Raw genomic sequence first — 72089 nt, 5'->3', positions numbered from 1 at the left:
TAGCATGTAGCCAAATTAAAGTTATAACAACAACAACAATAATAAAGTTTATTTAAACATTATTTCATAAATAATATAGTTCCCCTTTCAAGGGAACTCGAGCTGCGTCTAGACGCGGTGGGAACGCCCTGCGTGATTGCGTCGTGAAGCAAGTGTATAATCAGTCCAATGGAAAGACGAGACGTCATAGGTGGGTGACGTCATCGACCAGGAAGCTATAAAGCACCCTTGAGATCAAACCGCTCTAGCTTCTGCAAGCAATCTGTGCCTGTCCTTGTCATATTTATTGTTGTCTGTCAAGTTGCAATATATATATATATATATATATATATATATATATATATATATATATTGACAAAAGAGAGCAAGCAAGCGTTGTGTTGTTTCCTGCCCACGTTATTTCACGGGTGGGACACACACATCAGCTAGTGTTGCTTGTTTGGGAGTGGAGCATGTTAACAGTCAGCTCTCGAGCAGCTCTCCTTGAGCGTCTGTGATGACGCTCCGCTCCCGCCGGTCGTTCTTCGAGGAGGACGGTTCGCTTCGCGTTCCCCGAGGCGCGGGTCCCGCTGTTGCCGAGGCACGGCGGCGACTCACATCGTGGGGTTCGCAAACGGATCTGACAGCTGGGGTTGAGACGGGCGCCGCCCTATCTCAGCTTTCACCTGTTAGATCCAGTGCCTTATCTCAGGGAGAAGCACGCTCTGCGGTTTCTTCTCCCCGCGATGAGGCACTCATGCTGTGATCTCCAGTTCCGAGGAACTGGTATCGTTAGTATTTTGTAAAAATATGTTTATGTATATATTTATATTTATAATGAATAAGGCAGATGTTTATGAGTTTTCAATAAATAAATAAGTCAGCTCATAACTCTGTTGAATAAAGAGGAGCTTATAAAAGGAGGTTTTATTTAGTGCTTTGCTAAGTTAAATATATTTACTGGCCAGCCAACATTATGAGAGTGAGAATATAAGGAAAACTCCTCCTCGTCGGGGAATGCCGTTTTTTCCCCTATATCCACACTGAGGTGTTGAGATCGTGGAATAACCCGGTTTCTATTTTGTGTTTTTCCCCAAACTTCTACTATAGTAATGAATGTTATGGTTATTAAATATTGTTGTAAAGTTTTTCTTTCATCGAAGCAAGGACCAGTGAGACAGTTGGGATCGCGTTCAGAAGTTGTTATTTATTGAGCACGGCTGCGGGTTCCAAAATCAGTCTAACTCTAATACAGTATTGCATTGTAGTTATATACATTCCAAGGGAGAGGAGACTTCTTGGGGTGGAGACAAATTTAAACAAATCATACGAAAGCAAGGTGGATCTAGCAAAAACCGGTATTTCAAGTTATCTAGAGAAACCAAGCAAAATCAGCATATTGTATTGCTAATCCAATCATCTTGATGCTTCAACGTCTGAGCTAGGAATCAGCATAACACTCTATTGTATTGCTAATCCAATCATCCTGACTTGATTGCTTCAAACCTTAACATTATCATAGAGACAAAGGCACCGCTGTACCTTGACCTTAATGGTCAGGAAGTGCATAAAGACAAAAGCTAATGTCAGACTCTTGAATTGCTTGACTTAATCTTCATCTGTACCTTAAATGCTAAAATCAGTATTCTTCAACGTGATGTTTAGGTAAGAAAGCATATCTGAAAAAGATTCCTAAAATTTGTTATCCTTCAATATCATGGTATGACATTGCCTCGGGTTAAAGAGACGCTTACTAGCTATCTCTCTCCCGAGTCGGCGTCAGTATTACCCCGACGTTATCCACCAGCCTTCATAAATAATAGATAAATATTATTAGGCAGCATTGGTGGGTATCATGGTTTGACATATGACAAATTATCTGATTCATTCTGACTTCTGACCTGTAATGCTCCTGAATCATAATCATCCACTGTTCGCTCGTTGGCCAGAGGAGAACTGGCCCCCGACTGAACCTGGGTTCTCCCAAGGTTTTTTTCTCCATTCTGTCACCTGATGGAGTTTTGGTTCCTTGCCGCTGTTGCCTTGCCTTCTGGCTTGCTTAGTTGGGGACATTTAATATTCAACAATATTATAGATCTGCCTTAAAGGTGGACGATGATGAAATTGTTTTTTTATTTTTATTATTTTCATGTTATCACTGTGAAGCTGCTTTGATACAATCTGTATTGTAAAAAGCGCTATATAAATAAAGGTGACTTGACTTGACTTGACATTGGTATGACAATATCATGGTATGACATTGCCTCGGGTTAAAGAGATGGTTACTAGCTATCTCTCTCCCGAGTCTATCTCTCTCTCTATCCACCAGCCTTCATAAATAATAGATAAATATTATTAGGCAGCATTGGTGGGTAAAGTTTATAAGGACATGGATGAATGTGAGGATGTCAGCACTGACGCTATTTGAGAATTGCGTTGCGCAACAGATAAACTATACTGGGGAGGGACGGTTTCGAGAAATCATTTCTCCTCGGCGTCCTCTGGGGGGCGACTCTCTGAGGTCGCAACGCTGCCAGTTCGGTTGTTTCCTGCTGGTTGCCACGGAGTGATATATTGTCACGACTGGTGCAATGCAAAAAGGTGCGAGGACTCAAGTGCAGGAGAATGAGGTTTTATTACAAAAGAAAACAAACACAAAACAAAACCCACGACGGGGAAAACATGACTAATAACTACAAAAACAGAACCAGAACCAGAACCTGAAACTTACAGGAGACTCACGGGGAACAGGAAACTTTAGACAACGTACCGACACAGACTGCAAACAAGAGGGGACTTAAAAATGGAAACGAATCAGGAGGGAACAGGTGAATTAACTCAAACAATAATCAGATAACAAGGGGGAGGGATCAGACAATGACACGAGCACATGGCCCAAAATAACAAAACACCCATGTGCAGCACAAGACAGGACAGGCATGTGACATATATATATATATATATAAATTTTTCTGATGTAAAGAAAAATAAAGATAAAATATAGCTGCAAGCAGCAATCACCGGGGCCAAGCGCAAGCAAGACAAGACATGCCAAAGTGGCTGGGAGTGTGAGACCAACTGCAGCTAGGAGCAATTGAAGACATTTAAAGATGAATTGTGGCAAAATGGTTGAAAAATCACATACATTAACTAAAAATATGATTATCACTTTCGACCAATAGGTGGCGCAGTTACGAAACTGATGTGATGTGGTCAGAGTGAAGTGACAATGACACATACAAAGTTTGGTGTCAATATGTCAAGGTATTGCAGATATAAAGCCTGAATAGTAATTTTGGCATCATGCCTAAACTTTGCCACTGCGGTATACGAAAATGGTTTTGTCTATCAACACGAAATCCATAACTTTTACTCGGCACGGTCTGGAGATGACACGATCCGATTTTGGTGAAAATCGGACGTTCGGTCTAGGAGGAGTTCGAAAAAGTAGGTTTTAAAAGAAAATAAAAATCCTGGCGGACAGGAAGTTTGGCTGACTATGGCAAAATTGGTATCTATGTTTTCAGCATAACCCAAGGAATCTATTGAGATCAGTGTCATTACTATAGGCAAATGTATACAAAAGTTATTAGCATTTTTGGAAATTTCATTATAACTTTTGACCAAAAGGTGGCGCTGTCTTTAAATCTGTTGAGTACTTTCAGGACATGGTGTTGATGGCACATACTGAGTTTCATAATGTTACAGCAATGCATTCGTTAAGTATAGCATTTTACATCACTAAACTGCATTGAAGTCAATGGGAATTTCATGTTTTGTTTAGTTTTAGTGCCACCAAGAGGCTCAATCCCACAGTTTTTTTTGTGTGTCCTCAGACTGAGCCCATGCATCTGTGTGTCAATTTTGGTGAAAATATCTCAATTAGATTCAACGTTATAGACATTTATGTGTAAAAACACGTCAAAAACGACTGACACGTGACTTTGATTGAATTTTACTACCCCTTACGATCAATATTTTGAGATTTGGGTATTAATGTTCAGCTATCGACCTATGTTTCCAAACTTCTGACGGTGGTTTCGTCTCGATCGGACTAGCGGTTTCGAAGATATCGCCAAATGTTTTTTAAGCGCTAAATTACAACGCTGCACAAACCATATGCCGAAACCTGGCAAGTCTGGTATCGTTGGACTCGGCAACGATTCAGGAGTCTAAGGAGATGACTCCCGTGAGAATAAGTCGACCACACCCAAAGTTAAAAGCATTTGGAAAAAAAAAATATCCACTAGGTGGCGCTGTTTCGAAACTTCTCAGGCTCCTTCAGGGCATTGTACTGATGACTCATACCGAGTTTCGTAAAAATTTGTTCATGCGTTCAAAAAATACAGCATTTTAGCACATAATTCAAAATGGCCGACAGACAAAATGGCCGATCTGGAAAAATTGGATATCAGTCGACTCGGCATGACGCCCTGAATCTAACGAGACCACGTTTAGGATTCTTGGACAAACCGTTCAGAAGTTAAAAGCCAAACTAGCAATTTTTCATATTTCTGGACCAGTAGGTGGCGCTGTGCCGAAACGCTGCATGCAGCTTCAGGTCATGCTTGTGATGACATGTACCAAGTTTGGTCTGAATACGATAAAGCGTTGCGGAGATACAGCCTTACGTCTATTTTTGCAAGTGCTACGTAAAATTTGTTTGTGCATTTATCAAAAACTGTTAAGCGAATCAACTTGAATTCCATAACTTTTTGTCGGCACTGCCTGAAGATGATCTGGTGCAATTTTGGTGAGAATCAGACAAACCGTCTAGGACGAGTTCGCAAAAGTAGTTTTTTTGGACAATTCAATATGGCGGACATATTTTTTTGACGGAAAATGACGTCAAAGAGTGCAATCGAATCGGCATGAGCTCAGGAATCAGAAGAAAAAATAATTTTGTTGATAGGCCTTACGGTTCAAAAGTTATTAGCATACAATTTCTGAAACTTTGGACAGGTGGTGGCGCTAGAGGGAATGAGTTAGAAACACCAAAATTGGTATATTTGATGTTGGGAATGTCCTCTATCAGAATGTCAAACCAAAACAACTTTCCCGCATACGCTTCTATGGCCTGCCATAGACGCCCAGTCGGAAGAAAAAAAAGAAGAAGAAGAAGAACCAGAACAGATACAATAGGTGCCCGCACCTTCAGTGCTTGGCCCCTAATAAGAACCGGAACAGATACAATAGGTGCCCGCACCTTCAGTGCTTGGCCCCTAATAAGAACCGGAAAGAGATACAATAGGTGCCCGCACCTTCAGTGCTTGGCCCCTAATAAGAACCAGAACAGATACAATAGGTGCCCGCACCTTCAGTGCTTGGCACCTAATAATAGTAGGAACGGGAACAGAAACAATAGGTGCCTACGCACTTTCAGTGCTTGGCCCCTAAAAAAAGAAGAATAAGAACGGGAACAGATACAATAGGTGCCCGCACCTTCAGTGCTTGGCCCCTAAATATGTATGTTCTTCTGAACGCTTCGCTTTCAATAAAACGAAGAAATAAACTATTCAGCAGCGTTCCAGAGGTTTCTTCCTCACCGATCTAATGTTCCTGAGACTGCTGGGCGGGAGCAGTCTCAGCCTACTAAAGCTCCTCGCAGCATAAAGTGCTGCAAAACAAAGCGTTGCGTTGCCATTCGGGCTCGTCCACAATCGAGAGGGACCTGGTTGGCGGTCGCAGTCTAGCCAGTTAGAGTTATGCAAGATCTGAGGACTGTTTTATCTCTAAAATAGCTTGGAAGAAGAAGCCCTGACGCCGAGGCTGCAGGCTTCTGAGGGTGGTCCCCTCCGGGGTAGGGACGGTTTTGAGAAATCGTTTCTCCTCGGCGCCCTCTGGGGTGCGACTCTCTGAGGAGGGTCGCAACACTGCCAGTTCGGTTTTCCTGCCCGTTCGCCGTTTCAGGACACCGAGGTGTCAGCGTCCCCAAACGATCCTCCGAGGAGGGTCGTAGAGCGGTCAGTTCGGTTTCCCTGCCGGTTTGCCGTTTCAGGGCGCCGAGGAGCCTGCTTTTTCCAACGATCTTCCGAGGAGGGTCGTAGGAACTAAGCTAGTTAGAGGTAGGCAAGATCTGAGGACTGTCGTTATCTCTAATGAAACTTAGACATGAAGTCCTGACGCTGAGGCTATCAGGCTTCTGAGGGTTCCTCCGGGGCAGAAACGTTTTTGAGAAATCGTTTCTTCTCGGTGCCCTCTGGGGTGCGACTCTCTGAGGATGGTCGCAGCGCTGCCAGTTCGGTTGTTCCCTGCCGGTTCCCCGTTCAGGGCACCGAGGTGTCAGTGTCCCCATACAATCCTCAGAGGAGGGACGTAGAACGGTCAGTTCGGTTGTTCCCTGCCGGTTCACCGCTTCAGGGCACTGAAGTGACTGTTCAACCAAATCCAGAGGCCAGTCTCGAGAGACTGGTGCCCTTAGTAGAATTTCTGGCAGCATGGAAACTACTGCCCATCTCAGTGGATCCTGCACACTATAGAAAAGGGTTTCAGAATTCAGTTCGGTTCTTGTCCGCCCAGATTTCTAGGGGTCCTCCCCACAGTGGTGGACCTCGAGCAGGCTCTGGTTATGGAGCAGGAAGTACTGACACTTCTGCAAAAAGGTACTATAGAAGGGGTTCCTCCTTCCAGCAGACAGTCAGGGTTTTACAGCCGTTACTTCATTGTTCCGAAAGAGGATGTGGGTTTTCGTCCTATTCTAGACCTGCGGCAATTAAACAGCAGGTTTCAGAATCTCATGTTCATAGTATGCTTACGCTAATATGATTGTGTCACAGATTCAGCCCGAGGACTGGTCTGTCACAATAGACTTGTAGGACGCTTATCTATCCATCCTCATCACAGGAGGTTCTTGAGGTTTGCTTTCAGGAGTGATGCATACCATTATCGGGTTCTTCTATTCGGCCTAGGTTTACGCAATCGCGTATTATACTATCAACGATTGGTTGATCCTAGCTCAATCTGAGCAGATGGCAGTTCGGCATCGAGATGTCGTTCTGTCTCATTTAAAGATGTGGGGTTGCGACTCAACGCCAATAAGAGTGTGCTCCTCCTAGCTCAGAGGACCCATTTTCTAGGTGTATTGTAAACGATTCGCCGTAAATAGTGTTACCCTCATCTGGAGTTATGGATACTGTGGGCTCGGCCTCTGAGGGGGCCCAGCTCATAGATTCAGGTCTCTCGACTGAGGTTGTGGAGTCCATACTCCAGTCTAGAGCTCCCTCTATGAGAAGACTGAATATGCATTGAAATGTAAACTGTTCTCTGCCTGGTGCGGAGAATGCCTTCCGAATCTTGCAAACTCTCCACACAAAAACATTTCATCATCTCTGAACTGATAAAAATCTTTACCATCAATACTCAGTTCAGAGCCTCATTCTGGGAATTCAAAATCATAATTACTTGGCGTCTGAACGACATTACATGTTTAAATTCAACATTCTTACAGCCAAGTGGGATCATCATAATAGAACCCATTAGCTTACCGTACCTCTGATGTAACTCCTTTAATTTTCACTTCTTACGCCGGTACACTTGAAATAACAACTTTTTCCGTTGGATTGACAGAGGTAGAACAGGCATGAAGTGTCTTTGATTGTTAACCCACTCTCAATCAAAGAATCCACCATCTGAATTTCACTGAGAAACATCACTATACCCTTATTCATGCGTGATGCAAATCTAATGTTTGCACCACCAATCACAGAACTCACAGCTAATGAACAATCCTCCGCCGAGGCGTCTGGCATGCATTTGCAACCATGCCTAACAGTCATCCCCAGATAGTCTCCCACGTTTGTCTCCATTACTCGGAGCATGCTGACTAAAAGTCAGCTAAAGCGCTTTACAACTTTACTCACAAACAAAAACTTTTTATCCAACTCAAAAATAATAGAAAAATAGAAATAAGAAGGTAGAAAGTCACTCACGAATGCTCTCACTCACGTCAACCAACTCTGCTTTCGCACAAATGCGCACACGCACACAGAGGGAGAGAGAGAGAGAGAAATTAATAATTTTATTCATCAAGGATGCATTAAATTGATCAAAAGCAAGTTTAATAATACAGTTATTGACAACAGTTTAATTTAATAACGTATTTTCTGGACTATATTTTTTTCATAGGTTTGCTGGTCCTGCAAGGCAAGGCAAGGCAAGGCAAGTTTATTTATATAGCACATTTCATACACATTGGTAATTCAAAGTGCTTTACATAGAAGAAATTGAAGTAATTACATAAATAATTAAAGCTGCAAGCAGCCTTTCCGGGGCCAAGCCTTCCAATGGTCCCATGGGTTCAAAAAGTAGTTCAATATACTTTGCTTTCAAAACTTTAAAAGAAACTTTAATAACCAAACCATTCTTAAGTCACAGAACAATTAGAAGCAACTTTTCCACCACTTAAGGCCACAATACTTCTTGCGGTCTGTTCATTTGCCACACAGGATACGAACCCACAAACGGAACGGTTTAGGATTCATGACACGTGGTTTAGCAACTTGCGCCACTCAGAGGACGTATACTACAAAGCTGCAGAGGAGAGGCTTCAGTGTAAGAATGAGCACACAAAAGCAGGTTAACCAGATTAGCATGCTAAGCTAGCTTAATGCTAAAGTAGCTTATGACGTGGTACATCCAATCCTGGCAAAATAGATATCCTCGGATTCGACATGACGCAAGGAATCGATAGACACCAATTTTATGATTTTGCGACAAACTGTTCACAAGTTACAGCCTCTGAACCAATGTTGGGTCGAACTTGTTAAATTTGCGACATCATAACTTTTTTTTTTCCAGTATAGCAAAAAAATCGGGAACAGTACTTCTGTGCGGCTCGGTCCGAAGATCATTTGAGCAAATTTTGGAAAATTTTGGACAAATTTTGAAGGAGGAGTAGTGAAAAAACTGTTTTACATTCTCTCCAATATGGCGGCCAGTCACATTGTTGAAAAATAGCATATGAGATATCGTTGAAATCGGCATAAGCCAAGAAATATATTGACATAAAGAAATCAAATTTCAAGCAATGTTAGCAAAAGTTATAAGCGTTTTTTCAAAAAACAATGATATCTCTGGAACACTAGGTGGCGCTGTGATCAAACTTATCAGGTACTTTCGGGCCATGCTAATGATGATCCATACCAAATTTTATGAAGATATGTCAAATAGTTTAAAAGTTATAGCAAATTATGACAAAATTCAAAATGGCGGACACGTGGTACATCCCATCATGGCAAAATCGATATCCACGGATTCGGCATGATGCAAGGAATCCATAGATATGATTTTATGATTTTCAGACAAACTGTTCAAAAGTTATTGGCCAAAATAGCAATTTGTCATATCTCATCACCTGTAGGTGGCGCTATTCCCAACTTTGGGATTGGACCTCAGAACATGCTTCCAATAAAGTGTACCAATTTTCGTTTCGATTGATCAAACTTTGGCCGAGATACAGCCTCTTAGCCAATTTTGGGTGGACCTCGTTAAGTTTGCGACATCATAACTTTTTTTTCCCAGTATAACAAAAAAATCAGGATCAGTACTTCTATGCGGCTCAGTTCGAAGATCATTTGAGCACATGTTTGGAGAAAATTGGACAAAATTTGAAGGAGGAGTAGCAAAAAAACTGAATACTGTACATTTCAAAATGGCCACTACTGTAATGGGCGGGTTCTTAATGTAAGATATTGGTTGTGATCAGCATGATGAGTGGAATCAGGTGTACTAAGGTTCATGTCTCTAGATCAAAGGGTTCAAAAGTTATAACCATTTCAATGTTAAAATTTTGAACTGGTGGTGGCGCTATAGAGTTGGTCCTAGAGGGTCAAAAATTGGTCCAATTACTATTCATTAGCATCACTACAAGTGTGCCAAATTTCATCATTTTCCTATGTACGGTTCATAGGGCTGCCATAGACTTCCACCGGGAAGAATAATAATAATAAATATAGCTGCAGGCAGCAACACGGGGCCATGCCCTGCAGGCCAGAGCAAGCAGACCAAGCATGGCGCACATATAGCACAGCCAGCACATCATGTACAGCAGCACAGCAAGTACTGCAAGCACAGCAGCACAGTAACAATTTAATCACCTAGAGCAGTGCGGAGCCATAAGAGCAAAACATCTTAAATGTTATGAACATGTTAATGTACATAGAGCACAGTAAGTACTGTAAGCACAGCAGTGCAGCAATCATTTATGCACCAAGAGCAGTGCGGAGCCATAAGAGCAAAACATCTTAAATGTTATGAACATGTTAATGTACATAGAGCACAGTAAGTACTGTAAGCACAGCAGTGCAGCAAGCATTTAAGCACCAAGAGCAGTGCGGAGCCATAAGAGCAAAAGATTAGAACAATACAGGAAAAGACACAACATAATACACAATTTAACATAGTCATCCCAAGCAGGATTCGAACCCACGACCAGAATGGTTCTGGATTCACAGCACATGGTTTAACAACTTGCGCCACTCAGAGGATGCTGGTTTAGGAAGCTGCAGAGATGTTTCAGTGTAAGAATGAGCACACAAAAGCAAGTTAACAAGGTTAGCATGCTAAGCTAGCTTAATGCTAATGTAGCTAATTACTTATGATGTGGTACATGGTACAAATTATATATCCACGGATTCGTCATGATGCAAGGAGTCGATAGACACCAATTTTATAATTTTCACTTCAAATGTTTACAAGTTACAGCCTCTGAACCAATTTAGGGTCATCCTTGTTAACTTTGTGACACCATAACTTTTGAACAGAGATGAATATGAAAAATCGGGGACAGTACTTCTATGCGGCTTTGTCCAAAGATCATGTGAGCAAATTTTGGACAATTTTGAACCAACTTTGAAAGAGAAGTAGCAAAATAACTGTTTTACATTGGTTCCAATATGGCGACCAGTCATATTGTTGGAAAATGACAAATGAGACATCTTTGGAATCGGCATAAGCCAAGGAATATAATGGCATAAAGAAATCAAATTCAAGCAATGTTTGCAAAAGTTATAAGCGTTTTTGCAAAAAAACATTATATCTCTGGAACACTAGGTGGCGCTGTGATAAAACTTATCAGGTACCTTCAGGTCATGCTAATGATGATCCATACCAAATTTGGTGAAGAAATTTCAAACAGTTTAAAAGATATTGCAAATTATAACAAAATTCAAAATGGCGGACACATGGTACCGCCCACCATGGCAAATTTGATATCGACAGATTCGGCATGACCCAAGGAATCGATAGACATCAAGTTTAAAATTTTCTGACAATCCGTTGACGAGTTATTGGCCAAAATAGCCATTTTCCGTATCTCATGACCAGTAGGTGGCACTGTTTCCAACTTTGGCATGGACCCTCAAATCAAGCTTCCGATGAAGCATACCAATTTTCATTTCAATGCATTAAAGTTTGGCCGAGATACAGCCTCTGAACCAATTTTGGGTCGACCTCATTAACTTTGTGACGTCATAACTTTCTAACAATGACGTATAAAAAAAATCGGGCACAGTACTTTTATGCAGCTCAGTCCAAAGATCATTTGAGCAAAATGTGGACCAATTTGGATCAATTTTGAATGAGTAGTAGCGATCAGACTGATTACTGTACTTTTCAAAATGGCTGCTACTGTAATGGGCGTGGTCTTAATGTATTATATTGGTTCAGATCAGTATGATGAGAGCAATCAGGTGTACTATGTCTCATTTTTGTGGATCAAATGGTTCAAAAGTTACAGCCATTTCAATGTTAAATTTTTGAACTGGTGGTGGCGCTATAGAGTGTGTCCAACAGACTCCAAATTTGGTCCAATTACTATTCATGGTCATATCTATAACTGTGCCAAATTTCATCATTTTCCTATGTACGGTTCATAGGGCTGCCATAGACTTACAGAGGAGGAAGAATAATAATAATAAATATAGCTGCAGGCAGCAACACGGGGCCATGCCCTGCAGGCCAGAGCAAGCAGACCAAGCATGGCGCACATATAGCACAGCCAGCACATCATGTACAGCAGCACAGCAAGTACTGCAAGCACAGCAGCACAGTAACAATTTAATCACCTAGAGCAGTGCGGAGCCATAAGAGCAAAACATCTTAAATGTTATGAACATGTTAATGTACATAGAGCACAGTAAGTACTGTAAGCACAGCAGTGCAGCAATCATTTATGCACCAAGAGCAGTGCGGAGCCATAAGAGCAAAACATCTTAAATGTTATGAACATGTTAATGTACATAGAGCACAGTAAGTACTGTAAGCACAGCAGTGCAGCAATCATTTATGCACCAAGAGCAGTGCGGAGCCATAAGAGCAAAACATTTTGAATGTTATGAACATGTTAATGTACATAGAGCACAGTAAGTACTGTAAGCACAGCAGTGCAGCAATCATTTATGCACCAAGAGCAGTGCGGAGCCATAAGAGCAAAACATCTTAAATGTTATGAACATGTTAATGTACATAGAGCACAGTAAGTACTGTAAGCACAGCAGTGCAGCAATCATTTATGCACCAAGAGCAGTGCGGAGCCATAAGAGCAAAACATTTTGAATGTTATGAACATGTTAATGTACATAGAGCACAGTAAGTACTGTAAGCACAGCAGTGCAGCAAGCATTTAAGCACCAAGAGCAGTGCGGAGCCATAAGAGCAAAAGATTAGAACAATACAGGAAAAGACACAACATAATACACAATTTAACATAGTCATCCCAAGCAGGATTCGAACCCACGACCAGAATGGTTCTGGATTCACAGCACATGGTTTAACAACTTGCGCCACTCAGAGGATGCTGGTTTAGGAAGCTGCAGAGATGTTTCAGTGTGAGAATGAGCACACAAAAGCAAGTTAACAAGGTTAGCATGCTAAGCTAGCTTAATGCTAATGTAGCTAATTACTTATGATGTGGTACATGGTACAAATTATATATCCACGGATTCATCATGATGCAAGGAGTCGATAGACACCAATTTTATAATTTTCACTTCAAATGTTTACAAGTTACAGCCTCTGAACCAATTTAGGGTCATCCTTGTTAACTTTGTGACACCATAACTTTTGAACAGAGATGAATATGAAAAATCGGGGACAGTACTTCTGTGCGGCTTTGTCCAAAGATCATGTGAGCAAATTTTGGACAATTTTGAACCAATTTTGAAAGAGAAGTAGCAAAATAACTGTTTTACATTGGTTCCAATATGGCGACCAGTCATATTGTTGGAAAATGACAAATGAGACATCGTTGGAATCGGCATAAGCCAAGGAATATAATGGCATAAAGAAATCAAATTCAAGCAATGTTTGCAAAAGTTATAAGCGTTTTTGCAAAAAAAACATTATATCTCTGGAACACTAGGTGGCGCTGTGATAAAACTTATCAGGTACCTTCAGGTCATGCTAATGATGATCCATACCAAATTTGATGAAGAAATTTCAAACAGTTTAAAAGATATTGCAAATTATAACAAAATTCAAAATGGCGGACACATGGTACCGCCCACCATGGCAAATTTGATATCGACAGATTCAACATGACCCAAGGAATCGATAGACATCAAGTTTAAAATTTTCTGACAATCCGTTGACGAGTTATTGGCCAAAATAGCCATTTCCCGTATCTCATGACCAGTAGGTGGCACTGTTTCCAACTTTGGCATGGACCCTCAGATCAAGCTTCCGATGAAGCATACCAATTTTCATTTCAATGCATTAAAGTTTGGCCGAGATACAGCCTCTGAACCAATTTTGGGTCGACCTCATTAACTTTGTGACGTCATAACTTTTGAACAATGACGTATAAAAAAAATCGGGCACAGTACTTTTATGCAACTCAGTCCAAAGATCATTTGAGCAAAATGTGGACCAATTTGGATCAATTTTGAATGAGTAGTAGCGATCAGACTGATTACTGTACTTTTCAAAATGGCTGCTACTGTAATGGGCGTGGTCTTAATGTATTATATTGGTTCAGATCAGTATGATGAGAGCAATCAGGTGTACTATGTCTCATTTTTGTGGATCAAATGGTTCAAAAGTTACAGCCATTTCAATGTTAAAATTTTGAACTGGTGGTGGCGCTATAGAGTTGGTCCTAGAGGGTCAAACATTGGTCCAATTACTATTCATTAGCATCACTACAAGTGTGCCAAATTTCATCATTTTCCTACATGTGGTTCATAGGGCTGCCATAGACTACCATTTGCGGAAGAAGAATAATAATAATAAATATAGCTGCAGGCAGCAACACGGGGCCATGCCAGAGCAAGCAGACCAAGCATGGCGCACACATAGCACAGCCAGCACATCATGTACAGCAGCACAGCAAGTACTGCAAGCACAGCAGCACAGTAACAATTTAATCACCTAGAGCAGTGCGGAGCCATGAGAGCAAAATATCTTAAATGTTATGAACATGTTAATGTACATAGAGCACAGCAAGTACTGTAAGCACAGCAATCATTTATGCACCAAGAGCAGTGCAGAGCCATAAGAGCAAAAGATCTTAAATGTTATGAACATGTTAATGTACATAGAGCACAGCAAGTACTGTCAGCACAGCAGTGCAGCAATCATTTATGCACCAAGAGCAGTGCGGAGCCATAAGAGCAAAACATCTTAAATGTTATGAACATGTTAATGTACATAGAGCACAGCAAGTACTGTCAGCACAGCAGTGCAGCAATCATTTATGCACCAAGAGCAGTGCGGAGCCATAAGAGCAAAACATCTTAAATGTTATGAGCATGTTAATGTACATAGAGCACAGCAAGTACTGTCAGCACAGCAGTGCAGCAATCATTTATGCACCAAGAGCAGTGCGGAGATATAAGAGCAAAACATCTTAAATGTTATGAACATGTTAATGTACATAGAGCACAGCAAGTACTGTCAGCACAGCAGTGCAGCAATCATTTATGCACCAAGAGCAGTGCGGAGCCATAAGAGCAAAACATCTTAAATGTTATGAACATGTTAACCCTCTAGGCGCCACGGTCGAGTTTACTCGACAAGATGCGGCACTGAATAAAACGGCCGATTTTGTCAAATAGGGTGTCACATTTCCTTCGACCTCCCATCCACTAGTTGGCAGACATGTTATACTCCATCCCAGACTCAAAAAAACGTCATGTTTTTATACAAAATCTTCGAGCTAGAGCGCATTGAATCAGCGTGAACAAAAGCGGAGCTAGTGTGCGAGTGAGCCATTTTATCAGAGCAATATTGTCAACGTCAGCGAGTATTTGCATTAGATTTTTATTATTATTATTATCTAATTGCATCAATAAAGCTTACCCAGAATGAAGTGTTGGGTCTTCTATTCGCGGACCCTGGTTCTGAAGGGAAATATCTGCCTTCAGAAGTTGACGGTGATTGTGAAAGTGAAAGTATAGCCCGTACGTTACAACAAGCACAAACGGTGAATCCTTTGCCCAATGTAGATGGTCCTTTGCCCGATGTCAGTGGTGGGAACAATGTTTCCCGGGGTCGGAGTGTTCATCGCGAAGTTAGCAGGTGTGTTATTGTTGTGGGGAACGAGGCGGGAGATTTTTTTACCGCGCTAGCCATGTAGTTTGTCTTCTGACCGTGCCTCTCCGCAATCGCGGCGACATTATTGTGGTGGAGACTTTGTCTAAAGCTACTGGGTATGTTAGACGAGGTCAAAGTATTCATAGGACAGTTATGGGGAAACGTGGAGGCAGGGTGGAGAGTCACAATGACAATGACAGTAGTCCGAGCTGTGCGCACTCGGCGCGCGCGCGAGGCAGATCTGGCCGCGCCCGCGCTGCTCGTAGCAGGAGCAGAGGCGGTGTGACACGGGCCAACTAAACAGGTCTTGTCTACTTGTGTTTGTGTGTCATATGAATAATATATATATGTAATATATATATATAATCAGAGTGCCTACTGTAGAAAATGGAAAATCTCTACAGCAAAAGGCCAACCACTACATGCATTCGGTTTGTTTCTACTATTTATTAGTAATGATTTACACAGTTTGTTTACTACTTACTATTTACCTGAGCATTCAGTATTGTGCAATATAGCATACAGAAGGTGAGGGACATTTTTGGGGAAAGAAGTGCTGCATTTTATCATTTAAACTTGTGAATTTTCATGAAAATTCTATAATCCAAGGTGGCCGCCACCATATGACGTCATTATATGCAAATTAGATGGGAAAATGTAATCCCTACATAAACATTGGGTCCTCCTTAATATTTCTCTAATTTACAGAAAGTCTCTATGTTTTATCACTTTTAAGATATAGCCTTTTGAAATTAAGATGTCAAAATCAAACGTTTTAGGAAAAAACCTCTGGCGCCTAAAGGGTTAATGTACATAGAGCACAGCAAGTACTGTAAGCACAGCAGTGCAGCAAGCATTTAAGCACAAAGAGCAGTGCGGAGCCATAAGAGCAAAAGATTAGAACAACACAGGAATAGACATCACATAATATACAATTTGACAAAGTCACCCCAAGAGGGATTTGTACCCACGACCAGAATGGTTTGGGATTCATAGCACATGGTTTAGCAGCTTGCGCCACTCGGAGGATGCTGGTTTAGGAAGCTGCAGAGATGTTTCATTGTAAGAATGAGCACACGACAGCAAGTTAACAAGATTAGCATGCTAAGCTACCTTAATGCTAATGTAGCTAATTACTTATGATGTGGTACATGGTACAAATTATGTATCCACGGATTCGTCATGATGCAAGGAGTCCATAGACACCAATTTTATAATTTTCACTTCAATTGTTTACAAGTTACAGCCTCTGAACCAATTTAGGGTTATCCTTGTTAACTTTGTGATATCATAACTTTTGAACAGAGATGAATATGAAAAATCGTGGACAGTACTTCTGTGCGGCTTTGTCCAAGGATCATGTGAGCAAATTTTGGACAATTTTGAACCAATTTTGAAAGAGAAGTAGCAAAATAACTGTTTTACATTGGTTCCAATATGGCGGCCAGTCACATTGTTGGAAAATGACAAATAAGACATCGTTGGAATCGGCATAAGCCAAGGAATATAATGGCATAAAGGAATCAAATTTCAAGCAATGTTTGCAAAAGTTATAAGCGTTTTTGCAAAAAAACATTATATCTCTGGAACACTAGGTGGCGCTGTGATAAAACTTATCAGGTACCTTCAGGTCATGCTAATGATGATCCATACCAAATTTGGTGAACAAATTTCAAATAGTTTAAAAGATATTGCAAATTACAACAAAATTAAAAATGGCGGACACATGGTACCGCCCACCATGGCAAAATCTATATCGACAGATTCGGCATGATCCAAGGAATCGATTGACATCAAGTTTATAATTTTCTGACAATCCGTTCACGAGTTATTGGCCAAAATAGCCATTTTCCGTATCTCATGACCAGTAGGTGGCACTGTTTCCAACTTTGGCATGGACCCTCAGATCAAGCTTCCGATGAAGCATACCAATTTTCATTTCAATGCATTAAAGTTTGGCCGAGATACAGCCTCTGAACCAATTTTGGGTCGACCTCATTAACTTTGTGACGTCATAACTTTTGAACAATGATGAATAAAAAAAATCGGGTACAGTACTTTTATGCAGCTCAGTCCAAAGATCATTTGAGCAAAATGTGGACTAATTTGGATCAATTTTGAATGAGTAGTAGCGATCAGACTGATTACTGTACTTTTCAAAATGGCTGCTACTGTAATGGGCGTGGTCTTAATGTATTATATTGGTTCAGATCAGTATGATGAGAGCAATCAGGTGTACTATGTCTCATTTTTGTGGATCAAATGGTTCAAAAGTTACAGCCATTTCAATGTTGAATTTTTGAACTGGTGGTGGCGCTATAGAGTGTGTCCAACAGACTCCAAATTTGGTCCAATTACTATTCATGGTCATATCTATAACTGTGCCAAATTTCATCATTTTCCTATGTACGGTTCATAGGGCTGCCATAGACTTACAGAGGAGGAAGAATAATAATAATAATAATTAAAGCTGCAAGCAGCCTTTCCGGGGCCAAGCCTTCCAATGGTCCCATGGGTTCAAAAAGTAGTTAAATATACTTTGCTTTCAAAACTTTAAAAGAAACTTTAATAACCAAAACATTCTTAAGTCACAGAACAATTAGAAGCAACTTTTCCACCACTTAAGAACACAATACTTCTTGCGGTCTGTTCATGTGCCACACAGGATTCGAACCCACAAACGGAACGGTTTAGGATTCATGACACGTGGTTTAGCAACTTGCGCCACTCAGAGGACGTATACTACAAAGCTGCAGAGGAGAGGCTTCAGTGTAAGAATGAGCACACAAAAGCAGGTTAACCAGATTAGCATGCTAAGCTAGCTTAATGCTAAAGTAGCTTATGACGTGGTACATCCAATCCTGGCAAAATAGATATCCTCGGATTCGACATGACGCAAGGAATCGATAGACACCAATTTTATGATTTTGCGACAAACTGTTCACAAGTTACAGCCTCTGAACCAATGTTGGGTCGAACTTGTTAAATTTGCGACATCATAACTTTTTTTTTTCCAGTATAGCAAAAAAATCGGGAACAGTACTTCTGTGCGGCTCGGTCCGAAGATCATTTGAGCAAATTTTGGAAAATTTTGGACAAATTTTGAAGGAGGAGTAGTGAAAAAACTGTTTTACATTTGCTCCAATATGGCGGCCAGTCACATTGTTGAAAAATAGCATATGAGATATCGTTGAAATCGGCATAAGCCAAGGAATATATTGACATAAAGAAATCAAATTTCAAGCAATGTTAGCAAAAGTTTTAAGCGTTTTTTCAAAAAACAATGATATCTCTGGAACACTAGGTGGCGCTGTGATCAAACTTCTCAGGTACTTTCGGGCCATGCTAATGATGATCCATACCAAATTTTATGAAGATATGTCAAATAGTTTAAAAGTTATAGCAAATTATGACAAAATTCAAAATGGCGGACACGTGGTACATCCCATCATGGCAAAATCGATATCCACGGATTTGGCATGATGCAAGGAATCCATAGATACCACAATTATGATTTTCAGACAAACTGTTCAAAAGTTATTGGCCAAAATAGCAATTTGTCATATCTCATCACCTGTAGGTGGCGCTATTCCCAACTTTGGCATTGGACCTCAGAACATGCTTCCAATAAAGTGTACCAATTTTCGTTTCGATTGATCAAACTTTGGCCGAGATACAGCCTCTTAGCCAATTTTGGGTGGACCTCGTTAAGTTTGCGACATCATAACTTTTTTTTCCCAGTATAACAAAAAAATCGGGATCAGTACTTCTATGCGGCTCAGTTCGAAGATCATTTGAGCACATGTTTGGAGAAAATTGGACAAAATTTGAAGGAGGAGTAGCAAAAAAACTGAATACTGTACATTTCAAAATGGCCACTACTGTAATGGGCGGGTTCTTAATGTAAGATATTGGTTGTGATCAGCATGATGAGTGGAATCAGGTGTACTAAGGTTCATGTCTCTAGATCAAAGGGTTCAAAAGTTATAACCATTTCAATGTTAAAATTTTGAACTGGTGGTGGCGCTATAGAGTTGGTCCTAGAGGGTAAAAAATTGGTCCAATTACTATTCATTAGCATCACTACAAGTGTGCCAAATTTCATCATTTTCCGATGTACGGTTCATAGGGCTGCCATAGACTTCCACCGGGAAGAATAATAATAATAACTAGAACGTACATTTCCAGAAGAAAATGTGAATGGTGCTTGCAGTGGCAAAAAACACGACCCGGTTGCTAGAGTGTGGTACATGATTGCATACGAGCCAACAACCATGTCTGTACGATGTTCTTCTGCTGAGATATGGCTTATTCATGTTGTTCGGTTGGTTGCTAGGGTGTATTGGGTGGTTACTAGGGTGTTCTGGGTGGTTGCTAGGCAGTTGCTAGGGTGTTCTGGGTGGTTGCTAGGCGGTTGCTAGGCGGTTGCTAGGGTGTTCTGGGTGGTTGCTAGGCGGTTGCTAGGGTGTTCTGGGTGGTTGCTAGGTGGTTGCTAGGGTGTTCTGGGTGGTTGCTAGGCAGTTGCTAGGGTGTTCTGGGTGGTTGCTAGGCGGTTGCTAGGCGGTTGCTAGGGTGTTCTGGGTGGTTGCTAGGCGGTTGCTAGGGTGTTCTGGGTGGTTGCTAGGCGGTTGCTAGATGGTTGCTAGGCGGTTGCTAGGGTGTTCTGGGTGGTTGCTAGGCGGTTGCTAGGGTATTCTGGGTAGTTGCTATGGTATTACTAGGTGGTTGGTAGTTGTCACAGATGGTTACTATGGAGTTTGTAGCATTTTATTGGCATGATTTAGCACTTAGCTAATCAAAATTAGCATGTAGCTATTCACTGCTAGCATGTGTAGCATGTAGCAAGTCCTGTTTGCTAGCATGAGTCAAAAGAGCCAACCCCCATCTCTATCCGATGTTCTGATGCAGAGATATACGTCTTGCAAAACGGTTGCTAGGGTAATCTGTTTGGTTGCTAGGGAGTGGCTTGGCAGCTGCCAACCATGAAGCTCCAAAGTCAGTGTGAATGTATAAACCAACCCCCATCTCTATACGATGTTTTGATGCAGAGATATAGGTCTTGCAAAATGGTTGCTAGGGTACTCTGTTTTGTTGCTAGGGAGTGGCTTGGCAGCTGCCAATCATGAAACTCCAAAGGCTGCTTGTCATTATGAATGATATAAACCAACTCCCATGCCTCTGTGACATTCAGAATGGAAGATATCCCTGTCTGGATTTTGGTTGCTAAGGTACTCGACAATGGTTGCTAGGGAGGGGCTAGGAAGTGTTGAGGTGATTCGGGATTGGCTGTTTTCTGCCCCGAGTCAAACGAGCCAACCCTCGTGTTTCTATGACACTTATATCCTGAGATATCCCTTTGATGTCTTTCAATGGAAGTCTATGGAGCTTGTTGCTAAGGAGCTCTAAATGGTTGCTAGGGCGTGGCTTGAAAGCTTCACAATGATCCTGAGAGACTGATTGGTCGTCTGAGTAAAATGAGCCCGCCCCTTTGTCTCTATGACACTGTGATCCAGAGTTATGTTCAATACAAATGCGGTTTCTATGGTGTAGGACAGCCCATTTCATGGGCTGTCCTACACCATAGTACGTGAATGGGGCAACTTTGGGCCCCTCCTGCCCCCCAGGGGTGCAACTTTTACCCCATTGTGTGGTATGTTGTTACAGAGCCTACCAGCCTCTTCAAATGTGATCCAGAGTTATGTTCAATAGAATATCGCTTACTATGGTGTAGGACAGCCCATTTCATGGGCTGTCCTACACCATAGTACTTCATTGGGGCAACTTTGGGCCCCTCCTGCCCCCCAGGGGTGCAACTTTTACCCCATTGTGTTGTATATTCTTGCAGAGCCTGCCAGTCTCTTTAAATGTGCCAAATTACACGTTTCTGCGACATCCTTGCTCTGAGCTATGAGTCTGTGAATTTTGGTTGCTAAGGTGCTCGACAATGGTTGCTAGGGAGGGGCTAGGAAGTGTTGATGTGATTCATGATTGGCTGTTTGCTGCCCCGAGTCAAACGAGACCACCCTCATGTTTCTATGACTCTTCTATCCAGAGATATCCATTTGATCTCTTTCAATGGAAGTCTATGGAACTTGTTGCTAAGGTGCTCTAAATGGTTGCTAGGGGCGTGGCCTGATAGCTTCACAATGATCCGGAGAGACTGATTGGTCGTCTGAGTAAAATGAGCCCGCCCCCTTGTCTCTATGACACTGTGATCCAGAGTTATGTTCAATACAAAATCGCTTACTATGGTGTAGGACGGCCCATTTCATGGGCCGTCCTATGCCATAGACAATGAATGGGAAAAGTTTGGGCCGCTCCTGCCCCCCAGGGGTACAACATTTACCCCATTGTGAGGTATATTCTTAAAGAGCCTGCCAGCCTCTTCAAATGTCGTAAGTTTCACATTTCTACGAAATCCTCGCTCGGAGCTATGAGGCGTTTTACGTTTTTTTCAATGTAAGTCTATGCGTTTTTTTTCGCCGCTATTTCGCCCGTGGGGCGAACATCGTACGCCCGATCGCTTATAAAAGTCATAGCACACCATTCCCAAATAGGCCGCACGTTTTGACACCTCATTCATGGGTCTGTGACAAAAACTGCGGGAGGAGTAGCGAGACGAAAAAAAAGTGGAAGAAGAAGAAGAAGAAGAAGAATAACTAGAACGTACATTTCCAGAAGAAAATGTGAATGGTGCTTGCAGTGGCAAAACTCGACACTCGGTTGCTAGAGTGTGGTACATGATTGCATACGAGCCAACAACCATGTCTGTACGATGTTCTGCTGCTGAGATATGGCTTATTCATGTTGTTCGGGTGGTTGCTAGGGTGTTCTGGGTGGTTGCTAGGGTGTTCTGGGTGGTTGCTAGGCAGTTGCTAGGGTGTTCTGGTTGGTTGCTATGTGGTTGCTAGGGTGTTGCTAGGCGGTTGCTAGGGTGTTATGGGTGGTTGCTAGGGTGTTATGGGTGGTTGCTAGGCGGTTGCTAGGGAGTTCTGGGTGGTTGCTAGGCGGTTGCTAGGGTGTTCTGGGTGGTTGCTAGGCGGTTTCTAGGCGGTTGCTAGGTTGTTCTGGGTGGTTGCTAGGCGGTTGCTAGGCAGTTGCTAAGGTGTTCTGGGTGGTTGCTAGGCAGTTGCTAGGGTGTTCTGGGTGGTTGGTAGGCGGTTGCTACGCGGTTGCTAGGGTGTTCTGGGTGGTCGCTAGGCGGTTTCTAGGGTATCACGGGTGGTTGCTAGGGTGTTGCTAGGCAGTTGCTAGGGTGTTCTGGGTGGTTGCTAGGGTGTTGCTAGGCAGTTGCTAGGGTATTCTGGGTAGTTGCTATGGTGTTACTAGGTGGTTGGTAGTTGTCACAGATGGTTACTATGGAGTTTGTAGCATTTTATTGGCATGATTTAGCACTTAGCTAATCAAAATTAGCATGTAGCTATTCACTGCTAGCATGTGTAGCATGTAGCAAGTCCTGTTTGCTAGCATGAGTCAAAAGAGCCAACCCCCATCTCTATACGATGTTCTGATGCAGAGATATACGCCTTGCAAAACGGTTGCTAGGGTAATCTGTTTGGTTGCTAGGGAGTGGCTTGGCAGCTGCCAATCATGAAGCTCCAAAGTCAGTGTGAATGTATAAACCAACCCCCATCTCTATACGATGTTTTGATGCAGAGATATAGGTCTTGCAAAATGGTTGCTAGGGTACTCTCTTTTGTTGCTAGGGAGTGGCTTGGCAGCTGCCAATCATGAAACTCCAAAGGCTGCTTGTCAGTATGAATGATATAAACCAACTCCCACGTCTCTTTGACATTCAGAATGGAAGATATCCCTGTCTGGATTTTGGTTGCTAAGGTACTCGACAATGGTTGCTAGGGAGGGGCTAGGAAGTGTTGAGGTGATTGGGGATTGGCTGTTTGCTGCCCCGAGTCAAACGAGCCCACCCTCGTGTTTCTATGACACTTATATCCTGAGATATCCCTTTGATGTCTTTCAATGGAAGTCTATGGAGCTTGTTGCTAAGGAGCTCTAAATGGTTGCTAGGGCGTGGCTTGAAAGCTTCACAATGATCCTGAGAGACTGATTGGTCGTCTGAGTAAAATGAGCCCGCCCCCTTGTCTCTATGACACTGTGATCCAGAGTTATGTTCAATACAAATGCGGTTTCTATGGTGTAGGACAGCCCATTTCATGGGCTGTCCTACACCATAGTACTTCATTGGGGCAACTTTGGGCCGGTCCTGCCCCCCAGGGGTGCAACTTTTACCCCATTGTGTGGTATGTTCTTACAGAGCCTGCCAGTCTCTTTAAATGTGCCAAATTACACGTTTCTGCGACATCCTTGCTCTGAGCTATGAGTCTGTGAATTTTGGTTGCTAAGGTGCTCGACAATGGTTGCTAGGGAGAGGCTAGGAAGTGTTGATGTGATTCATGATTGGCTGTTTGCTGCCCTGAGTCAAACGAGACCACCCTCATGTTTCTATGACTCTTCTATCCAGAGATATCCATTTGATCTCTTTCAATGGAAGTCTATGGAACTTGTTGCTAAGGTGCTCTAAATGGTTGCTAGGGGCGTGGCCTGATAGCTTCACAATGATCCTGAGAGACTGATTGGTCGTCTGAGTAAAATGAGCCCGCCCCCTTTTCTCTATGACACTGTGATCCAGAGTTATGTTCAATACAAAATCGCTTTCTCTCTCTCTCTCTCTCTCCATTTCATGGGCCGTCCTACACCATGTTAAGTCAATAGGAAAAGTTTGGGCCGCTCCTGCCCCCCAGGGGTGCAACTTTTACCCCATTGTGAGGTATGTTCTTACAGAGCCTGCCAGCCTCTCCAAATGTGGTAAATTTCACATTTCTACGAAATCCTCGCTCTGAGCTATGACTCGTCAAAGTTTGACGTAATGTTAAGTCTATGGGATTTTTCGTCGACTTTTTCGCCCCTGGGGCGACCACCGCACCCCCGATCGCTTATAAAAGTCATAGCACACCATTCCCGAATAGGCCGCACGTTTTGACACCTCATTCATGGGTCTGTGACAAAAACTGCGGGAGGAGTAGCGCGTCAAAAAAGCGGCGGAATAAAAAGAAGTAAAATAATAAGTATGAGCAATAACACTAATGTTGCTTTGCCTATAGGCAAGCACCATTAACTAGAAGGTACATTTCCAGAAGAAAATGTGAATGGTGCTTGCAGTGGCAAAAAACACGACCCGGTTGCTAGGGTGTTCTGGGTGGTTGCTAGGTGGTTGCTAGGGTGTTCTGGGTGGTTGCTAGGCGGTTGCTAGGCGGTTGCTAGGGTGTTCTGGGTGGTTGCTAGGTGGTTGCTAGGCGGTTGCTAGGGTGTTCTGGGTGGTTGCTAGGCGGTTGCTAGGTGGTTGCTAGGCGGTTGCTAGGGTGTTCTGGGTGGTTGCTAGGGTGTTCTGGGTGGTTGCTAGGCGGTTGCTAGGTGGTTGCTAGGCGGTTGCTAGGGTGTTCTGGATGGTTGCTAGGCGGTTGCTAGGGTGTTCTGGGTGGTTGCTAGGCGGTTGCTAGGGTGTTCTGAGTGGTTGCTAGGTGGTTGCTAGGCGGTTGCTAGGGTGTTCTGGGTGGTTGCTAGGGTGTTCTGGGTGGTTGCTAGGCGGTTGCTAGGTGGTTGCTAGGCGGTTGCTAGGGTGTTCTGGATGGTTGCTAGGCGGTTGCTAGGCGGTTGCTAGGGTGTTCTGGGTGGTTGCTAGGCCGTTGCTAGGCAGTTGCTAGGGTATTCTGGGTAGTTACTATGGTGTTACTAGGTGGTTGGTAGTTGCCACAGATGGTTACTATGGTGTTTGTAGCATTTTCTTGGCATGATTTAACACTTAGCTAATCAAAATTAGCATGTAGCTATTCACTGTTAGCATGTGTAGCATGTAGCACGTCCTGTTTGCTAGCATGAGTCAAAAGCGCCAACCCCCATTTCTATACGATGTTTTGATGCAGAGATATTGGTCTTGCAAAATGGTTGCTAGGGTAATCTCTTTGGTTGCTAGGGAGTGTCTTGGCATTTGCCAATCATGAAGCTCCAAAGTCAGTGTGAATGTATAAACCAACCCCCATCTCTATACGATGTTTTGATGCAGAGATATAGGTCTTGCAAAATGGTTGCTAGGGTACTCTCTTTTGTTGCTAGGGAGTGGCTTGGCAGCTACCAATCATGAAACTCCAAAGGCTGCTTGTCAGTATGAATGATATAAACCAACTCCCACGTCTCTGTGACATTCAGAATGGAAGATATCCCTCTTTGGATTTTGGTTGCTAAGGTGCTCGACAATGGTTGCTAGGGAGGGGCTAGGATGTGTTGAGGTGATTGGGGATTGGCTGTTTGCTGCCCCGAGTCAAACGAGCCCACCCTCATGTTTCTATGACACTTATATCCTGAGATATCTCTTTGATGTCTTTCAATGGAAGTCTATGGAGCTTGTTGCTAAGGACCTCTAAATGGTTGCTAGGGCGTGGCTTGAAAGCTTCACAATGATCCTGAGAGACTGATTGGTCGTCTGAGTAAAATGAGCCCGCCCCCTTGTCTCTATGACACTGTGATCCAGAGATATGTTCAATACAAATGCGGTTTCTAAATGGGCTGTCCTACACCATAGTACTTCATTGGGGCAACTTTGGGCCCCTCCTGCCCCCCAGGGGTGCAACTTTTACCCAATTGTGTGGTATGTTGTTACAGAGCCTACCAGCCTCTTCAAATGTGATCCAGAGTTATGTTCAATAGAATATCGCTTACTATGGTGTAGGACAGCCCATTTCATGGGCTGTCCTACACCATAGTACTTCATTGGGGCAACTTTGGGCCCCTCCTGCCCCCCAGGGGTGCAACTTTTACCCCATTGTGTGGTATGTTCTTACAGAGCCTGCCAGTCTCTTTAAATGTGCCAAATTACACGTTTCTGCGACATCCTTGCTCTGAGCTATGAGTCTGTGAATTTTGGTTGCTAAGGTGCTCGACAATGGTTGCTAGGGAGGGGCTAGGAAGTGTTGATGTGATTCATGATTGGCTGGTTGCTGCCCCGAGTCAAACGAGACCACCCTCATGTTTCTATGACTCTTCTATCCAGAGATATCCATTTGATCTCTTTCAATGGAAGTCTATGGAACTTGTTGCTAAGGTGCTCTAAATGGTTGCTAGGGGCGTGGCCTGATAGCTTCACAATGATCCGGAGAGACTGATTGGTCGTCTGAGTAAAATGAGCCCGCCCCCTTGTCTCTATGACACTGTGATCCAGAGTTATGTTCAATACAAAATCGCTTACTATGGTGTAGGACGGCCCATTTCATGGGCCGTCCTATGCCATAGACAATGAATGGGAAAACTTTGGGCCGCTCCTGCCCCCTAGGGGTGCAACTTTTACCCCATTGTGAGGTATATTCTTAAAGAGCCTGCCAGCCTCTTCAAATGTCGTAAATTTCACATTTCTACGAAATCCTCGCTCTGAGCTATGAGGCGTTTTACGTTTTTTTCAATGTAAGTCTATGCGTTTTTTTTCGCTGCTATTTCGCACGTCGGGCGAACATCGTACGCCCGATCGCTTACAAAAGTCATAGCACACCATTCCCAAATAGGCCGCACGTTTTGACACCTCATTCATGGGTCTGTGACAAAAACTGCGGGAGGAGTAGCGAGACGAAAAAAAAGTGGAAGAAGAAGAAGAATAACTAGAATGTACATTTCCAGAAGAAAATGTGAATGGTGCTTGCAGTGGCAAAAAACACGACCCGGTTGCACATGATTGTGTCTGTACGATGTTCTGGTGCTGAGATATGGCTTATTCATGTGTTTGTATGGTTACTAGGGTACTCTATGTGGTTGCTATGGTGTTCTTATACAGTTTATGGGATGATATTTAAAGACTAGTTGACAGTCTGAGTCGAAAAAGCCAAACTCCATGTTTCTAATATTTTCTGGAGCTGAAATATGGCTTGTAAATGTTGTTTTATGGTTGCTAGGGTGCCCTAAGTGGTTGCTAGGGCGCGGCTATGAAGTTATTATGTCACTACTTATTGGCTGCTTAATAGGCCGGGTCAATAGAGCCCAACCCCAAATTTCTATGACCTTCTGATCCAAAGATATGATCTCACAATATTTGTGCCAATGTGAAGTCTATGGGACATTTTCCAGCTGATTTTTTCGCCCGACGGACAAACATCGTACACCCGATCGCTTAGAAACGTCATAGCACACCTCTCCTCAATAAGCCGGTTGATTTGACGCCTCACTCATGGGTCTGTGACAAACGGTGCGGGAGGAGTAGCGTGCCAAAGTTTTGTCTAGGTGAATAGTAATTACAATACTAGAACGTACATTTCCAGAAGAAAATGTGAATGGTGCTTGCAGTGGCAAAAAACACGACCCGGTTGCTAGAGTGTGGTACATGATTGCATACGAGCAAACAACCATGTCTGTACGATGTTCTGCTGCTGAGATATGGCTTATTCATGTTGTTCGGGTTGTTGCTAGGGTGTTCTGAGTGGTTGCTAGGGTGTATTGGGTGGTTGCTAGGCGGTTGCTAGGGTGTTCTGGGTGGTTGCTAGGTGGTTGCTAGGGTGTTATGGGTGGTTGCTAGGCGGTTGCTAGGCGGTTGCTAGGGTGTTCTGGGTGGTTGCTAGGCGGTTGCTAGGGTGTTCTGGGTGGTTGCTAGGTGGTTGCTAGGCGGTTGCTAGGGTGTTCTGGGTGGTTGCTAGGCGGTTGCTAGGCAGTTGCTAGGGTGTTCTGGGTGGTTGCTAGGGTGTTGCTAGGCAGTTGCTAGGGTGTTCTGGGTGGTTGCTAGGTCGTTGCTAGGCAGTTGCTAGGGTATTCTGGGTAGTTGCTATGGTGTTACTAGGTGGTTGGTAGTTGTCATAGATGGTTACTATGGTGTTTGTAGCATTTTCTTGGCATGATTTAGCACTTAGCTAATCAAAATTAGCATGTAGCTATTCACTGCTAGCATGTGTAGCATGTAGCAAGTCCTGTTTGCTAGCATGAGTCAAAAGAGCCAACCCCCATCTCTATACGATGTTCTGATGCAGAGATATACGCCTTGCAAAACGGTTGCTAGGGTAATCTGTTTGGTTGCTAGGGAGTGGCTTAGCAGCTGCCAATCATGAAGCTCCAAAGTCAGTGTGAATGTATAAACCAACCCCCATCTCTATACGATGTTTTGATGCAGAGATATAGGTCTTGCAAAATGGTTGCTAGGGTACTCTGTTTTGTTGCTAGGGAGTGGCTCCGCAGCTGCCAATCATGAAACTCCAAAGGCTACTTTTCAGTATGAATGATATAAACCAACTCCCATGCCTCTGTGACATTCAGAATGGAAGATATCCCTGTCTGGATTTTGGTTGCTAAGGTACTCGACAATGGTTGCTAGGGAGGGGCTAGGAAGTGTTGAGGTGATTGGGGATTGGCTGTTTGCTGCCCCGAGTCAAACGAGCCCACCCTCATGTTTCTATGACACTTATATCCTGAGATATCCCTTTGATGTCTTTCAATGGAAGTCTATGGAGCTTGTTGCTAAGGAACTCTAAATAGTTGCTAGGGCGTGGCTTGAAAGCTTCACAATGATCCTGAGAGACTGATTGGTCGTCTGAGTAAAATGAGCCCGCCCCCTTGTCTCTATGACACTGTGATCCAGAGTTATGTTCAATACAAATGCGGTTTCTATGGTGTAGGACAGCCCATTTCATGGGCTGTCCTACACCATAGTACGTGAATGGGGCAACTTTGGGCCTGTCCTGCCCCCCAGGGGTGCAACTTTTACCCCATTGTGTGGTATGTTGTTACAGAGCCTACCAGCCTCTTCAAATGTGATCCAGAGTTATGTTCAATAGAACATCGCTTACTATGGTGTAGGACAGCCCATTTCATGGGCTGTCCTACACCATAGTACTTCATTGGGGCAACTTTGGGCCGGTCCTGCCCCCCAGGGGTGCAACTTTTACCCCATTGTGTGGTATGTTGTTACAGAGCCTACCAGCCTCTTCAAATGTGATCCAGAGTTATGTTCAATAGAATATCGCTTACTATGGTGTAGGACAGCCCATTTCATGGGCTGTCCTACACCATAGTACTTCATTGGGGCAGCTTTGGGCCCCTCCTGCCCCCCAGGGGTGCAACTTTTACCCCATTGTGTGGTATGTTCTTACAGAGCCTGCCAGTCTCTTTAAATGTGCCAAATTACATGTTTCTGCGACATCCTTGCTCTAACCTATGAGTCTGTGAATTTTGGTTGCTAAGGTGCTCGACAATGGTTGCTAGGGAGGGGCTAGGAAGTGTTGATGTGATTCACGATTGGCTGTTTGCTGCCCCGAGTCAAACGAGACCACCCTCATGTTTCTATGACTCTTCTATCCAGAGATATCCATTTGATCTCTTTCAATGGAAGTCTATGGAGCTTGTTGCTAAGGTGCTCTAAATGGTTGCTAGGGGCGTGGCCTGATAGCTTCACAATGATCCTGAGAGACTGATTGGTCGTCTGAGTAAAATGAGCCCGCCCCCTTGTCTCTATGACACTGTGATCCAGAGTTATGTTCAATACAAAATCGCTTACTATGGTGTAGGACGGCCCATTTCATGGGCCGTCCTACACCATGTTAAGTCAATGGGAAACTTTGGGGCGCTCCTGCCCCCCAGGGGTGCAACATTTACCCCATTGTGAGGTATATTCTTACAGAGCCTGCCAACCTCTCCAAATGTGGTAAATTTCACATTTCTACGAAATCCTCGCTCTGAGCTATGAGGCGTCAAAGTTAGACGCAATGTTAAGTCTATGGGACTTTTTGGGCCGCTTTTTCGCCCCTGGGGCGAACACCGCACCCCCGATCGCTTATAAAAGTCATAGCACACGATTCCCGAATAGGCCGCACGTTTTGACACCTCATTCAGGGGTGTGTGACAAACGGTCCAGGAGGAGTAGCGCGCCAAACTTTTGTGTGGAAGAATAAAAATAAAAAGAATAATAAGTATGAGCAATAACACTAATGTTGCTTTGCCTATAGGCAAGCACCATTAATAAGTATGAGCAATAACAATAATGATGCCTTGCTAAAGCAAGCACCATTAATAAGTATGACGGATAACAATAATGATGCCTTGCTAAAGCAAGCACCATTAATAATAAAACCAACGGATACAATAGGTGCCTCAGCCCCTTCGGGGCTTGGCCCCTAAATATAGCTGCAGGCAGCAACACGGGGCCATGCCAGAGCAAGCAGACCAAGCATGGCGCACACATAGCACAGCCAGCACATCATGTACAGCAGCACAGCAAGTACTGCAAGCACAGCAGCACAGTAACAATTTAATCACCTAGAGCAGTGCGGAGCCATGAGAGCAAAATATCTTAAATGTTATGAACATGTTAATGTACATAGAGCACAGCAAGTACTGTAAGCACAGCAATCATTTATGCACCAAGAGCAGTGCAGAGCCATAAGAGCAAAAGATCTTAAATGTTATGAACATGTTAATGTACATAGAGCACAGCAAGTACTGTCAGCACAGCAGTGCAGCAATCATTTATGCACCAAGAGCAGTGCGGAGCCATAAGAGCAAAACATCTTAAATGTTATGAACATGTTAATGTACATAGAGCACAGCAAGTACTGTCAGCACAGCAGTGCAGCAATCATTTATGCACCAAGAGCAGTGCGGAGCCATAAGAGCAAAACATCTTAAATGTTATGAGCATGTTAATGTACATAGAGCACAGCAAGTACTGTCAGCACAGCAGTGCAGCAATCATTTATGCACCAAGAGCAGTGCGGAGATATAAGAGCAAAACATCTTAAATGTTATGAACATGTTAATGTACATAGAGCACAGCAAGTACTGTCAGCACAGCAGTGCAGCAATCATTTATGCACCAAGAGCAGTGCGGAGCCATAAGAGCAAAACATCTTAAATGTTATGAACATGTTAATGTACATAGAGCACAGCAAGTACTGTAAGCACAGCAGTGCAGCAAGCATTTAAGCACAAAGAGCAGTGCGGAGCCATAAGAGCAAAAGATTAGAACAACACAGGAATAGACATCACATAATATACAATTTGACAAAGTCACCCCAAGAGGGATTTGTACCCACGACCAGAATGGTTTGGGATTCATAGCACATGGTTTAGCAGCTTGCGCCACTCGGAGGATGCTGGTTTAGGAAGCTGCAGAGATGTTTCATTGTAAGAATGAGCACACGACAGCAAGTTAACAAGATTAGCATGCTAAGCTACCTTAATGCTAATGTAGCTAATTACTTATGATGTGGTACATGGTACAAATTATGTATCCACGGATTCGTCATGATGCAAGGAGTCCATAGACACCAATTTTATAATTTTCACTTCAATTGTTTACAAGTTACAGCCTCTGAACCAATTTAGGGTTATCCTTGTTAACTTTGTGATATCATAACTTTTGAACAGAGATGAATATGAAAAATCGTGGACAGTACTTCTGTGCGGCTTTGTCCAAGGATCATGTGAGCAAATTTTGGACAATTTTGAACCAATTTTGAAAGAGAAGTAGCAAAATAACTGTTTTACATTGGTTCCAATATGGCGGCCAGTCACATTGTTGGAAAATGACAAATAAGACATCGTTGGAATCGGCATAAGCCAAGGAATATAATGGCATAAAGGAATCAAATTTCAAGCAATGTTTGCAAAAGTTATAAGCGTTTTTGCAAAAAAACATTATATCTCTGGAACACTAGGTGGCGCTGTGATAAAACTTATCAGGTACCTTCAGGTCATGCTAATGATGATCCATACCAAATTTGGTGAACAAATTTCAAATAGTTTAAAAGATATTGCAAATTACAACAAAATTAAAAATGGCGGACACATGGTACCGCCCACCATGGCAAAATCTATATCGACAGATTCGGCATGATCCAAGGAATCGATTGACATCAAGTTTATAATTTTCTGACAATCCGTTCACGAGTTATTGGCCAAAATAGCCATTTTCCGTATCTCATGACCAGTAGGTGGCACTGTTTCCAACTTTGGCATGGACCCTCAGATCAAGCTTCCGATGAAGCATACCAATTTTCATTTCAATGCATTAAAGTTTGGCCGAGATACAGCCTCTGAACCAATTTTGGGTCGACCTCATTAACTTTGTGACGTCATAACTTTTGAACAATGATGAATAAAAAAAATCGGGTACAGTACTTTTATGCAGCTCAGTCCAAAGATCATTTGAGCAAAATGTGGACTAATTTGGATCAATTTTGAATGAGTAGTAGCGATCAGACTGATTACTGTACTTTTCAAAATGGCTGCTACTGTAATGGGCGTGGTCTTAATGTATTATATTGGTTCAGATCAGTATGATGAGAGCAATCAGGTGTACTATGTCTCATTTTTGTGGATCAAATGGTTCAAAAGTTACAGCCATTTCAATGTTGAATTTTTGAACTGGTGGTGGCGCTATAGAGTGTGTCCAACAGACTCCAAATTTGGTCCAATTACTATTCATGGTCATATCTATAACTGTGCCAAATTTCATCATTTTCCTATGTACGGTTCATAGGGCTGCCATAGACTTACAGAGGAGGAAGAATAATAATAATAATAATTAAAGCTGCAAGCAGCCTTTCCGGGGCCAAGCCTTCCAATGGCCCCATGGGTTCAAAAAGTAGTTAAAAATACTTTGCTTTCAAAACTTTAAAAGAAACTTTAATAACCAAACCATTCTTAAGTCACAGAACAATTAGAAGCAACTTTTCCACCACTTAAGGCCACAATACTTCTTGCGGTCTGTTCATGTGCCACACAGGATTCGAACCTGTGTACGAACGGAACGGTTTAGGATTCATGACACGTGGTTTAGCAACTTGCGCCAATCAGAGGACGTATACTACAAAGCTGCAGAGGAGAGGCTTCAGTGTAAGAATGAGCACACAAAAGCAGGTTAACCAGATTAGCATGCTAAGCTAGCTTAATGCTAAAGTAGCTTATGACATGGTACATCCAATCCTGGCAAAATAGATATCCTCGGATTCGACATGACGCAAGAAATCGATAGACACCAATTTTATGATTTTGCGGCAAACTGTTCACAAGTTACAGCCTCTGAACCAATGTTGGGTCGAACTTGTTAAATTTGCGACATCATAACTTTTTTTTTTCCAGTATAGCAAAAAAATCGGGAACAGTACTTCTGTGCGGCTCGGTCCGAAGATCATTTGAGCAAATTTTGGAAAATTTTGGACAAATTTTGAAGGAGGAGTAGTGAAAAAACTGTTTTACATTCGCTCCAATATGGCGGCCAGTCACATTGTTGAAAAATAGCATATGAAATATCGTTGAAATCGGCATAAGCCAAGGAATATATTGACATAAAGAAATCAAATTTCAAGCAATGTTAGCAAAAGTTATAAGCGTTTTTTCAAAAAACAATGATATCTCTGGAACACTAGGTGGCGCTGTGATCAAACTTCTCAGGTACTTTCGGGTAATGCTAATGATGATCCATACCAAATTTTGTGAAGATATTTCAAATAGTTTAAAAGTTATAGCAAATTATGACAAAATTCAAAATGGCGGACACGTGGTACATCCCATCATGGCAAAATCGATATCCACGGATTCGACATGATGCAAGGAATCCATAGATACCACAATTATGATTTTCTGACAAACTGTTCAAAAGTTATTGGCCAAAATAGCAATTTGTCATATCTCATCACCTGTAGGTGGCGCTATTCCCAACTTTGGCATTGGACCTCAGAACATGCTTCCAATAAAGTGTACCAATTTTCGTTTCGATTGATCAAACTTTGGCCGAGATGCAGCCTCTTAGCCAATTTTGGGTGGACCTCGTTAAGTTTGCGACATCATAACTTTTTTTTCCCAGTATAACAAAAAAATCGGGATCAGTACTTCTATGCGGCTCAGTTCGAAGATCATTTGAGCACATGTTTGGAGAAAATTGGACAAAATTTGAAGGAGGAGTAGCAAAAAAACTGAATACTGTACATTTCAAAATGGCCACTACTGTAATGGGCGGGTTCTTAATGTAAGATATTGGTTGTGATCAGCATGATGAGTGGAATCAGGTGTACTAAGGTTCATGTCTCTAGATCAAAGGGTTCAAAAGTTATAACCATTTCAATGTTAAAATTTTGAACTGGTGGTGGCGCTATAGAGTTGGTCCTAGAGGGTCAAAAATTGGTCCAATTACTATTCATTAGCATCACTAGAAGTGTGCCAAATTTCATAATTTTCCTATGTACGGTTCATAGGGCTGCCATAGACTTCCACCGGGAAGAATAATAATAATAATAATAAAACTAACGGATACAATAGGTGCCTCAGCCCCTTCGGGGCTTGGCCCCTAAATATAGCTGCAGGCAGCAACACGGGGCCATGCCAGAGCAAGCAGACCAAGCATGGCGCACACATAGCACAGCCAGCACATCATGTACAGCAGCACAGCAAGTACTGCAAGCACAGCAGCACAGTAACAATTTAATCACCTAGAGCAGTGCGGAGCCATGAGAGCAAAATATCTTAAATGTTATGAACATGTTAATGTACATAGAGCACAGCAAGTACTGTAAGCACAGCAATCATTTATGCACCAAGAGCAGTGCAGAGCCATAAGAGCAAAACATCTTAAATGTTATGAACATGTTAATGTACATAGAGCACAGCAAGTACTGTAAGCACAGCAATCATTTATGCACCAAGAGCAGTGCTGAGCCATAAGAGCAAAAGATTAGAACATTACAGGAATACTTCACAAAATACACAATTTAACAAAGTCATCCCAAACAGGATTTGAACCCAAAACGGTTGACAATTCATAGCACATGGGTTAGCAGCTTGCACCACTCAGAAGATCAAGAACAGCAAGTACTGTAAAGCACAGCAATTTCATGTTCTTTTCTAAACAATATAGGCCAATTACTAACAAACAATCTCATTAGTACAAGTGTACATTTGACACTGAACAGTATCAGATTTCTGTCAAAATTTAAAAGCAGTCTTGCTTTTACACTTGCTACAGTGGAGTGCAGTGCAAATACACCAGTAGGTGGAGATAATTTTTGCCTGCAGGAGTCATTTAACCATTCATTCAAAAATGATAATTTAGGAATGAAACATCTTAAAGTGCTGATGGTTCTGGTGCTTTTGAAACTTTTATGGAATGAAAACAGATTGCATGTAAAATGTAAGGTACTCTAGGACAATTTTATTTTTTATTGCAGTTTTCTATAATGCTTCACAATTACTTAAGTATGGATATAATTTGCACTATTGGTAAGCCATCATAACTATTTTGAACAGGTTTAATACAGGTTTTATTTTAGTTTTCAACCTGTAAGAAGCACAAATGTTTTCTACAGTGATATTAAGAAACATTTCTTGAACAGTAAATCAGCAGATTCAATTAAATTGTGGACCATATGACAGAGTACAGTAATGATGCTGAAAATTAAACTTAGCATTACAAGATTTAACATAATATATTGTAATATAAATAAGGGACAGTTTTGCGCTGTTTCAATTCAAAGTACATTTATTTTCCAACCATAAATGAAAATCGGAATTTCAAAGCAAAGTATTCCATTTACACATAAAAAAATAAAAAAAAGGAAAACCATACATTAATATCATACCAACTATGGTAATCAAAAATATGTCCTGGTCATCAAATTATCTATAATGAATACATGCATACTTCATGACAATTAAGTCAAACGATATTCATGAAATGAAAAAAAAAAAAAATAATTAATATTATACATTAATATTATACCAACAATGGTAATCAAAAATACCTTTTATCGTAATCAAATTATCTATAATACATAAATACTTCAGGACAATTAAGTCAAACTAAATGAAATACCAATGACATTTTCATGAAATGAAAAAAATAAAAAATAAAATAATATTATACATTAATATTATACCAACAATGGTAATCAAAAATACCTTTTATCGTATTCAAATTATCTATAATACATAAATACTTCAGGACAATTGAGTTCATGCGACGAACAACCGTATAAGTCCAAAAAAACAAAAATTGAGATAACCATGTGACTTGAATGTATGTGTGCCACTTTGTATACAGAATCACTTTGGGCGGGTGTTCCCGCGACCAAAACTCTGTATTTTAAATTTTAAAATAGTCTCACGTGGAAAAACCGTTTATGTCCACTAACGAAAAATGGAGACGCTGGTTGCTTTCATGTCCGCTGCGGACATTAAAAGGCAAAACCTCGGCAAAAAAAGGAGAACGAACATTTATGAATGGAAGGACAGAGCAAGGAAGTATTTAAGGGATGCTGGGAAACCATATGTGAACCGGAGAGGAGAGCAAACACGAGGAAAAAGTCCACCGAAAGAGGTGAGTGAAAGAACTGTATACAAAGTATCTAAAGTTAGCGGTTACAGTCAGAGGGGCGTGTACAGATGGTACTCAACCAGAATGAGACTTTTACCGCCGCCGTTCCCGCGGCGGTAAAATTGCGGGGGTGTATTTGCTGGCTTTGACCACTAAGAGGCGCTACAATCGCAGACTTTGAAAAGTGTCAGTTTATTCTCTCTATTGTGTAATCTGCCGCCGCGCCGCGGCTCATTGAGAGTGATTGAAATGTTGTAAAACAGATCAATTCAAGTTAAACATGTAGCCTAGTTAAATGAATTCATATAATCACAAGACTGAAATTAAATGTAGGCCTAATACATTTAATAAATAATGAAAACATTTCAACACAAAACATTGCAATAGAAAAATATTAGACTACATCAATGAGGCTTTGCAAGAGCAACGTCTTATCAGCGGACCGACGGTAGCGCAGTGGATAACTCAACAGCACGAGCTTCACGGAGCTTCAAGCGATGCGAGATCGAATCTCACTAGCTTTGGCTGAAAGCGTTAAATGTTTTACCATTCTTGATGCTTAGATGGGTAACTGTTTATTGAAGTCAAGCGTTTTGTTTAATTATCAATGGCACATTACAACATAAATTTGCTACTTTCCAGTAGAGCCGCTGCACAGACGACAAAACTGATGAAGGAAGATTATCAGCCGATCGCGTCAGAAAATGAAAATGGAAGCTATCTTTAATCTGCTAAATTATTGTTTTGTGAATCATCCACGAAATTGAGATGACTGACAATTGATACCCGTCATAGCAAAGGAAGAAATTTTTAAAAACAGATCCTGGACATTTCAAGGTTTAAATAAAGTGTCGGGGCAGTTTATTTATTACAGGGTTGCATCGAGTTAGAGTTTATTAAGTAAGAAACAGAATCTTATTCTTGCAACATTTTAAATCTGTATTGCCAAAGAAATTGCAGCTAAATAAACAATTAAAACAGTACTATAGTCTACAAAACGAAAATAGTTCAAAGCAACATAAATTAAGATTTTCTTTGCTTCTCTCTCGCGCTGGATCTCTTTTATTTTAGTTTATTTAGTCTCCCAGCACTGCGCGCGCCGGGTCTCTCTCGAAATTAAAAAGATTTCAGGGTAAAACCCCGTTATACAGCTGATAATAGGCCTACTGATGTCGCTGTGTGTCATCCAGACAAATCACGAAAAAAAAAACTGTAACATGATTGAGTCTTGCTTCAAACAGAATGGTTGAATTCACCGTACAATAAAACGAGGTGGATCGCGAATAAGCGCTCTGTATCTGCGGCTCATCGCATTCGTTTAGTTGGCAAGAACGCGTTTCGTCGATAGTTCATGTTTAGATAATGCCAGATTATTGACACACACACTACTCAAACATGTTAAAATTCTACAAAACCAGTTGAAACAAATGGATTGAACACTTCAACTGAAAGTGTGTGTGAAACCCCTTTAAATACAATACATAAAACTACAATATTTATAATTTAAGGGCCTACATTTGGACACATCGAGAGATTTATCTTTAAAAGTATTTTGCCTTTGCCTGGTCATCAGGCTCACTCTGCATATGAAAGACAGAACATTAACACCTCCTGAACCCCCAACCCCCCACAGGCTATCTGAGTCTGAGACCGACTTAAAACAAAGAGAAGTCGCAATTCACACTTAATTCTAGACATAGCATTAGGCTAGTAAAGTGTTGATAATGAAATAATTTAATTATTTAGGCTACATGTAGGCTAATAGGCTAATATTTCTGTCATAAAAGTTTATTAATAAACATTTAATTATTTCAATAATTGAAGAAATAAAACGCTACCTCGGTTTGGGCCAGCTTTTTCCAAGCAAGCCTAAATACAAACGCATGTTCATTTGTTCAAACGCATGTTCATTTGTTGTCATGAATACAATGTTCAACTCAATGTTAAATTCCACGGGGAATTATCTATTAGGCTATTATTATTTTTTATATAAATCTCGAACCACAGTGCTTGCTGCTGCTAAACTAAATAACATTTATATCATATTTATGAACTTAAATGAAACAATATCGCAACATTTCGACAAATAAATTATCTGATCTATTTTTACAATTTAATTCAGGGCGATTTAGCCTAGAGACTACATTTAATTAGCGAGATTTTCACCCTTGTCCGTTCATCATTGGGAAGCGCTCACAGCTTTTGAGTAGATCTGCACCTCTCGGTTTCATACGGATTACCTAATCAGATAACATTTATTAAATATTTAGACATTTAAAAGCTTTAGACATAGCCGATTTCTTATCGTGACTGAGCGGAGGAAAGTGCGGCTTTCGGTTCATTTTTGTGACGCGCAGTTCCCGGAGACATGCAGAGACGACAGATAAACTTTTGAATAAAAGTTTGAATATGAATAAAAGTTTACAGTTTTGAACGATGTAGGCTAGGCTACTCTGATCTGTATGACTAAAAAACTACAGAGTAGCCTAACTGGCCTAAGTTATTTTAGCTGTCTGTTATGAGAAAAATAAATCCAAATGAACGCAGCCGCGTCTGCCGAACACTATTCAACATGCCAGAATAAAACCCGACTTTAGAACAATGGATAGCGCCACTCGGCGTGGTGTGTCAAAATACTTAATTATAAACTTCAATATTTCATTCAAAATAATCTCAAAACGCTTTGTGACATTTTGAAAGCCGTGCATGCATTAAGGCACTGGAACCATGAACTGAAACTGGTTCTGATTTTATTGTTAGTCGTTTAAACGTGCCTGTTGCATATCTTTATTTTATATATTTTAAATGGTCTATTGGTCTAATTTATAGCATTGGTTACTGTGGAGGGAGGGGGGATTAAAATAATTCAGCAAAAGCAGGGATGTTTAGACCAGAAGGAAATCCCCATCCCCCTGGCAAATCGCACCTTATTAAAACCATGTTTTACAAACTCTATATGAACCAAAAAAAAGGCTATCCTGTATAAAAAAATGTTTTGTTTGTTTGATTGTCTGCATTAATAATAGGCTATGACATGCATTAATAGGCTAATATAAAATGTACAATAATCTTTGTTTGTACGGGATTCGAACCCGTGTCATCCATATGACCGATACGTAAATTCTACCACTCGGCCATGAATATACTAATTAAAAAATGCCCGGTTTATCCAATCTGTTCCACAGAAGCGCTCATCATTCGTCTCATTCCTCAGTTGAGTAGTAAACAAATAATCAGCTTCTTTGCACCTAATTTATTTTTGTTCGTTATTTTTGTTATTATTATTATTTTATCACGCTGCTCCCAACGGGCAATAGGCTTATGTCGCCCACCGACGTCTACAATATGAAATAAAGGCTATATTGTTCTCGTCTCTATTTTAAAATGATGATTCTATTTTTCTGTCCTAAACAATGTTCTATAGTAGCCCATTTCATCTGTTAATTGACATTAACCCCGCTTACATTTCAAAATACGGCAATAGCGGCTGTTTTGCACAATGTCCCTCTGCGCCACCTGGCGGTCATTTCGCGAATGACTTTGAAATGCGACTGGATTATTTTTACCGCGGTAGTTTCGCCGCGGTGCCTGTCGCGGCGGTAATAGGCATTCTGGTTGAGTACCATCTGTAGGCTACTGGACGTTGTCTACTAACTTTAGAGTTCATATAGCTCACTCTGTTTAACGGATCAAGTCATGAATGAGTCGAAATAAATGCTGTAGGCTACTCCTTATAACCACGGATAAATTAATCGAAACATTTTAGCTGTGTTTAATGTCCCTAACGTTGGCTAGCGGGATAATGTTAGCTGGCTAGCCAGTTACTTTGTAGCTAGTTACAGGGGCATATTACTGGGCGTCTAACGTTACTAAAGTTCATACACCTCAGACTGTTTAGCGAATCAAGTCATGAATGGGTCGAAATGAAAGCTGAGAAAATTAGGGGGTGTTAAAATTCAGGGGATGTTTTTAAGCATGTCTCTAACGTTACTCCCTATAACCACGGAGAAATGAATCGAAACGCTTTAGGTGCGTCTCTAACACCAGCCCAGCTGCGTCACGTAGGCTAATGTTATACCATTCATTGATTGTGTTATACGTACTGCTGGCAGAATTATATATACATAAACATATGTAAATTCATCCCCAATCTTTAAGATGTTTAGAGTAGAATTTGATTGCTTTATGTCTTCACTGAAATTGGTAAATGAAAAAAAATTGACGTTTAAAATATTTTGATATAATTTTTTAATCCCCTGTTACCATTTAATGCAACACTTTGTTTTGTAATATTGTATGCTATGCTATGTTTGTTACTTGTTATATAATAAATAAATAAAATAAAATAAAAAGGTAATAATAAAAAAATGCATTGATTGTGTAAGCTTTTATATATTCTAGCTAGTAACCTTAATAGCTGCTAATAGCTCTCGTGTTCTATAGCTATAAAAAAAAACCCGCTAATGTGACTTTGTTTCTGTTAAGGGCAAGGTGTGCAAGGAGACGTGTCCCAGGCAGTGTTCAAGCCTAACAGACCAAAGAAAACTCCAGCTCTTCACAGAGTTTTATGCTGTCTCTTATGAGAGGCAACAGGCTATCATTCTCTCTGGTTTGGAGCAGGTAGGCTAACTTACTGTAAGCAATTCATATCATGTCAACAGTATGCAATGCATTACAATGTAGGCCCATGAAATAACCAGTGAATTTAATACTACTGTATGCCTTCAATTCACTAAGACTGCACATGTGCCTGATCACTGTAAATGTTGATGATCTGCATCAAGTAGGCCGCCATGTGCATTACAGACCACAGCGAATTGGTGCCCTAAAAGGCATACTCATTGGCTTATTCATTCTCCTAACCAAAGCCTACTCACGTACTTAATGACCTTAACTTGACAGCTCTACACGACGGCTAGCCTACTACGCTATGGTAAATGTCTTTTTACTTCTAGCACAAGGTGAGTCGCAGGCGACCACGTGGGCCTGACACTGAGATAACTAAGAGGAAGTATACCTTCAAGTACCATGTGCAACAAGGAGGCCAAAGACTTGCTGTTTGTAAGCTCACATTTATGTCAGTCTTTCAACTGACCAACAGTCGCCTACAGGCAAGTTTTATATAGCCTAGCGTTTTCCGTTTGTTAACTTTTTATTACATGCATGATTTTAATTAGATACATTGTCCATTACATATTTATTTAAAGTTACTTATCTTTGAAAAGGTTATTCAAGAAAAGTTAGGCAGTCAGTCTGAGGGAACAGAGCAGGTAGCTAAAGTCAGGTCTCCATTAGAGGACTTCAGAGGAAAACATAAGAACAGGTAAGTAAAAAAAAAATCTTGAAGGACCTCATGCTCTCGTCCTGTTAGTTTTTAAAACTGCACCAATGTCAGCATCAGTTGCCCTACAACATTCCCTGATCTAATGGTGCACTGGACGCTGGCATTATAGGGAGTCTGGTGCCTTGCCACCCTATAACGCATGTACCGTAATGGTTAGGATTAAGCTCACTGTTGTTGCCCAGTCAGGAAACATATTTTTGCACTTTGAGATCGATATCAGAGGTAAAGTGCTATGCAAATGTGATGTATGATTATTCTTTGTATCATTACAACATGATACAAAGGTCATGATCTTATTTGGAATTTGGAGCCTTCTAGACTGAGAAAAGCCAGAAAATTTATTTTTGATTTATGGGGATGAAAGACAACAACTCCCAGATTGCAATGCTAAAACGCACACATCAATCGATCACATGTTTAGCATTCATGTAAACACTACATTCAGATTCACAAATCGGAATGAATTCAGTTAGATTGAAACAAAAGGTGTGCATGTAAACAATGACGATTTTTGCGTCATTGAGGACTTTTTCCAGACAAAAAATATATATAAATCTTTCATCTCAGGGGGATATGAGGGAGGAAAGCATGGTAATTCAAAAATACTAAAAAGAATTAGGTTTTCTACTGATACAAAGCTTAATGCTAAATCCTGAAGTATCCCTTTAATGACTGTATGTGACAAACAAAATCGTATAGTTTAGAGGAAAGTTTAGAATTATACATTAAATTAATTTTATTGTCACAGAAACAATGCAATTGTGCAAAACAGACCAGCATAGTTTATTATATTTCCCTTGTTCATGAGTTGTGTGTTTTTTTTTAGGCCTCATAGTATTCATCCTGCAGTGAGAGAGGGAATAAGAGAGCATATCCTGAGCTTCCCACGCCAACCGAACCACTACTCACGGATGAAGGGAGATGTGGAGAGGGAGTACCTGAGCCCTGATTTAAACCTGCTCCGCATGTTCCGCCTGTACAAGGAAAACAATCCAACATCCACTGCAAAGTTCTGGCTCTATAGGGACCTCTTCAAGCAGCAGAACCTCAGTTTTGGGCAGCCAAGAAGTGACACTTGTGCGAAATGTGATGCCCTGTTCTCAAAATTAACAGCTGCTACAACAGATGGAGAAAGGTTGAAGATTTCAGCCGAGAGTGAGCTTCACCACCGGAAAGCTGAAAAAGCGTACACCCAGTTGCAGGCTGACACAGAGTGGGCCAAAGCCAATGATGACTGCCATGTCATTTGTATCGACATGCAGGGGGTAGTGTTCACGCCAAACCTGACACACTCCAACGTATACTATCAACGGCAGCTGGCCAACTACAACCTCTGTATCCAGGAGATGGGCACTGACGATCCTCCTACAATGTGGCTCTGGCATGAGGGCATCGCTCACAGAGGTTCCATCGAGGTGGCAAGCTGTCTTTTGAAGTGGGCAGAAACATCTTTCGCTCCCCTAGTCCAGGCAAAAGAACGGAAGCTCATCATCTATAGTGACCGATGCTGTGGGCAGAACAACAACTGGCGAGTCCTAAACCTCATGGCCCTGCTCGTATCTAGAGGGTACTTCAGTCAGATAGAGCAGAAGTTCATGGTGTCTGGTCACTCCTTCCTTCCCTGTGACCGTTCCTTTGCCACGCTGGACAAGAGGCGTAAGGTGTCCACACTCCACACTCCCAGCGATGTAGCCGAGATGATCCGTGGAGCCAGGCAGCAGCATCCATTTAAAGTAATTGAGATGAAATGTGCGGACTTCAGGCAGCTCCCTGATGCAACATTAAAGCGACCACCTGGCTTCCTAATCACATCCATGATGTGGTTGAAAGTGACAGGTAAAAAACTAAAGAGTTGGTTTTCTGAGATTAACAGTGTTGGGGATATGTGCATGAAAAAAAATCTTTATTGAATTTCTTGTTGAATGAATTGAATTTCAGCTGCTGATCCATGGTGTGTCCACACAAAAGGAAGCCACAGCCTCTACGAGGGATGGAAGACCTGGCTGATCACCAAACAAAGGAAGAATCAACCACCTCCAGCTCCCTTGTTCTTCACCACGTATGCTCGTGCTTACAATGACCCTCTGCCCATCAAGAAGGAGAAGCACTGTGACCTAATGAAAATGATAGCCTACATGCCAGCGGAGGCCCAAGAATTTTATGGGACATTAGAATGTGGAGAGTAGCCTAGTATGTGTTGGTTATGTGCAGGGTAAGGTGGGGTATATTGTGTAAAATTAATCATAATAGTAGTTGTAGCTTATCTTGTATGCCTTATTTTATGATGTATAATAGGAATATATAGGTATCTATTTATTTAGTGAATTAATGAATGGGGTAATTATTTATGAAATGTATTATAAAAGTTAAAGGAACAAAAAAATATTTTTGTTAATACCTATGTATTGTTCATTGTTCGTACTGTTTTGTCCGTGTTTTTGTTCTGTGATTTACGTTGGCAAAAAATAAAATAAATTGAAAGAAAGAAATGCTTAATATTTTCTTTAATGTTCTGTTACTGTATTAAAACTAAGATAGTAGATAAATGGTTTAAAGTGATATGATGAATTGGACTTATACTGTTATTCCACATTAACTGGACATATACTGTTCTTCCACATTCCAGAAATGTAAATTACTCTAACTTTTTATTTTTAAGATTGATACTAAAAAAACTTATCTCATTAGATTTGGGAAGCTTTTGTTGTCTATCTTCAAGTAAAAAAAAAAAAAAAAAAATTATAATCAAGAGTCCAAATAAAAAAAAATGTATTATTCAAAATTTGAAAATATGGACTTATATGGTTCTTCGTCTCATACACACAATTAAGTCAAACTAAATGAAATACCAATGACATTTTCATGAATTAAAAAAAAAAAAAAAAAAAAACATTATACCAACAATGGTAATCAAAGATACCTCCTATGGTAATCAAATAATCTATAATACATAAATACTTCAAAACAATTAAAAAAACTAAATGAAATACAAATAATATTATGCAGTCAAAAGAAAAAAATATATACATTTCATTTTTTTTGTTGTGGAACTACGGATCGGGTTTTCTTTGTACATTTTTGTTTTTTAATATATTCTGTGTTGTAATGTGAGTCAGTGTCAGTTTGTGTTTCTGCAATGATACAAGGAGATGTATCACTCTGTGTAGGATTTATAGTGTGTGGTGGTGTATGTAGGTCTATTTGAAGTAATGCGTTGTCAAATTGTGTATCCTCAAAGTGTGGTTCAGACGGCCCAGCTCTTTCAGTCTTCTCAGACTCTAGAGGCTCCATTCGAATTATAAAATCATGGTGTGTGGTTACTTGCATTTCTGGAAGTTCTAAGAGACAATCTATAATGTCATCGTCAGAGCGGCTTCGTTTGAGATCAACAAGTGTGCTGATGATGCTGTGGCCAATTTTTGATGTATAAATTTTGCCGGAGGTGGGTTTTAAGGTGATGTTGCCAAATGTTTTAATTTCTATTGCTGTGGATTTGAATTGGATTTTACATTTTGGACATAATATTTTTGAACTCGAAAGTGACATGTTTTCAATGGGATGTTTTAATGGACAGATATACGTGTTCGTTATTTGTGCGCCAATTATCTCACAATTTTCAGTGAGTGATGTTGTGATGGGAACGATTGCGGTGGTTTGAGGTGGAATGTGTTTGAATTGTGTGTCTTTGGTTGTGCTTAGATATGATTTGTTGTTGTGGCGTCTAACTGAAATGTTTAATATACTGTACCACTGTTCTATGTCAAGGCACTGTTCACCCCACACTGTTAGTTCAGCAGATGCCGTTGAATCACATATAGTGTAAATGGTTTTAGACAGAAGAGTTCCGTTTCTCATTATGTTGTGTCCCTCACTGTCCTTTTGTGCAATTTTTACATTGAGCAGTACCTATTAAAAGAAATGTATACAGATTAGTAAAACAAAACATGTTTAAGCTATTCTTTTCAATTTTATAAACCAGGTTTATTCCAATGAAATGTATGGACATTTCATGGATCGATAATAGACAGGAATTTTCTTTAAAAGCAGATTGTTGAAACATTTCAAAATCATTATAAATTCAATACCCAAGTCACAACACATGCTTGAAATGTAGCTTCACTGCTGTGTTGAAGCGTAAAATGTGCAAGTGTGGCTAAACAACTCCTAATCTTAGGACCCAATTCATATTAAAATTTAAAAAATAAAATACTTACTCGTTCAAATTGGGAGCTGGTTTTTAGAATTTGTTCCAATGGAACAATTTTTGGCTCCTCCTGATGGTTAAAAACAAACCCAACGTCACCTGCACATAACAATTTTGATCTTTGTGTGAAGATAACATCCGTTCTTCCAGAGTATAGTTGCGATGGCTTAATTTCCACATTTTCCAGCTTAATGGCTCTTCTAGGATAAAGGAGATATAGTTACTTGTCTGGTATACAGTTTGAAGAGTAAAGTCACAGTCTAAAAAAGATTGTTCTTTAAAGGTTATTTTTAATGTTTAGTATCATTTCTTTTTATTAAAACAATTCAAATAATCAAATTGGGCTTTGGTTACTATTAAAAAAAAATATTTAACCATCGCATTGCAGCCATGTTACAAAATTTAAAATAGCGTAGACTCAAATTCTAAAAAGTTAAATTATATCTTAAAATATCTATTAATGTTACATTTCAAATTCTTTAATCTTTATGCATGAACTATCCCAGTGACAAGATCATTAACACCACCACATTAATCTTGAAGCTAGAAGTTAATACAACATGTGGCAGATTGAGATGTGAAACAACCACCAATAATAATAATATAAAATAATATCATTAATAAAATAAATATTTATGATATAAAAACATTATTAATCACAACATTTGTGAAAGACTCACCGATTAGTTTCTGAGGCTTTAAATTGGCTGTGGAGTTCTGGTCTGAAGATTCGCAAAGGTGAAAATGCATCTTTTTCTTGTAGAGTGGCATCAAAGAATTTTACTTTTGGGCCTTGTTTTATTTCACTGACTTTATGGATGTATCCTGTTCTTTCCATATCTGTAAGAAATATTGTATGCACATTTAAAAAAAAAATAGATTAAATAATGGGATTATTACTTACTGTCATTTGTAAAATGAATGTGCAAAGTAAATGTTTGCGTTAATTTAACATGATGTGGTTAAAATTACAAGATGTGATATAGTTTGGCTATTTTTTAAAAACACAAATATTTTCAATAAAATATTAAACTCATACTCAGAATTTAAAAATAATTAAAGATGGATATAGACCAACCTGTGTATCAGGATGTATGCAAGATGGATAAGATTCTGGACAGACCAGGTGGAGACAGGCAGAAAACAATCAGAGTCCAATAGTCAGGCCAAAGTCAAAAACAGGTTAGCAGAAACGGGAATAACACTCAGAAATGCATACACAAAAGTCCAAGATTTTACAGTGAGTGAGTGTGAAAACCAGGTTTTTATAGTGTGAGTGAAACAAGGTAATGATAAACAGGTGAATGAGATGATTAGTGCTGATGAGTCCCGAGCAGGGAGTTTTGGGAAATGTAGTTTGTGAGTGAAACATGAAAGTCCGATGTGGAGTGCCCTCTGGAGGCTTTCAAGGGCACTCTAGCAGGTGAGCATTACATATACTCTCAAATTTCTCTAGAATGTGCAATTACCTGTAATGACATGAAATATGCTAGTTTTGAGGGCACAGAATATTGTTTATGGTGATGATAACAGTTATGTATAACAATTACATAAGGATTATATGCTATTCTTTGTGGAGTTTGCATGGTGAGTCTGCATGAATCACTGCAATTGTGCAAAAAAAAAAAAACCCCACCAGTTTCAGTAGTAGAAGTGAAAATGAACTGAAAATAAATTTTAATAGAAATTTGGCAAATGCTTTATTTATCAATTTTCTTTCTCAAATACACATCATGTCTGGAACTAAAATATCCTTTCCAGCACTTAGGCCCACAGTATCTTTTGTGGTCTGGGCATGTGCCACATAGGATTTTAATCCACAATTAGGTCACAGGTCAGGATCAGTACCACATGACTTAGCAGATTGCACCATTTAGAAGATGTAGAATCGCAAGCTGCAGAGGAGAATCTCAGTGTAAGAATGAGAACAAAAAGTGTTAACTAGATTCAGATGCTAAAATGGATTAATGCTAATGTAACTTATGGTTAGCCTGATAGCTGCATTGTATTGTTTCACCATAACCTTGGATTCAAACCCATGACCAGAAAGGTACTGGGTTTGTGGCATCTGGATTAACAGCTTGAGCAACTCAGAGGAGGATGAATCAGGAAAGCTGCAGAGAGGCTTCAATGTAAGAATGAGTACAAGAACACAAATTAACCAGATTACCATGCTAGGCTATCTTAACGCTAATGTAGCTTATAATTAGCCAATATGGAGCCAGAAGAGCAAAAGATTAGAACAATACAGGAATATACCCAATATAATACACAATTTTACATAGTCATCCAAAGCAGGATTTGAACCTATGACAACAATGGCTTAGGATTCATAGCACATGGATTAACAGCTTGCACCACTCAGAAGAAGCTGAATCAGAAAGCTGCAAAGGAGAGCCTTCAGTGTAAGTATAATAATAATTAGTAATTGTTTTTTTGATTGGTTAATTGGTGTAATTAGTGTAATGCAATTAGAGTAATTAAGTTGAGTAATTAGTGAGGGTTTATAAGCCAGGCAACCAAGGAGACTACTTTCTATGTTTCTTGACAAGGTGAGGTTAAGCAGGTCATAGATGAAGCTGTCATTTAATCATGTCTTTTGAAATGATATCAGTGTACAATTTTAGTTTTTCTGTATGAAACTTATAGGTATGTTGTTGAAAGTATTTTAGAGATCATAGTTTTTTGTGTGTTTTGAATGAATGTTGACAAAATGGGTGCTCTCATAAAGGGCTGACACATGCTTTCTACAAACATTTATAGAAACAGCATTATTTAGGCTAAGACGTATAAATAAGTTAAAATTACATGTTTCATATTACTTTTTTTTAAGCATTTTTAATTTTGAAATTGAATAGGCATGTGATGTTGATTTTAAACAAACTGTTTATTGACATGTGCATTTCACATGTCTACTACATTGAATACTTGGTTAATAAGTCAATTTAACCTGAATGCTTGTTTAATATAACGTCATGTATGTTTAATTATATATGTATATATATATATGACTTCAGATGCAAAAGCCTCTAAGTGCCATCTGAGATTTTCTTCTAAAATGAGCATTTTTTATTATCAAGCTTTTTTTATGTTGGCTCAGTATTTTCACTTTAATGACAATTAAAAGGTAATTTGTATTGACCTAAAAGCTGAAATAACTGAATATAAACATACAAGCTTGATAAAAATGGAAAATCTCAGATGACATTTAGAGGCTTTTACATCTGAAGTGTTTATACATGCATATGAGTATATATATATATATATATAAATAAATAAAATTAGGATATTTGATAATTGTTTATGTGATGTGTGTGTAATAAAATTAGGATATTTGATATGTGTAAGTGAAATATATATAAATATATATAATAAAATTAGGATATTTGATATGAGTGTATGTGAAATATATATACATACATATAATAAAATTAGGATATTTGATAAGTGTTTATGTGACTAATATATATATATATATATATATATATATATATATATATATATATATATTAGTCACAAACACTTATCAAATATCCTAATTTTATTATATGTATATATATTTCACATACACTCATATCAAGTATCCTAATTTTCAAGTAAACACTTATTTATTTCAGAATTGTTAAATATTTCTATGTGAAAATGGTTAGAAAATCCTTAGTGTAATGAAGTGAAGTATTTTTGGGTGTTTTGTAAAACTGGCAACTTCAGTTATGCAAGTGTACATAATCTTTTTGTTTATATTTACAGATGCCACGACCTACGAAAAGGGCCTGCATTGGCAAGAAGCTTGCACAACAACGATGTGCAAATACAGAGGTTCCGCCGCTTCCTCTTGAAAAAAAGGCAGAGGATGCACCCCCTCTTAAAAAAAGGCAAACAGAGGCTGCACCGCCTCCTCTTAAAACAAGTCAGGCAGAGGCTGCACCGCTTCCTCTTAAAACAAGTGAAGCAGAGGTTCGGCCACTTCCTCTTAATAAATTGGCAGAGGTTCGGTCGCCTCCTCTAAAGAAAAAGGCACAGGAAAGACTGTTTTCCTTTGACATACAGGGAAGAATCTTCCCTTTTACCGGGAGACCATCGTGTAGCCCATACCAAAGAACATCGCACCCTCAAATCCAGAAGAATCTTCTGGGGGAGGATATGCAGGTTCTTTTGGCAGAGGTTCGGCCGCTTCCTCTTGAAAAAATGGCAGGGGTTCAGCCGCTTCCCCTTAAACAAATGGCCCAGGCGAGCCGTCTGGAAAGAGGGACGATAATTGTAAACAGCCCTCTTCAGAAAAATCCTTATACTTTTTATACTTCTTATACAACTGATACAAACCTGACAAAAATGAGACAAAAACCACAAAACCTAATTTCTATGAAACTTCATGACAATGCTTTGAATGTTTCAGCTGTATGTTCTGAATTTCCACAGAGATCAGTGCTTCAAGGTTCCTTTCATCAAGGTGATGCTCGATTTGGAGATTCACGTGGCAGACAGTGTGGTGCCATCAGTCTGACAGCAGTGTTGACAAGCAAGATGAAGAACGTGCTGACTTGGACGAGACAAGATCTTGATGGTGTCTTAGTGGCAGGAACACACCTTTATGAACGGTTACGGAATCAGGGTAACATAAATGACCGACAAGTGGTGGGTAGAAATTACATTGCAGTCCACGAGTTACCAAGGAGACATGTCCTGGGTAATACTGTGTTTTCAATAGAGTATGCAGAGTCTCTCACTGGATTTGTTGATGTTGATGACTATGATGCAGCATTAATAAATGTGGCCATGCCAGTTGATGTAGCTCTTCAGCAAGCTCTACTGAGTGCTGATGCTTTTCTTTTATGTATCTGTGCCAACACATGTGCAGTTATTAAGGAGGGTTCATGGTATGCCTTTGTTGATTCTCATGCTAACATGACAGAGACTAGTTGTGTTGCTTATCACAGCACCATAGAATCTTTGTATGACTACATTAATAAGATGGCACACTCATTTGGTGTAACTGCACCACGATTTGAGGTAACTGGAGTTTCCGTTCATGCAGATTCTGAAGTTTATCACTCGCTGGAGGCAGACCGCAGCAGTTTCCCATGCTCTTCCGGTAAAGCACTTTACAGTGAAGTTCTGAAACACAAACCTGTGACAACTGAGGTAAGGTCATCTGATTTTCAAGTACCTAAGGTTGATGTTCAAAATAAAAGCACTGCTGTTCACATGCCACAACCAGTGTATAATGTGTTGAGAAGAGAAAAGCCAGCTGAACCCTTAAAGAAATGCATTACAAAGTCCCACTCGCTTGAGGCAGACCACAGCAGTCGTTCACGGTCTTCTGGTAAAGCACTTTACAGCGAAGTCTTAAGATGCACACCCAAGGTATGCACATCTGTGACATCTGGGGTAAGATCATCTGACTTTCAATCACCTGAGGTTGATGTTCCAAATACAAGCAGCACTAACCTTTCATTGTCACATCCAGTTTGTACTGTCTTGCCAAGTAAAGGAAAAAGGGGAAGAAAAAAGCAGGATGAGCAGGTCTCTAAGAAACAGGTCAAAAAATCTCATGTTGAAAATGTTGTAGTAGATGACATCATTATTACTGATGTTACAATTCCAGAAACATGTTTTTCACCCTTGACTCTTAGCGATCAGCAAGCTTTATGTGAACTCTTGCTTCTAACAAATGTTAACAGTGACTGTGATGTTGCAACAAACTTTGGTCCCATTGCAGGTCCGTGTCAGACAAAGGGTATAAAACCAGATGGTAACTGCTTTTTCAGATCATTGGCATATGCAATCTGTGGAAGTGAGGAGAAGCATTTGAAGATTCGCCGTGCCGTTGTCAAACACCTGAAAATGAACACTTCAATATTTCAGAGGTATGTGAGAAGTGAGTATACTTCAGTAGAGGACTACTTGACACAATCTAGAGTCTATTATTCTGGGTCATGGGTCACTGAAATTGACATCTTTGCTTCTGCTGATCTGTTGAAAACCACCATAATGACTTTTAATGATGGACGGTGGAATGTACACAAACCTACTGGAGAGGTAATTTCAAACAATGCAATATATCTGAAAAACTGTAATGGTAATCATTATGAAGTTGTCACATGTGTTAAGCACAGAGAGCAAGACATTTGCGCAGGGAAATGTGAGAATGCCACTTCAAATGAGGTGAGAATGCCATGTCTGCGTAAAAGGAAGGTAAGCGACGCCGCACAGTATGATCAAGAGAGATACTTGAAGAAACTGAAGGATCAGAAGACCAAGTATGATAATGACATTGATTTTAGACAGAAAAAAAAGAAAGCTCTTTGTGAGAAATATTTGAAACATTGTCATGTTCGTTTGATTAAGTGCGAACGTTCTAAGGCCAAATATTCAAGCAATATTCAGTTTCAGAAACATGTTTGCCAGTATTCTCAAATGAAATATAAAAATGATGTCTCATTTCAGGCGGCTACACGTGAGTATTCCAAGAAGAAATATCTTCAAAACGTGCACTTTCAAGCAAGAGTGCGTGAGTATTCAAAGAAGAAATATCTTCAAAACGTGCACTTTCAAGCAAGAGTGCGTGAGTATTCAAAGAAGAAATATGTTCAAAACCTGGTCTTTAAAGCAAGACTGTGTGAGTATTTAAAAACAAAATATCGCAAAGATCTAAACTTTCATTTTAGTAAAATACAAAAAGGCTGTGAGATGTATGCAAAAAAAAGAGAAAAACACAAAGACATGGGTGTTGCAATTGCCAGTTTTCGTCGAGAAGTGAGTAGAGGTCCAGAGTTTGTGTGCTGTGTCTGTCACCGTTTACTTTTCCGAAAGCAGGTTACTGAATGCAAACCAGAAAACTATGAAAACAAAGGAGAAACAATTGCTGCCTTGGCGAGAAGATGCATCACACTGAGGTATGTGCATGTTTGTGATGAAAAATGTCATAATCCTTTTGTTTTTTCTCCAAGGTGCAAATTGTGGATTTGTCCAACATGTCATCGCAAAATCATCAGGGGAAAACTGCCTGAAGAGAGTGTTGCTAACAATATGCATGTGGCGGACATTCCAAATCATCTAAAGTCTCTTAACTCGTTGGAACAACATCTTGTTGCACGTAACATTCCTTTTTTGAAGTTACTCTGTCTTCCACGTGGAAAACAAAATGGTTGCCATGGACCTGTGGTGTGTGTTCCTGTAAATACTGCAGATGTTTCAAATATTCTTCCACGAAATGAATGCGATGACAAGATAAGAATAAAGCTAAAGCGCAAGTTAACATACAAAGGGCATTATGAGTACAAGCATGTACACACTGATCGTGTTAGAAATGCTCTGAGATATTTGATCAGGTGCAATAAATTGTACAAGGATGTGGAGATTAACGAACAATGGATCAACTCGTTGAGTGAATCAGAAGAAAAAGTTGCTGATGAAATGGAGGAACAAACTGTAGTTGAAAAGAGTGAAGAGGAAAATGATACTGAAGAACAGCCAGAGGAAGATTTGACTTATATCAAAGAGCAGAGTGGTCTTTTGTCAGACACATGTTTACAACCTGTCGATCTTGGTTCGGAAGTCATTGATCAGCATTTTCAAGATGTGTTAAATGTGGCACCAGCTGAAGGTAACAGTCCTGTTAAATTACTGTCTGATAAAACCAATGAAGCAAAATGTTTTCCTGTTCTGTTTCCAACTGGTGGTCCAACATTCCATGATGAGAGAGAAAGAAAGATCTCACTTTCACGGTACTTAAATGCAAGAATCCTCAATGCAGACGGACGTTTTGCACGGAGCACAGACTTCATTTTCTATGCTCAATACATGTCAGAGTTGGATCAAATTGTATCCAATGTCTCGATTGCTTTGCGAAAAGGGTCGGACAAGAGGTTGTTGAAGGGAGTAACCTCAGATATGCTCACAAATCCAGAGTCATTAGCTAAATTATTAAATTATGATGAAGGCTACAAGTTTTTGAGACCAGTCCGTGGAACGCCACCCTATTGGCAATCAACTCAAAAAGATCTTTTTGCCCTCATAAGACAACTAGGTATTCCAACTTTCTTTGCATCCTTTAGCTCTGCTGATCTCAGATGGCCTGAAATGATTAACACCATCTTGGAGCAAGAACAGAAAAATGTAAGTGTTGATGAGCTTGACTGGTCTGAGAAATGTGGACTAATTAGACGAAACCCAGTCACTGCTGCGAGGATGTTTGATTACAGATGGCATTGTTTTTTGAAAGATGTCATTATGTCACCTGCTCAACCTATTGGTAAGATCAAAGACTACTTTTATCGTGTAGAGTTTCAACAGCGTGGATCTCCTCATGTTCATTGTTTGTTTTGGGTTGAAAATTCTCCAAAGTTAAATGAAGACAATGAAGACAATGATGCTTTGGTTGCTGCTTTCATAGATCAGTATATCACTTGTGAGACACCAGGAGAGGATGATGCAGAACTTTCTGAAACTGTGAACAGTGTTCAAAAGCACAGCACCAGACATTCGAAGACATGCCGGAAGAAAAAGACAGTGTGTAGATTTAATTTTCCACGACCTCCATCTAGCCGCACCTTTATAACGAGAGCTGTGCAAGATGACTTGAAAGGCAATGATGGAAATGAGACCGCAAGTGCCATTTTGAAGAAAATCAAAACTGCATTGACAGAATCTGAAGTCAATTTTGATTCAACAGATGCCTTTTTCCAATCCATTGGAATTAATCAGGCTGTATTTGAAAAGGCATACAAGAGATGTTCCAAAAAGAAAAGTGTCGTCTTGAAGCGAAGTCCAAAAGATGTTTGGGTAAATCAATATAACCCTCATTTATTGCGTGCATGGCAAGGCAACATGGATATCCAGTATGTGACAGATGCTTACTCTGTAGTGGTTTATATTATTAGTTACATCACAAAAGCAGAACAAGAAATGGGACTGTTGTTGCAACGTGCACAAAATGAAGCCATGAATGGAAATCTCGAAGCAAGATCATCGTTAAAAATGTTGGGAAGTGTATATTTACACAACAGAGAAGTTTCAGCACAAGAGGCTGTGTATCGCCTAACAGGTATGCACTTGAAAGAATGCTCTCGCAAAGTCCAGTTTATTCCAATTGGAACAGATCCTGTGAAAATGAGTTTGCCTTTGCGGGTTCTCCAAAGCAAAGATGACCATTCTGGTGAAGAAAATTCAAGTTTTTGGATGAATAGTTTGGTTGACCGTTACAAGAGTAGACCAAAAACGGAACATTTTGAGATTCTATGTCTGGGCAGTTTTTGCTCCGAATACAGGATATTGTCAACATCTGAACTATCTTCACAAAAGAAAGAAAATGTGATCAAGCTTAACAACAATTGTGGGTACATGGTCAGAAGATCTCGAACTGAACCTGCAGTAATAAGGTATCCAAGATTTTCACCAACAAAAGATCCAGAAAAGTACCATCATTCACTGCTACAACTTTTTTTACCATATTATGAAGATTGTCATCTAAAGCCTGAGAAGTTCCACACTTATGAGGATTTCTACAAAAATGGTGCTGTCAAATGTGGAGGTAATGTGATTGGAGTCAAATCTATTGTTGATTCTAATCGAGCACTGTTTGAAAAGGACCGTGATGAATTGGACCGAGCTCAACAGGTCTTGGAGCTGGGTGTTGATTTGGAAGATGCTTGGGCTACATTGTGTCCTGAAACAGAGAATGTGCGTCATGAATGTATTGAGCTAATGAAGAACAACATACTTCCCGAAGAAGATGATTCTGACACACTTATTCCAGATCTTGTAGCGAATCCTCGAACTGCATTCACAATTGAGAACAGTAATGCTACAATGTCTCGAGATGAAGCACTGTGTTTATTAAGATCATTAAATGCTAAACAGTCTGCAATATTTTACAAAGTTCGTGAATGGTGTGTACAAAAACTGAATGGAGGAAACCCTGAACCATTTCGCTTGTTTGTTACTGGTGGAGCAGGCACAGGAAAAAGCCATGTAATTAAAGCAATATGCTATGAATCTTCTAGACTCTTGTCTCAGCTGTCTGAAAACCCTGAAGAAAGGAGTGTGATTTTGTGTGCATCTACTGGAGTAGCCGCATACAACATTGGCGCTGCAACCATCCACAACACTTTTTCAATTGGTGCTAGTGTGAAATTGCCATATCAACCATTAAGTGATGACAAAATCAATTCTCTCCGTTCCAAACTTGGAAGTTTGAAGATTTTGATTATAGATGAGGTATCCATGGTTGACCATCACCTTTTGTCATATGTTCATGGGAGATTGAGACAAATCAAACAAACTGGTGATTACTCCCTCTTTGGAAAGGTAAGTCTTGTAGTTGTTGGAGATTTTTATCAGCTGCCACCTGTTAAAGGAACTCCACTCTATACTGATACAAAAGGTGTGAACCTTTGGGAAAACAACTTTGAAATTGCTGAACTAACTGAAGTTGTTAGGCAACAAGATGCATCCTTTGCTGAAACCTTAAATCGTCTGAGAGTTCGTAAAAAAAATGAACCTCTAAACTCATGTGACCTCAACATGTTGAAGCAACGTGAAACAGGAGAAGAATGCGGGGATGTTCATATATTTCCTACAAATAAAGAGGTTGATGAGTACAATATTCGGAGACTAAATGAGGTTTGTCCTGAGGCAATCAGCATTCGAGCTCAAGATTTTGAGAGAAATCCCAAAACTGGTAGGATTGAAAAAAAAGTTGGATTTCATGCAACCGTTTTCAACTCCTGTTTGGCTAAATGTGTTTCCTTGGGTGTTGGAGCGAGAGTAATGTTGAAGAAAAATGTTGATGTTTCGGACGGACTTGTGAATGGAGCCTTTGGTACAGTTGTCCATATTAGCAGAAGTCAAATACAGGATGATGATTATGTTGATGACTTTCCATCAGCCATTCATGTGGAATTTGATGATCCAAATGTGGGAAGAAGTCAAAGGTTAAACCAACGACATCGATTTTCCCCAAATTCTACAGTAATTGAAGTTCAAGAAGATCAAGTTACAAACAACGGTGGTTTAAGACGTCAATTTCCACTTAGATTGGCATGGGCATGCACCGTTCATAAAGTCCAAGGGCTCACAGTAGATAAAGCTGTTGTATCTCTTGACAAGATATTTACTGCAGGACAAGCATATGTTGCATTGAGTCGTGTGAGAACTCTCAATGGACTAATAATTCAAAACTTCAAGGAGTCTGCAATCTACTGTAATGATCAAATTGATTTGGCAATGAGACATATCCCAAAATTTCCACTAGAAATTCACAATTTCTCAAAGACGCCTGGTATATTTACAATTGCTCTTCACAACGTACAAAGTCTTCAAGCTCATGTTCAAGATCTCCAAGCTAACAGACAGCTTATGAATGCAGATTGTATTTGTTTAACTGAAACATGGTTAAAAGTTGAAGACAAAGTACAAATACCTGGATTTATTTTCAATCATAATCCAAGAGCTAAGTGTTATGACAATAGCACTCCACTTTTCAGTAACTTAAAACTACAGCGAGGAGGTGGTGTTGCAATTTACTCTTGTGAAAACATGTCTTTTAAAGTCATTATTCCAGAACTTTGTAATTTGGAATGTTTGTACTTCTCAGTTCCACATGTCAACTTGAATGCTGCTCTTCTGTACAGGCCTAATTCATATCAAATTGATGTGTTTCGACAAAATCTGTTACATGTCATTGCTGAGCTGGAAAAACATCCAGGAAAGAAGGTAATCATGGGAGACTTCAATGAAGACAACTTGACATCTTCTTCAATTGTGAAACTAATGGAAGTCCATGGATACAGTCAACATGTGCAATGTCCTACAACTGAAAAGGGTACGTTACTAGACCATGTCTACGTTAAAGATGCAGAAAATGTCACAATTGAAATTGTTTCAACTTATTATAGTTACCATGAAGCAGTTCTAGTTTCAATAAGGTAATTGGCATTTTTGACACAATTAAGACTGTATAACTGCATTTTTCTTTTCTGTGCCCCTACCATGCTACAATTAATCTGAGATTGAGGTCCATGAAGGTTTGTTCAAGTTCACAAGTGAAAACTTATTAGATAATTCATTTTAAATCATGTCATTCAGAAATTACAACGGATGAATCTTTATTTTTTTAAAGTCCAGTAGCATGTTATCAAGAGAGCTTTAGTCATGTAAGGTAATTTGTTTGATTTATGTATACATGTTATGACTTATATGTATATTAGGGCTGTGCTATGTATTGAAATTGTCAAAACATCACAAATGTATATATCACAATATGCATATTGCAAGTGCTTGCAATAACTGGGGTCACGAAAAAAAGATTTATTTCATACAGTGAAAACGAAGCAGTGTTTTATTTTTACATGCGATTATTCAGTTTCTTTTTTATAACCCTAATGGAGGATAAACTTAAACATTGCTGTTCAGAAGTTAAAGGGATGTTTTTTGTTACTAAAAGAATGTGAAATGCGTATGTAGTTTATATAATTTTATTAAACATTTTGAGTTTATTACACTAAGCATTATCATATCGAATATCGCATTAATGAGTTGTCACATTGCATTTTTCTTCAATATCACACAGCCCTAATGTGTATGATTTATGTATATAACTACAATGTCTATTCTATTATTGTCCATACCATGTGACACATCTTGAGATTCCAAGTTCCATAGAGTCCTGACCATTCCATCCATTGTTCATCGGCCACCACCCTACACCTTCCATAATTATTGATCTTTCTGGAGTTCCAAAGCTACATCCAGTCAAGGTTTGTGTAGTTTATGCATTTAAATTGTTCAATTTGTGTTTCTGATTATTCTTGATCTGTTTAAGACAAGGTTTCTGTTTTTTTGGCTGAAAGATGTTTTTTTTTTAATCTAATTTCTGCCCTAGACCAAGCCATCCAAACAACACTGCATGGTTCCAAACAGTATAGAAAGCATCCACAAAGACTGCCTGCTGCATTCCTACAGTTGTCTTAATAAATCCCAATTAAGTTAATAGGATTACAAGAAAACATCTAAAAACAATGGAAAACTTCACAAAGAAAGGTAAGTTGACATTATTATGTACATTTTAGTAGTTAATAAAAAAATATCTATCTATCATTCATTGCATCAACTAACAATATAATTAATATATTTATAAATTGCAATGTCCACTTCTGACAAAAAGGCAAACGGACACAGTGTATACATTAGCAAAATATTGTTAACTTCACTTCAGCAGTTCAACAAATTATTATTATTATTTATTTATTTTTCTGGAACCCTAAGTTATAACTTCAATATACCCATCACAAGATTCTCTATTCCATTAACTTTTTCAACATTTGTCCAGCAACACAATAACTACAGTTGATAGTTTTAAAGTCCATACATATCGCTATACAAATGTCCACAAAAGGTATGCTAACAGATTATGTATATGTTAGTTGCGAAATGTTTTTAATGTAAAGACTTCACTTATAGCACTTTGTTGAAGGAAAGTAATATTTTCATTTCAGATTCCTGAAATTCACAGAAGTCTCAACTTCCTCCATATACCACCCATCACAAGATTCTCTGCTCCATAAACTTTTATAAAAGCACACAACTGATAAAACGGTAAGTTGTATTGAAGAAAATTTAAGTTGTTGACATTTATACAAGCACTGGATAATCTACAAGTGGTACATTTTAAGGTTTGTACAGCAACTCCATAAGTACAATTTATATTTGGAAGTCCAAACATCCCTATACAAATGTCCACAAAATGTATGCTAATAGACCATGTATATGTTAGTTGCAAAATGTTTTTAATGTGAAGACTTCACTTATTTCACTTTTTCACTTTATTGAATGAATATAATATTTTCAGATTTCTGACATTGACCAAAGTCTTTACTTCCTCCATATACCCATCACAAGATTGGACTTTTATGAAGCGCACAACTGATAAAACGGTAAGTTTTATTGATGTAAATTTATGTTGACATTTATACAAGCACTGGTTAATCTATTAATAGTGCACTTTCAGATTTGTGCAGCAACTTGACTACAATTGACAGTTTGAAGTCCACATACAGTGTCCTTATGCAAATGTCCACCAAAGGTAAGCTAACAGATCAAGTCTACGTTAGTTGCAAAATGTTTTTAATGTAAAGACTTCACTTATTGCACTTTGTTGAATGAATGTAATGTTTCAGATTTCGTCATAACCAAGTCATAATCACCTCCCATATGCCAATCAAAAGATTCTCTGCGTCATGAACTTCTGTAAAGTGTACAACTGATTGAAAATGGTAATGAACAAAGAATATATTCAAACTTGTTATTGAAAATGTATCATTTTGTGATTTTGATTATTGCTTTTCCCCTTCTAACAATAGGGATGACATTCTTCTCTTCAACTTTCAATTGAGAAAATGTTCTGAAAAAAAAAAACTGGAAACCTATGCAGACAGTCAAGTTATTTTACAACTGAATACATAATCTCCACATTAACAATGTTGAATGGATGGCTTGTATTACATTTGGCCTATGTATAGTTACTTTAATATGTGCCAGCCAAAAGAGGATGGCATGCCCCTGCTGAGTCTGGTTCCTCTCAAGGTTTCTTCCTTTGCCACTATGCTGATTTTATTCCACCCTTTGACCCATGATGTTCCACAATTCTATTTAAGGGAGTTTTTCCTTGCCACTGTCGCCTTTTGGCTTGCTTACTGGGGTATGAAGGCACAACATGTTTAAGATAAAAATTTAATATTTTTTTAAATAAAAAAAATTAAAATATATATTTTGTCTCTGTGGTCATTTACTTCATTTTAACCTCTATTTTCTACTTGTACTGAATGGATATAGACACTACATTTAGTATATTAATTGATCATACACAAACTTGATGTCTTTAACTATGTATGCAATAAAAGAGCTTGGTGGATGGGAGCATTTATATAATTTTCATTTAATTTGTAGTAGGCTATTATTCAAGAGTGTTTTTTATAGTTTTGACTTCTTGTAACTGACTGTCTTCAGGACAACAGTTAAAATGTTGTCTAACCTAAATGGTAAATATGCTATTGTGTGATATTTTTTTAAAAATATTTATTATATACTTTATAAAGTGTGATTGTCAGTGATCTTTTGGAACAGACAAAAATAATTCGCTCTGCTCTCTAGCTCATTACACACAATGCACAATGCAAAGAAATTGACATGAAAATTAACCCATGAAGGCAAAAAAAATTATATGAAGAAAACTGCTATTGCAAGAATTGCAGAAATTCAAGGACCGCTTTAGCAATCCTGTTTGATCACACAACTTTCTGGATACTCTAAACTTCAGGTGAGATTCAACAGAACGAACAATGTTTCTAATCGCAAATTTTTTCCTGGATTATAAAAGAACAATTTTATAAAGTTGTCATACACAGGACTCGAACTCACAATCTCTTGGTGATGTGACTGTTACTCACCTAGTTGCACCATTGGTTAAACCTTTTATTATACTGTTTTTACCATGATGCCAAAATTCATTTAATCAATTGTGAATATATGAATGTGCCACATATTATATTCTTGAGTTACTTCTCAGAAAGACACTGTCTGTAACAAAATGATTTGAGCGTATGGCACATTGTTTAATAGCTTACACTTAAGCAAAACAAAAACGGCAGACATTTAATTTACATGTTAAAAAAAAAAGGTGCAAAGAAGCAAAGGTGAAAATAATCTCAAAATGAACCAAAGTGAACATGGGAATTAACACATACTTATTTCTAATCTAAGAGGAAGAATGATTAGTACAATGATTATATGTATATGTATTGTACAGGAATGTGTATATATTTGTTGCAATGTTTTGATTTCAAAAACAAGTACTACAAGTACTGCAAGTACAGCAAGTACTGCAAGTACTGCAAGTACAGCAGTTCAGCAAGCATTTAAGCACAAAGAGCAGTGCGGAGCCATAAGAGCAAAAGATTAGAACAACACAGGAATAGACATCACATAATATACAATTTGACAAAGTCACCCCAAGAGGGATTTGTACCCACGACCAGAATGGTTTGGGATACATAGCACATGGTTTAGCAGCTTGCGCCACTCGGAGGATGCTGGTTTAGGAAGCTGCAGAGAGGTTTCAGTGTAAGAATGAGCACACGAAAGCAAGTTAACAAGATTAGCATGCTAAGCTAGCTTAATGCTAATGTAGCTAATTACTTATGATGTGGTACATGGTACAAATTATATATCCACGGATTCGTCATGATGCAAGGAGTCGATAGACACCAATTTTATAATTTTCACTTCAATTGTTTACAAGTTACAGCCTCTGAACCAATTTAGGGTCATCCTCGTTAACTTTGTGACATCATAACTTTTGAACAGAGATGAATATGAAAAATCGGGGACAGTACTTCTGTGCGGCTTTGTCCAAAGATCATGTGAGCAAATTTTGGACAATTTTGAACCAACTTTGAAAGAGAAGTAGCAAAATAACTGTTTTACATTGGTTCCAATATGGCGACCAGTCATATTGTTGGAAAATGACAAATGAGACATCTTTGGAATCGGCATAAGCCAAGGAATATAATGGCATAAAGAAATCAAATTCAAGCAATGTTTGCAAAAGTTATAAGCGTTTTTGCAAAAAAACATTATATCTCTGGAACACTAGGTGGCGCTGTGATAAAACTTATCAGGTACCTTCAGGTCATGCTAATGATGATCCATACCAAATTTGGTGAAGAAATTTCAAACAGTTTAAAAGATATTGCAAATTATAACAAAATTCAAAATGGCGGACACATGGTACCGCCCACCATGGCAAATTTGATATCGACAGATTCGGCATGACCCAAGGAATCGATAGACATCAAGTTTAAAATTTTCTGACAATCCGTTGACGAGTTATTGGCCAAAATAGCCATTTTCCGTATCTCATGACCAGTAGGTGGCACTGTTTCCAACTTTGGCATAGACCCTCAGATCAAGCTTCCGATGAAGCATACCAATTTTCATTTCAATGCATTAAAGTTTGGCCGAGATACAGCCTCTGAACCAATTTTGGGTCGACCTCATTAAATTTGTGACGTCATAACTTTCTAACAATGACGTATAAAAAAAATCGGGCACAGTACTTTTATGCAACTCAGTCCAAAGATCATTTGAGCAAAATGTGGACCAATTTGGATCAATTTTGAATGAGTAGTAGCGATCAGACTGGTTACTGTACTTTTCAAAATGGCTGCTACTGTAATGGGTGTGGTCTTAATGTATTATATTGGTTCAGATCAGTATGATGAGAGCAATCAGGTGTACTATGTCTCATTTTTGTGGATCAAATGGTTCAAAAGTTACAGCCATTTCAATGTTAAATTTTTGAACTGGTGGTGGCGCTATAGAGTGTGTCCAACAGACTCCAAATTTGGTCCAATTACTATTCATGGTCATATCTATAACTGTGCCAAATTTCATCATTTTCCTATGTACGGTTCATAGGGCTGCCATAGACTTACAGAGGAGGAAGAATAATAATAATAATAAGAAAACTTACGGATACAATAGGTGCCTTGCCCTACGGGCATGGCCCCTAATAATAAGAAAACTAACGGATACAATAGGTGCCTTGCCCTACGGGCATGGCCCCTAATAATAAGAAAACTAACGGATACAATAGGTGCCTTGCCCTACGGGCATGGCCCCTAATAATAAAACTAACGGATACAATAGGTGCCTTGCCCTACGGGCATGGCCCCTAATAATAAATATAGCTGCAGGCAGCAACACGGGGCCATGCCAGAGCAAGCAGACCAAGCATGGCGCACACATAGCACAGCCAGCACATCATGTACAGCAGCACAGCAAGTACTGCAAGCACAGCAGCACAGTAACAATTTAATCACCTAGAGCAGTGCGGAGCCATAAGAGCAAAAGATTAGAACAACACAGGAATAGACATCACATAATATACAATTTGACAAAGTCACCCCAAGAGGGATTTGTACCCACGACCAGAATGGTTTGGGATACATAGCACATGGTTTAGCAGCTTGCGCCACTCGGAGGATGCTGGTTTAGGAAGCTGCAGAGAGGTTTCAGTGTAAGAATGAGCACACGAAAGCAAGTTAACAAGATTAGCATGCTAAGCTAGCTTAATGCTAATGTAGCTAATTACTTATGATGTGGTACATGGTACAAATTATATATCCACGGATTCGTCATGATGCAAGGAGTCGATAGACAACAATTTTATAATTTTCACTTCAATTGTTTACAAGTTACAGCCTCTGAACCAATTTAGGGTCATCCTCGTTAACTTTGTGACATCATAACTTTTGAACAGAGATGAATATGAAAAATCGGGGACAGTACTTCTGTGCGGCTTTGTCCAAAGATCATGTGAGCAAATTTAGGACAATTTTGAACCCATTTTGAAAGAGGAGTAGCAAAATAACTGTTTTACATTGGTTCCAATATGGCGGCCAGTCACATTGTTGGAAAATGACAAATGAGACATCGTTGGAATCGGCATAAGCCAAGGAATATAATGGCATAAAGAAATCAAATTTCAAGCAATGTTTGCAAAAGTTATAAGCGTTTTTGCAAAAAAACATTATATCTCTGGAACACTAGGTGGCGCTGTGATAAAACTTATCAGATACCTTCAGGTCATGGTAATGATGATCCATACCAAATTTGGTGAAACAATTTCAAATAGTTTAAAAGATATTGCAAATTACGACAAAATTCAAAATGGCGGACACATGGTACCGCCCACCATGGCAAAATCTATATCGACAGATTCGGCATGATCCAAGGAATCGATTGACATCAAGTTTATAATTTTCTGACAATCCGTTCACGAGTTATTGGCCAAAATAGCCATTTTCCGTATCTCATGACCAGTAGGTGGCACTGTTTCCAACTTTGGCATGGACCCTCAGATCAAGCTTCCGATGAAGCATACCAATTTTCATTTCAATGCATTAAAGTTTGGCCGAGATACAGCCTCTGAACCAATTTTGGGTCGACCTCATTAACTTTGTGACGTCATAACTTTTGAACAATGACGTATAAAAAAAATCGGGCACAGTACTTTTATGCAGCTCAGTCCAAAGATCATTTGAGCAAAATGTGGACCAATTTGGATCAATTTTGAATGAGTAGTAGCGATCAGACTGATTACTGTACTTTTCAAAATGGCTGCTACTGTAATGGGCGTGGTCTTAATGTATTATATTGGTTCAGATCAGTATGATGAGAGCAATCAGGTGTACTATGTCACATTTTTGTGGATCAAATGGTTCAAAAGTTACAGCCATTTCAATGTTGAATTTTTGAACTGGTGGTGGCGCTATAGAGTGTGTCCAACAGACTCCAAATTTGGTCCAGTTACTATTCATGGTCATATCTATAACTGTGCCAAATTTCATCATTTTCCTATGTACGGTTCATAGGGCTGCCATAGACTTACAGAGGAGGAAGAATAATAATAAGAAAACTAACGGATACAATAGGTGCCTTGCCCTACGGGCATGGCCCCTAAAAACTAACGGATACAATAGGTGCCTCAGCCCCTTCGGGGCTTGGCCCCTAATAAAACTAACGGATACAATAGGTGCCTCAGCCCCTTCGGGGCTTGGCCCCTAATAAAACTAACGGATACAATAGGTGCCTCAGCCCCTTCGGGGCTTGGCCCCTAATAAAAGAAATAAGAATAATTAAAACAGTTTAGAAAATAAAATACAGTGCAAACAGTCGGACGAACAGTGGCACAGTGCTCATTCAGTAAATGCAAAGCTAAGAAGTGGTGATTCAAAGTGCTTTACATAGAAGAAATTAAAATAATCAAAAGAAATAAGAATAATTAAAACCCTATCTGAGATGGAAGTCATTGAGCAGGTTTGCGGTGCCACTGGACCTACAATCCAGGGATGTCCTCTGCTGGGGTGGTGTCCCCCACAGAGCACGTTTCACTTTTGCTGTTTTAAACAAACAGCGAACCTCTATACTCTCCGTAGTATAGATAATCTTCACTCGCCTCGTCGGAGTGAAGCTCTCCCGTTCCCCTTCAAAATCTCTTCCAATCAGACAGCCCTGATAATTAATAATCACCCCTATCTGAGATGGAAGTGATTGAGCAGGTTTGCGGTGCCACTGGACCTACAATCCAGGGACGTCCTCTGCTGGGGTGGTGTCTTACACCAGTATTGCCCAGTGGGGCCCCCACAGAGCACGTTTCACTTTTGCTGTTTTAAACAAACAGCAAACCGTAGTATAGAAAATCTTCACTCGCCTCGTCGGAGTGAAGCTCTCCCGTTCCCCTTCAAAATCTCTTCCAATCAGACAACCCTAAAAATTAATTAAATCTTCCTGAATCACAGTTTGGAAAATAAAATAATAAAATACAGTCTTTTCTCTTTCAATCTTCTTACGACTTACGACTTCCATCTATCAACTTTATTTTCTCTTTCAATCTTCTTACCGTCTATCAACTTTATTTTCTCTTTCAATCTTCTTACGACTTCCATCTATCAACTTTCTTTTCTCTTTCAATCTTCTTACGACTTCCATCTATCAACTTTCTTTTCTCTTTCAATCTTCTTACGACTTACATCTATCAACTTTCTTTTCTCTTTCATTTACTTGCACATTCTTTTCACTTTCCTTAGCCCTGCATTCACATTCTTAGTTCTTTCTCAAACGAAAACTTTAATATCGTCATTCAAATACTGTTCTACAATGCTCATTCAGTAAATGCAAAGCTAAACAGATGTGTTTTGAGTCTGGATTTGAATGTGGCTACTGTAGGAGCACACCTGATCTCTTCTGGAAGCTGGTTTCTGCGACTTATAGTCAGGTGCGACTTATATATTAAAATTAATTCATTCTGACTAAGATGAACCAAGAGAAAACATTACCGTCTACAGCCGCGAGAGGGCACTCTAGATAGCGGAGTTGTTCAGAAGCGACACACCGAGGAAGAATTCAATGGATTCAGTGTTGTGGAATGAGATCGCGGGAGCTTGGTGAACTTGCTTACCAGTAACTTGTTGGACTAACTGGCTTGTTAATTTAGTCTATTCAGCCTCCCAGGTATATGTTCTTTATGCTATTGTGTAGGGTTTCCCACAGAAAATGTGTTAGTTAAGGTGTAACTTAACTTTGTGTTAGCCTACGTGTCGCCACCATACACATCAGCATAAATGCTCCTGATAAATTATTTGTTATTAAAGCATTAACATTCACAAACCCCTGTTAAATTAACATAAAGCAAGCAGGCTGTGTGCATGGTTTGCCATGACTGAATGCATGCAAAGTGCGCTCCCTTAAAGGACAAGTTCGGTATTTTACACTTAAAGCCCTGTTTACAGATCGTATCTGATGAAATAGAACGGTTAAGATTAAAATTTGGACACATGCTGCTGTCGCGAGAATTTTAGGTTTATTTAGGACCTATTTTGCCAAACGTGTCACACCCGTGATTCTTCCGTTGAGAGCTTGAATAATAGACACTCAAGCGGCGGAGTAATACCGCACCTCACACAGCACATTCAATACAAGTCATGGAGTTGGACAAAAACTACGATAAAACCTGTTGGAATGCATCTTTTTCAGCGATTTTTTTGGGGACCGTATCAGTGAACACCCCTGACCACTCGGTGAGTTTCACGTCTTTGTAAACGAAAGTTTAATGTGTTTTAGGAAGGAATCTTCCAGTGGCCATAGACAACCATTGTGGGGGTGAGGGGGGAAAGCGATATAAACCTAAAATTCTCGCGACAGCAGCATCTGTCCAAAGTTTAATCTTAACCGTTCTATTTCATCAGATACGATCTGTAAACAGGGCTTTAAGTGTAAAATACCGAACTTGTCCTTTAATAATTCCAAAAAAGCTAACATCAGTTCATTGCGAGCTCATACATCAGTTATTATCAATGAAGCAGACTGCATAATTAATCTTTCATAATATCTTTTATAATCAGAGCATTTGCCAGCATTCAGAATTCAGCACTGAACAAAAAGTCAGTTTTGAGCGGTGAGGGGATTCTATCTTAAATGCTTCTGATTGGCCATTGCGTTCCAGAAATCAACACATATGTCTGTGATTGGCTACATCGATCAACGCTGCAAACATGTTACAAATAGAAACTCTGGCCTGTAAATCGTTTCTATTTTGTTTTAGTTGTTCTTGTTGCTTTTCTGCAACAGATGAATAACAATTTATTAGTTTTTATATGTTTTATTCATAGATATTTCTATTTAATCGTTTTATTCTCCCGCAGCCCGCACACACATAGTGAGTGTATTAGGCTACCGCCCGGGCTCGCACTCGGCCATCAAATCTAGTCCCGCGCCACACGTCTCTCTAGATCAAGCGCCCGGCCCGAGTATAGCGGCGGGAAATATCGGGCTCTGGCAGATAATCTAAGCTCTAAACAGGATAGAGTAACACGGCGGATATCGCTGATATAATTTTTTTTGACTACGTAGTTAAGGCGGCAGACGTGTGTTGCTTAGGCGGCCGCCTTAGTTCCAAAGTGCTGCGGGAAACCCTGTGTTGCGTTAACATGCCGGACACCTATTCAGCCTGTTGTTCTGTGTGCTATTGAGGAGCTGAATTATAACTTGCCTTTCCAGATTAAATGTCTGTTCTTGGTCTTGGATTTTGTGAAATAAATGTCTAAATAAATGCGATTTATAGTCCAGTGGGACTTATATATATGTTTTTTTTCCTCTTCATGACGCATTTTTTGACTGATGTGACTTATACTACGGAGCGACTTATAGTCCGGAAAATACGGTATATATGTTTTTTTTCCTCTTCGTGACGCATTATATGACTGATGTGACTTATACTACGGACCACCTTATAGTCCGGAAAATACGGTAAATGCTTTTCGTTGAACTTTCTATTCATCAAAGAATCCTATCACCATTTCCACCAAAATGTTAAGCAGCACAACGGTTTTCAACATTGATTATAATGAGATATGTTCCCTAAGCACAAAATCAGCATATTAGAGTAATTTCTGAAGGATCACAAATTAAAATTCAGCTTTGCCATCATAGGAATAGATTACATTTTAAAATAGTAGTAGTTTGTAATAAAATTTCACAATATTACTGTTTCTATTGTATTTTTGATTAAATAAATGCAGTCTTTGTGAGCATAAGATAATTCTTTCAAAAACATTAAAAATATTAATGTTTCCAAACCTTTGACAGGTACTGTACAACAAAATGCAAAATTGCAAAAATTTACAACAAATATGCAAACACATATTTGAAAGTATCTATGTAAATTAGACCCTTATGCTCAAATAGAACTGAATATTTCAATATTCTGAGTTTTGCAATTTAATACCAATATACAAGTTTTAAAACATGATTTTATTTCAACTCATACTTGACCTGACTCTTGTCCTGCCCTCATTGGATACACTCTCAGTCATTCATCCATATAATGTTTTTGTCTATAAAATGGCAAATAGACTATCAGGTAATTTGCATTTGGTAGTGACAGTGGAGCTTAATCTTTGGGATGCTTCTCTTTCTTTACACACTCCTGCTTTTACATCAGCTTCATACAAAGGCGGGAAACACTCTATGCCGAATGATGGGAGACCCTAATTATCCACTGATTTCCAAGAATGGAGACATAACAATTGGAGCACTTTTTCCTGTCCACAGCACAGAGACACTGCCTTCTTTTGAGTTTACAAATAAACCTCAGCCTCTATCTTGCTCCAGGTTTGTTATTAGAGCAGAATATGCATTTTTGAAATATAATTAAAATGCATTATAACCATACATTTACTTTATAACAGCAAATATTGTAATTTTATGGTATTTCAAGCATGAATATGTGAAATAAAAAAAGCTTAATGCAATTAATTTTGTTACCTTCTCCACCTTATCTTTTTGGTAATTTAGTTACTATTTAGTCTACTTTTTAACGTTTATTTTCACAGTGTGAATCTGAGAGATTTTCGACTGGCGCAAATCATGATCTTTGCCATTGAAGAGATTAATAGAAGTGAAAATTTGCTCCCAAATGTGTCTATTGGTTATCGAATCTATGATACCTGTGGTTCAAGACTGTCTACCATGAGTGCAATTATGGGACTGATGAATGGTCAAGAATGTGGAGGAGGAGACAGGATATGGAATGGACAGTCACCTATACATGCTATCATAGGAGATTCAGAGTCTTCCACCACAGTTGTTCTGTCCAGAACTACTGGACCTTTTAAAATTCCAGTGGTAAAGAGCAATAACATAATCGTTTGACACAATCAGTGTTGACTATTTCACTGTGTCCTGTGCTTTCTTTTTCAGATAAGTCACTCTGCTTCATGTGAATGCCTCAGTAATAGGAAAGATTATCCTTCATTCTTCAGGACTACGGCTAGTGATTACCACCAGAGCAGAGCACTTGCATACTTAGTCAAGCATTTAGGCTGGACTTGGGTGGGAGCTGTGAACAGCGACAATGACTATGGAAACTATGGAATGGCTATATTTCTTAAAATGGCCCAGGAAGAGGGGATTTGTGTGGAGTACTCAGTGAAATTCTATCGAACAGAGACTGAAAAACTACAGAAAATGGTACATACAATTAAAACAAGCACTGCGAAAGTGATTGTTGCATTTGTTTCATTTCTTGAGATGGGCTTACTTATTGATCAGCTAAGTATTCAGAGCATTACAGGCCTCCAAATGATTGGTGTCAAGTCATGGATAACTTCAGAGAATTACATCACTTCAAACAATTTTCGTGTACTGGGAGGGTCACTGGGGTTTGCATTGAGAAAAATCAATATTGAAGGGTTTTCAGATTATGTTAGAAAACCATTCTGGGACACAACCTTCCCATGCTCACAAATTGAGGGGAATTCTACTCAATATGCATTAAGTTGCAGGAGATATGAAAATCTACTTGTGCTGAAAAATTATAATGAAGATGTTGCTGAATACAGATATGCAAGCAATGTCTACAATGCAGTTTATGCAGTGGCTCATTCACTACACAGTTTGCTCAAGTGCAAGGAACAAGAAGGTTGTGAGAAAGGCCTGACAATACAACCACAGCAGGTAAAGATAAAATACAGATGAATAGAAAGGGTGAGCAGTGTTAAAACAATAATGTACAAAACTAAATTTTTTCATTAGGTGGTTGATGCTCTGAAAAAAGTAAATTTCACAGTAAAATTTGGAGATAATGTGTGGTTTGACACCACTGGTGCCACAGTAGCTCAATATGAAGTTGTGAACTGGCAGCAGGACTCTGATGGATCATTCCAGTTTAAACCAGTGGGATACTATGACACTTCACTACCTCCTCACCAGCGCTTTGTGCTTAACACTGCAAACATAATCTGGGCTGGAGGAAAGTTGGAGGTAAATAACTTGTAAAATAGTGTTTGTTTAAATTGAGAGAACACTGAATATCAAATACAATACAAAAAAAGTAAATACTTGTATTGACCTGGATGAAATAAATAAAGATACAGAAAAAATTAAACATACTTTTATATAGGTACATTTATTATTAAAAACAAAAACAAAACAAAATTAACATTGCCTATTCTGAAAGCTCTGCAACTATTCAAAGTTACAAACAAAAAACTGTATAACTAATTTTTTTCCCAATGTAGAAGCCAAGGTCTGTGTGCAGTGAGAGCTGTCCTCCAGGCACTAGGAAGGCTGCA

The 72089-nt window shown here is 39.6% G+C and overlaps 3 protein-coding genes across 3 annotated transcripts in view; all 3 read left to right on the top strand.

Annotated features, from left to right (window-relative positions):
* The first annotated feature begins 36493 nt into the window (after window positions 1-36493).
* On the top strand, window positions 36494-44559 carry LOC307002781 (uncharacterized protein). The gene is made up of 6 exons (XM_079620694.1): window positions 36494-36853; window positions 41336-41470; window positions 41806-41961; window positions 42076-42173; window positions 43021-44030; window positions 44133-44559. The coding sequence occupies exons 1-6, from the start codon at window positions 36674-36676 to the stop codon at window positions 44378-44380; spliced, it is 1827 nt and encodes a 608-aa protein (XP_079476820.1). The 5' UTR covers window positions 36494-36673; the 3' UTR covers window positions 44381-44559.
* A 4380-nt stretch (window positions 44560-48939) lies between these two features.
* On the top strand, window positions 48940-61102 carry LOC307002744 (uncharacterized protein). Its single transcript, XM_079620655.1, has 9 exons — window positions 48940-48950; window positions 50149-53294; window positions 58032-59156; window positions 59282-59439; window positions 59895-59994; window positions 60248-60332; window positions 60407-60481; window positions 60576-60671; window positions 60759-61102. The coding sequence occupies exons 2-3, from the start codon at window positions 50149-50151 to the stop codon at window positions 58327-58329; spliced, it is 3444 nt and encodes a 1147-aa protein (XP_079476781.1). The 5' UTR covers window positions 48940-48950; the 3' UTR covers window positions 58330-59156; window positions 59282-59439; window positions 59895-59994; window positions 60248-60332; window positions 60407-60481; window positions 60576-60671; window positions 60759-61102.
* Window positions 61103-69919: 8817 nt separating this feature from the next.
* LOC307002771 (extracellular calcium-sensing receptor-like) overlaps window positions 69920-72089 on the top strand; it is a gene marked incomplete at its 5' end in the record, with an annotated part of 3446 nt that continues 1276 nt past the window's right edge. Inside the window, 5 exons of the mRNA XM_079620683.1 lie at window positions 69920-70128; window positions 70350-70641; window positions 70717-71472; window positions 71551-71778; window positions 72036-72089. The exon at window positions 72036-72089 is cut by the window's right edge and continues 70 nt beyond it. Of these exons, the coding sequence (XP_079476809.1) occupies window positions 69920-70128; window positions 70350-70641; window positions 70717-71472; window positions 71551-71778; window positions 72036-72089 (1539 nt within the window). The remainder of the gene's footprint in view (window positions 70129-70349; window positions 70642-70716; window positions 71473-71550; window positions 71779-72035) is intronic.

This window comes from Phoxinus phoxinus, assembly GCF_949152265.1.
Source record: "Phoxinus phoxinus genome assembly, chromosome: 8".
NCBI lineage: Eukaryota > Metazoa > Chordata > Actinopteri > Cypriniformes > Leuciscidae > Phoxinus > Phoxinus phoxinus.
This window is presented reverse-complemented; position numbering and strand designations above follow the sequence as displayed.

Excerpts from the sequence above, each read along its gene's own strand:
- LOC307002744 (XM_079620655.1), top strand. The coding sequence starts at position 50,149 with ATGCCACGACCTACGAAAAGGGCCTGCATTGGCAAGAAGCTTGCACAA. Across the intron at positions 53,295-58,031 it reads AGAAGATGCATCACACTGAG|GCCTAATTCATATCAAATTG; the intron begins GTATGTGCATGT and ends TCTTCTGTACAG.
- LOC307002781 (XM_079620694.1), top strand. The coding sequence starts at position 36,674 with ATGGAGACGCTGGTTGCTTTCATGTCCGCTGCGGACATTAAAAGGCAA. Across the intron at positions 41,471-41,805 it reads TTCTCTCTGGTTTGGAGCAG|CACAAGGTGAGTCGCAGGCG; the intron begins GTAGGCTAACTT and ends TTTTACTTCTAG. Across the intron at positions 41,962-42,075 it reads TGACCAACAGTCGCCTACAG|GTTATTCAAGAAAAGTTAGG; the intron begins GCAAGTTTTATA and ends ATCTTTGAAAAG.